Source organism: Eleginops maclovinus, chromosome 23 (genome assembly GCF_036324505.1).
Source record: "Eleginops maclovinus isolate JMC-PN-2008 ecotype Puerto Natales chromosome 23, JC_Emac_rtc_rv5, whole genome shotgun sequence".
In the NCBI taxonomy this organism is placed as follows: domain Eukaryota; kingdom Metazoa; phylum Chordata; class Actinopteri; order Perciformes; family Eleginopidae; genus Eleginops; species Eleginops maclovinus.
In genome coordinates this window covers 27,323,926-27,395,691 of record NC_086371.1, presented here as the reverse complement: position 1 = coordinate 27,395,691, position 71,766 = coordinate 27,323,926, and the positions used below count along the sequence as shown (strand labels likewise).

The 71,766-nt window shown below is 41.5% G+C and overlaps 1 protein-coding gene, 13 non-coding genes and 1 pseudogene across 20 annotated transcripts; 1 reads left to right on the top strand and 14 right to left on the bottom strand.

Annotated features, from left to right (window-relative positions):
- Positions 1 to 22,533: 22,533 nt before the first annotated feature.
- Positions 22,534 to 45,359, top strand: LOC134859567 (basic proline-rich protein-like; annotated as a pseudogene).
- Positions 24,344 to 24,415, bottom strand: trnam-cau (transfer RNA methionine (anticodon CAU)). The gene has a single exon. It is a non-coding gene; the product is annotated as a tRNA-Met (tRNA).
- Positions 24,780 to 24,851, bottom strand: trnaq-cug (transfer RNA glutamine (anticodon CUG)). Its single transcript has one exon. It is a non-coding gene; the product is annotated as a tRNA-Gln (tRNA).
- On the bottom strand, positions 25,219 to 25,290 carry trnae-cuc (transfer RNA glutamic acid (anticodon CUC)). The gene has a single exon. It is a non-coding gene; the product is annotated as a tRNA-Glu (tRNA).
- On the bottom strand, positions 25,838 to 25,909 carry trnam-cau (transfer RNA methionine (anticodon CAU)). The gene has a single exon. It is a non-coding gene; the product is annotated as a tRNA-Met (tRNA).
- Positions 26,274 to 26,345, bottom strand: trnaq-cug (transfer RNA glutamine (anticodon CUG)). The gene has a single exon. It is a non-coding gene; the product is annotated as a tRNA-Gln (tRNA).
- Positions 26,713 to 26,784, bottom strand: trnae-cuc (transfer RNA glutamic acid (anticodon CUC)). Its single transcript has one exon. It is a non-coding gene; the product is annotated as a tRNA-Glu (tRNA).
- On the bottom strand, positions 27,332 to 27,403 carry trnam-cau (transfer RNA methionine (anticodon CAU)). Its single transcript has one exon. It is a non-coding gene; the product is annotated as a tRNA-Met (tRNA).
- trnam-cau (transfer RNA methionine (anticodon CAU)) lies at positions 33,582 to 33,653 on the bottom strand. The gene has a single exon. It is a non-coding gene; the product is annotated as a tRNA-Met (tRNA).
- Positions 34,017 to 34,088, bottom strand: trnaq-cug (transfer RNA glutamine (anticodon CUG)). The gene has a single exon. It is a non-coding gene; the product is annotated as a tRNA-Gln (tRNA).
- trnae-cuc (transfer RNA glutamic acid (anticodon CUC)) lies at positions 34,456 to 34,527 on the bottom strand. The gene has a single exon. It is a non-coding gene; the product is annotated as a tRNA-Glu (tRNA).
- On the bottom strand, positions 35,076 to 35,147 carry trnam-cau (transfer RNA methionine (anticodon CAU)). The gene has a single exon. It is a non-coding gene; the product is annotated as a tRNA-Met (tRNA).
- trnaq-cug (transfer RNA glutamine (anticodon CUG)) lies at positions 35,512 to 35,583 on the bottom strand. The gene has a single exon. It is a non-coding gene; the product is annotated as a tRNA-Gln (tRNA).
- trnae-cuc (transfer RNA glutamic acid (anticodon CUC)) lies at positions 35,951 to 36,022 on the bottom strand. The gene has a single exon. It is a non-coding gene; the product is annotated as a tRNA-Glu (tRNA).
- A 2,921-nt stretch (positions 45,360 to 48,280) lies between the features above and the next one.
- On the bottom strand, positions 48,281 to 65,567 carry LOC134859741 (NACHT, LRR and PYD domains-containing protein 12-like). Of its 7 annotated transcripts, none has more exons than XM_063876423.1 (12): positions 65,416 to 65,566; positions 63,575 to 63,678; positions 62,701 to 62,790; positions 60,473 to 60,648; positions 58,419 to 60,270; positions 51,619 to 51,792; positions 51,064 to 51,222; positions 50,761 to 50,934; positions 49,856 to 50,029; positions 49,555 to 49,728; positions 49,307 to 49,480; positions 48,281 to 49,135 (listed from the first exon to the last, which is right to left on the bottom strand). In XM_063876423.1, exons 2-12 carry the CDS (start codon positions 63,667 to 63,669, stop codon positions 49,126 to 49,128), a joined length of 3,252 nt encoding a protein of 1,083 aa, XP_063732493.1. In that variant the 5' UTR covers positions 63,670 to 63,678; positions 65,416 to 65,566; the 3' UTR covers positions 48,281 to 49,125. The 7 variants fall into 7 exon arrangements, 4 of the variants coding, with proteins under 4 accessions (XP_063732493.1, XP_063732494.1, XP_063732495.1 ...); XM_063876424.1 differs by having other exon boundaries at positions 60,494 to 60,648; XM_063876425.1 differs by lacking the exon at positions 63,575 to 63,678 and having other exon boundaries at positions 60,494 to 60,648; positions 65,416 to 65,564.
- Positions 65,568 to 71,766: the final 6,199 nt, after the last annotated feature.

Sequence of the window (71,766 nt, the reverse complement as noted above, 5' to 3'; positions counted from 1 at the left end):
GAAAGATGTTCTTGCGGACAGATATTAAATCCGTCTCTTTTAATTGTATTGTGTTCATAGTAAGGAGATCATGACAAATGTTTCCAATAGAGGAATAATTGATTCCCTTGAGTTTAATGTCTTCACTCCGCTGTTAAACTGCTCTCATGTTAAGAAGCATTGGATCAGTGCATGCGCTGCAGCGTCCAACCAGTGACTGATAAGCAGTAAGGGCGCGGGGCAAGTGGCTGAGGATTTCACCGGAGGATGGTCTGGTGGTTCCTCGGTTATCGCTCCTCGCCCTTCAAACCTTGGTCCTCCTGCACACATAAGCGCCATGGGACGTTACTTAAGATGGAGGAATAGCAAAATGACAAATAAGAGAAGTGAGATCTACCCTATGTCCTCTCTCATAGTACTGCAAGTAACTTACAACAGTTGCTTGAGTAATTGAAACAAACATTTTCACTTGAAGTACAACTTTAACAAAAAGGCAAATCCCCCTGTTTTTTTAAACATTCATCTCATGACAAGCACTGTAAAAGGTTCATCCAACTCAAATATCAGAACCTCAGGGCATCAGTCTGACAACAATTCTCGGGGCAAGAGCTGATATTTCAGGGGGTTTTTCCGTTCATGGTCATTGTTTAAAGTCCGATTTGCAACTTCAGAAATGCTAACAGAGTTTCAGGCAAGACACTACAACTGTATTGTTTCTTTACATTTAAACTACTTAAGCTTAGTCATCAGGCGATGAGCTTATTTTGCTCACCAGACTGTTTAGCTGCATTTGAACTGTTACCAACGCCCGCTCAAACATGTACTACGACCAACATGTGCAGTCAAGAAAAGCTCATTTTAAGTTTTGAAAAACTGCTTATGTTTCTTCTTTCAGTAAATCTCTTCCATTTAAATGTCATCCTTGTACAGTTGACGGAACATAGACATGATAAACAACCTACCAGTCGATCACGGGAAAATGTTGCGTGTAGGCTATCCTCCTAATGTTGTGCAAAATAGTCCAACATTAAACCTTCCAACTTAAAGATCTTAAATAGGCACAATGAACTGCTGATCGCGTGAAGCAGTGTGTAGATTTTTACAGCTATAGTGGGGCAAAAAAGTATTTAGTCAGCCACCAATTGTGCAAGTTCTCCCATTTAAAAAGATGAGAGAGGCCTGTAATTGTTATCATAGGTATACCTCAACTATGAAAAAAATCCAGGAAATCACATTGTAGGATTTTTAATGAATTAATTGGTAAATTCCTCGGTAAAATAAGTATTTGGTCACCTACAAACAAGCAAGATTTCTGGCTCTCACAGACCTGTAACTTCTTCTTTAAGAGGCTCCTCTGCCCTCCACTCGTTACCTGTATTAATGGCACCTTTTTGAACTCGTTATCAGTATAAAAGACACCTGTCCACAACCTCAAACAGTCATACTCCAAACTCCACTATGGCCAAGACCAAAGAGCTGTCAAAGGAGACCAGAGACACAATTGTAGACCTGCACCAGGCTGGGAAAACTGAATCTGCAATAGGTAAGCAGCTTGGTGTGAAGAAATCAACTGTGGGAGCAATTATTAGAAAATGGAAGACATACAAGACCACTGCTAATCTCCCTCGATCTGGGGCTCCACGCAAGATCTCACCCCGTGGGGTCAAAATGATCACAAGAACGGTGAGCAAAAATCCCAGAACCACACGGGGGGACCTAGTGAATGACCTGCAGAGAGCTGGGACCAAAGTAACAGAGGCTACCATCAGTAACACACTACGCCGCCAGGGACTTAAATCCTGCAGTTCCAGACGTGTCCCCCTGCTTAAGCCAGTACATGTCCAGGCCCATCTGAAGTTTGCTAGAGGGCATTTGGATGATCCAGAAGAGGATTGGGAGAATGTCATATGGTCAGATGAAACCAAAATAGAACCTTTTGGTAAAAACTCAACTCGTCGTGTTTGGAGGAGAAAGAATGCAGAGTTGCATCCAAAGAACATCATACCTACTGTGAAGCATGGGGGTGGAAACATCATGCTTTGGGGCTGTTTTTCTGCAAAGGGACCAGGACGACTGATCCGTGTAAAGGAAAGAATGAATGGGGCCATGTATCGTGAGATTTTGAGTGAAAACCTCCTTCCATCAGCAAGGGCACTGAAGATGAAGCGTGGCTGGGTCTTTCAGCATGACAATGATCCCAAACACACCGCCAGGGCAACGAAGGAGTGGCTTCGTAAGAAGCATTTCAAGGTCCTGGAGTTGCCTAGCCAGTCTCCAGATCTCAACCCCATAGAAAATCTTTGGAGGGAGTTGAAAGTCCGTGTTGCCCAGCGACAGCCCCAAAACATCACTGCTTTAGAGGAGATCTGCATGGAGGAATGGGCCAAAATACCAGCAACAGTGTGTGAAAACCTTGTGAAGACTTACAGAAAACATTTGACCTCTGTCATTGCCAACAAAGGGTATATAACAAAGTATTGAGATGAACTTTTGTTGTTGACCAAATACTTATTTTCCACAATCATTTGAAAATAAATTCATTAGAAATCCTACAATGTGATTTCCTGGATTTTTTTTTCTCATTCTGTCTCTCATAGTTGAGGTATACCTATGATAAAAATTACAGGCCTCTCTCATCTTTTTAAATGGGAGAACTTGCACAATTGGTGGCTGACTAAATACTTTTTTGCCCCACTGTATAGTAAGGTAGATCAGGCATAATCAAAGAAAAAATCTCACGCGCTTCTTTCTATCTGCACTCGCAGTGTATGGTTGCTAGGTTGTAACTAAGGACTCGGAAGGGCGTGAGAAGCTTGACTAGAGCGAGTGGATACTACCATGGCGGCAGAAGCTAAAAAATCTAAAACTTCTCATTTTCATTCAGAGTGGGAGGAGGATTATTTTTTCGTGTATTCGAATGCCAAGTCCATCTGTCTTATCTGCAATGCAAATGTGGCTTTACCAAAGAAAGGGAATTTGGAGCGGCATTTCAAGACGGTCCACAAGAGCTACGATACAAACTTCCCAGCTAAATCACCACTGCGCGCCCGAAAAGTCAAGGAATTGAAAAGTCAGCTAGCAGCACAACAGTCCATTTTTACCAGGCCCAATACCACGAGTAAGGCCGCAACCACAGCTTCTTATCATGTCTGTCGTGTTCTTGCAAAAAGAAAGAAATCTTTCAAGGATGGTGAGATTGTGAAAGAAGCGTTCATGGAAGCCGCAGATGCGCTTTTTGCCGATTTTAAAAATCGAAAGGAGATTGTGTCTGCTATTCAGGATGTGCAGCTATCAAGACATTCTGTTACATGGCGATGCGAGGGAATGGCGGAGGATGTTGAACAGCAATTGAGGAATGATATTGACACACGTGAGTGTTTTTCTCTGCAATTCGATGAATCCACTGATGCTGTGGATGTGGCTCAGCTATGTGTTCATTAGAATGGTTTTCGACAATATGAGTGTAAAAGAAGAGCTGCTGACCATTTTGCCTTTGAAAGGGCACACAAGAGGCACAGATATTTTTCAGCTTTTTATGGAATTCGTTAGTAAGAGCAAGTTGCCCCTCTTCAAACTCGTCTCCATCACAACCGATGGGGCTCCAGCAAAGATTGGACGTACTGCTGGGTTCATTGGATTGTGCAAACAGTCTGAATCTCTCCCGGATTTCCTGAATTACCATTGTATAATTCCCCAGCAAGGGTTGTGCGGGAAGATTTTAAATATGAAAGACGTGATGGATGTGGCTAACAAGATTGCGTGTTCTGTTCAGGCCAGGAGTCTGCAGAGGCGATTATTCCGTGCGCAACTGGAGGAGACCAGTGGAGAACACACAGATCTGCTGCTCCACACAGACGTAAGGTGGCTCAGCAGAGGTACATTTCTGGAACGGTTTTCTGAATTGTTGCCCGAAATTAAAGAATTTCAACGCATCTTGTCAGAATTTGACAGGTGCTTTACTGACTTTGCATCCATTGAGCCTGTTGTCAGTTTTCTCAGTTTTTCATTTGGGGAAAATATAGATGTGGATTGTTTAACGTCCAAAGTAGCATCACTCTTCAACCTGGATAGCGGTGCTATTGAGAATGAGATCCTCACACTAAATAATGACATTGAGCTCAAATCAAGAGCTACACCTGACACAAATGTCCAATTCTGGAATCTAATGCAGAAAGAGAAGTACCCCAACCTCAGACAAACTGCAAAGAATTTGACTGCACTTTTAGGATCAACATATTTGTGTGAGTCTGCCTTTTCACATATGAAAATCATTAAGTCAAAATACAGATCCACCATGACTGATGACCACCTTGCGGCCTGCTTACGGCTGGCACTCAGCTCCTACTGTCCAGACTATGAGAGACTGGCTTCCTCCTCTCAGTGCCAGAAGTCCCACTAAGGTAGAGAACCACTTTTCCAACTTGAATTAGGCATTGTATTAATTGGGTTGTATGTTGTTGTGTTGTTACGGGCCAGTCCTAGGCCTACTTGTGCTTATTCTTTGCACGACGTACATTTACTTCAATAAATGTATTATTATGGTTAAAACTTGATCTTTGTGTCAGAACATTGTGTTATTATATAGGTGCACAATTAATTGTGGCTACGCTATGGCTTTCGATATGGCTTGGTGGATCTAGACACACTATCAACTTTAAAAGTAGATCTTGATTTAAAAAAGGTTGGCTACCCCTGCTTTAGAGAATGTAAGGTACAAACCTACTTAAAGCATGTTCACATGGATAGTAATCTTTGTACCTTAGCAGGAGGGAGTTAATCAAGTGATCAGTGAAGGAGCTTTTCATATTATAGAGCAGCTGTGTGCAGCATTTACCGTAAGAATCACACACGCATTTATTGAATAATGCAGACTTATTGAACGACCATTCTTTGCGGATTCTGGCTGGAGTGTCACAGTACTTACATTAACTTCAAAACGAGCCACAACTGTGCGCGTGCACGCATGCAGAATTTATCAAATTAGCAATACACCATAAACAACGTTTAAAAAAATTCCCTGACATGCAACATTATCTGTGATTCCAACCGTACAAAGAAACACTTTCAAAGCAGAGAGAATAGATTGCACAAGCTTAGAGAGAGACCCAGCAAAAGAAAAGCATAGCTTAAGCAAAGTCTATGATTCAACAAATCTACTGGTACGTTTTTTTTGTTTTTCCATCAGATGTCAGTCGACATAAAATAGTAAATAATCCCTGATTTGAACATTTTCTTAGAAATTGTTATATTACTCTTACTTAATTGAATGATACTTTCCAACATTCGCCCTCATTTCCATTTTTTAAATAATCAAAAATTCTTAATTAAGTTTTTGTACAGACTAGTGCATGTTTACTGCACTTCATGTAATGTGTTGAGCAAAATTGTTGTCACCGTTGTACATCTGTAAAGGCATAACAAATGTGCACACACAAAGTTATGTTAGAGAGTATTTGCACTTGCAGGCGTCCAGTATTAGTAAAACATTATTTCTTAACCAGAATTAACATAGTTCAGGCCATTGGCGATTCCTAGAATCAGAGCTTCAAGGGTGCCAGGTGCCACCCTTTCAACGTACATTCTTTCTAATTATATTTGACAAAAAAACTGCATTTTGGTGTTTTCTATTTAATTTTGGACCATCATGGTATGGAAAACCCAGAATTATGTGACTTTGGTTTCCAAAAGTAGAATATAGTTACAATAAAATAGCATACAAATTCCTAATAAATGAACAAACCAAGAAGGTCACAGCATCAATTTTAAAGATACATTAAACATAAATAAATATAAAAAAAAGCGTTTGCTGATTATATTAAACATTAGCTCAACTCTGCCCAAAGCCAGCCCATGTTAAAGTGCTTTAAGTAAAAAGAAAGAAAATCAAGACCTGGGAAGTTCTTGTATTTATAAACAGGCCCTTAAAAGTGCGAGTTAATGCAGAACTCTGAACCTAACTTACATAGGTTGTATCTTACTGACATGTGTCTCACCAAGGTTAAATATAGCCAGATATACCACAGTTAAATGGAACCATTTAAAAATAACTCAAAAACTGAACTAAAGCTTTTTTTTTCATGGTCTATTTTTTAACAGTTATTTTTTAGGGACACCCCTAAAAAGGGTTTTAAATCACATATGGTCAAGTGTGGGGTGCCTTCCTCAATGTGCACAGTTATTACATCAGTGCATTTTTCATGTATGCAAAATAAATGGAGTTGTATTAGCTGTAGGTGTGTGAAAGTGTTTACAGCTGTTACGTACACAATGTTTCTTGTTATTTTTTTGTGTCCAATGTGTTCCAGCTCCACAAATGGAAACTCCTTGAGCGGCATCCCATCCTTGTTCTTGCTAAGAGAACCAGTAATGATTTTGCGGCCAATTGCCTCTGTCTGTGGCAAATCGAGACAGAATATGGGAAAGATCCTCTGTTAACAATAAGGAGGAATTATGAAAGCCTTCTTAACGGTAAAGTATAAAAATGTGCAAGCTATATTTTAAGCCAAAAGTCATTGAGCCATTAATCTGTTCACAGTTTTTGCAAATTAATTGATAAGTTATTTGGTTTTAAAGTCTTGTTTTTACCCCAACACCAAAATATTCACTTAACTGTTATAGAGGATAGAAATAAACAGAAAAATGTAACATGTGAGAATGTAATTATGACATGTTTTTACTGAAAAGATTACTCAAAACGATAATCAATTATAGAAATATCTTGCCAACAGTGATGGGCAAGTTACTTCCAAAGTGTAGTACAGTACATATTACTTACTGTCTTTTTTAAAGAAATAAGTTACATTACATTATTACTGTCTCTGAACTGTAATGTGTTACACTACTTTTGCGTTACTTTGAGTTACTTTCACCAAAATAACCTCTAAAGTATGGCTTTAAATGCTAAAATGTAGTTTATTGCAGCTCATTAATTAACGCTATCTATGGCAGTGTCCTAAAGATTAAACGTATGCTCTGTTTAAGTGGGCTGAATAATATGTGATACCGGTAACACTACGTCTCTGTGTGTTATTAATAACATGTTAGTGGAGCCTCTGCACGGCCCTGTAACCTGCTGCATATGAACGAGTCTCTATGGCAGCGTTAGCTCACCTTGTCATTGGTGTGTTAACGGGGATTTGGCTGACAAGCTTTCTAAAAGCTGGCGATTCCACAGAGGACAGAGGCTGCAGATCTTCAACACTCTGCCACGAGTCTCTGAACTATTCGGGGTTCAAGCAGCAGACCGAGAGAAAGTTACCTTCTGTTGCTTTGGCCTGCGCGCACTCCTGTGTTTTTCTTTTCTTTTCTCCGAGCCTGCTGCTCTGCATTGCGACCCTGCAGCTCTGCATTGTGAGCCTGCAGCTCTCAATCGTGAATCTGTTTCTGCAGCCCTCTTAACCAATAGGAAACAGGCTTACTGAGTTACTATTCTACCAGCACAATTATTTCTCTAAGGTTGGAATGTCTCGCGATGTTTGTGAATTCTTAGAAACTAAACACCACATCATTTCGGGTTAAAATGTGTTGTAACTGCGTTACTGAGAATTGTAACGGGTATTATATTACCCACATTTCGGAAGTAATGCGTTATATTACTGCGTTACTGCTAAAAGTAATACATTACTGTAAAACTGTTACTTTTGTAATGCGTTACACCCAACACTGCTTGCCAATAATGTAAAAGTTGACAATTAATCAACTCATAATCACCCATACTAATATACTGATAACAGTAATAATAGCAAATAACGTAAAAGCTTAAAAGCATTAGCTACTACTGGTGGAATGCTGCACTGGTTTTCTCAGACCTAACATTGAAGTCTTAAAAACTTGATTCATAAAATAAACCATCATTATTTGTATTTTATTTTTTAAGTGTAAATACTGAGATTATGAAAGTATATGGAGGATTGAACTTGGTCATTTTTTGACTGAGGGAAAGAATCAGTGAGGTTTGATTTAGAATAGAATTTAAAAGAATAAATAAACAGTGACAAGGATGCTTCCGTGAAACCATGTAATTGTCTAATAGAAAGAAGTCTTGGATTTTCTTTATGCTTTGTTTAAAAGGAGTGTTTCAGTCTGTAAATATTGAAATTACAGTAACAATACTGTAATTTCAATATGTTCAAAATGTACTGAATCATTTTTATCCTATATAACTATTATTGTAAGGTTGAAGTATTTGTGTAATGCTTCATGTCACATTAATTTGGCATGTCCTGCCATTCATTTTTATATTACATTTTTCTTGTAAGAATTTGTAGATGAATTTTTTAATTTAAATCATAGTAGTATTCCAAAATATTAAACTGATGGGAAAATGATATTGACAACATTGTACAGTCCTTCATATGTCTGAGTTAATCATACTTACTATTATTTCAAATGTTCAGTTGATTTCACTGGACTTTTCCTAGTTACATTTCAGCATGTATGAGTTTTTGAAGTTTTGAGGTATTTGATCTCTTTTTGTAAGTACTTGTTACATCCGTTCTCAACAAATTCTTAACAGTTATACTGATAGTAGCTTTAAATTAGTTATGTGTGCAGTTGAGTCTTGCAGGCAGTTGTCTAAGTTTGGGCACCAATATGACAGCAAATTTAAAGAATTGGTCAAATTGAAACATTGACTTACAGTATTGGATAGATGGATAGATGGATAGATAGAAGTGTTATGAGATAACATTTGGTGGCTTTGGTTGGCCACTTTATTAGGTGCACCTGTTCAACTGCTTGTTCACGCACACATTGAATCAACCAATGACATAGCAGCAATTCAAAGCATTTAAGCATGTAGTCATGGTCAAGACTACCTGGTGAAGTTCAAGCAGAGCATCAGAACTGAGAATAAAGTTGATTTAAGTGACTGTGAACGTGGCATGCTTGTTGGAGTCAGACAGGCTGGTTTGAGTATTTAATAAACTGCTGATCTACTGGGATTTCCAGGCACAACCATCTCTAGGGTTTACAGGGAATGGTTTTAAAAAGGGGAAATATCCTGTGAGCGGCAGTTCTCTGGGCCAAAATGCCTTGGATGCAAATAACTGTTTTGATGTGTTCCAGTCAGGCTTTCGACCGCACCACAGCACTGAGACTGCTCTTGTTAAGGTCGTCAATGACATCCACTTAAACTCAGACAGTGGCAGAATCTCAGTGTTAGTATTATTAGATCTCAGAGCTGCATTTGACTGTTGATCACAACATATTATTAGACCGACTAGAAAACTGGTTGGGACTTTCGGCAATTGGTTTGAATCCTACTTAAAGGACAGGAACACTTTGTTTCTATAGGCAGCTACACATCAGAGCCTGACAAACATGACATGTGGGGTTCCTCAAGGCTCCATTTGGGGCCTCTTCTCTTTAACATCTACATGCTACCACTGGCTCAGATAATGAAAAGCAACAAAACAAGTTACCATAGCTATGCAGATGACACACACATTTACATAACCATTTCACCAGGAGACTATGCTCCAATTCAAACACTGAGTAAGTGCATTGAACAAATCAATGACTGGATGAGTCAGAACTTTCTCCAATTAAACAAAGACAAAACCGAGGTAATTCTTTTGGAACAAAGGAGGAACGACAAAAAGTCAGTACTGAGCTTCAGTCAGCAATGTTCAAAACAACAGCTAACGCCAGAAACCTGGTATAGTCATGGACTCTGACATCAACTTCAACAGTCACATTAAAACAATCACTAAGTCCGCCTACTATCACCTGAAGAACAGATCTAGGATTAAAGGACTAATGTCACAGCAGGATCTAGAAAAACTGTGTCCATGCTTTTATCTTCAGTAGACTGGACTACTGTAATGGTGTCTTTACAGGTCTCACTAAGAAATCCATTAGAAAGCTGCAGCTGATTCAGAACGCTGTGGCTCAAGTCCTCACTAACGCTAAGAGAGTGGATCACATCACTCCAGTTCTGAAGTCTTTACTCTGGCTTCCTGTCTGTCAAAGAATTGATTTCAAAGTTCTGCTGTTGGTTTATAAAGCATTGAATGGTTTAGGCCCAAAATACAATTGTGATCTCCTGCTACATTATGAACCATCCAGAACTCTCAGGCCTTCTGGACGGAAGAAAACATTTCTTTTTGCTGCTGCTTTCAATTGAACTGTTCTGATCTAACATTGCACTGTAACTTTTATACATGTATTTTATATATATCTGTTGTGTTTATTTCATTATACTTGCTTTTAAATTACTGTTTTTAAATGCCTTTTTATAATTTGTTCATGCTGCACTATTTCTTAATGCTGTTAATGTCTTAAAAGCACTTTGAATTGCCTTGTGTTAAAAGGTGCTATATAAATACACTTGCCTTGCCTTGTTGATGCCAGAGGAGAATGGTCAGACAGGTTCAAGATGATAGAAAGGCAACAGTAACTCAAATAACCACAACCAAGGTATGCAGAAGACCATCTCTGAACAACAGCATGTGGAACCTTGAAGCAGATGGGCAACAGCACCAGAAGCCAGGTGCTCCTGTCAGCTAGGAACAGGAAACTGAGTCTACAATTAGAATGGGCTCACCAAAATGGGAAAATACAACATTGGAAAAATGTTGCCTGGTTTGATGAGTCTTGATGCTGCTGCGTCATTTGGACGGTAGCATGTACTTGGCATACTTTAGGCCCCTAAGTACCAATGTAACAACATTTAAATGCAACAGCCTATCAGCCTAATATTGCTGCTGACCATGTCCCTCCTTTTATAACTACAGTGTACACATCTTCTGATGGCTACTTCCAGCAGGATAAAGCACCATGTGACAAAGTTCAAATCATCTCGAACTGGTTCCCTGAACATGACAATGAGTTCCCTCTACTCAAATAGCCTCTATAATCAACATATCGCAATCCAACACAGCACCTTTTGGATGCCGTGGAACAGGAGATTGGCCTCATGGATGTGCAGTGGACAAATCTGCAGCAGCTGCGTGATGCTATCATAGGCATAATCTCTGAGGAATATTCCAAGCACCTTGTTGAGTCTATGCCTCGAAGAATTAAGGCAGTTCTGAAGGCAAAAGGGGGTCCAACCCGTTCTAGCAAGGTGTACCTAATACGTGGCCGCTGAGTGTATTACTTGGGTCCATTTTTGTTGTTAGTGTGGGTCTGTAGGAGTGACGTCCAGACACATTCTTTGCATGTATGCATTGGCCAATTAAACAGATCATAATTAAATGACATGATATTAATAAGGGTGATCACCAAAACCTTATACCTTATACAGTTGATTGTGATATACAATAACCATTTAAAGATCCCGTGTTGTTTCAAGGCTACAATTGGGGTCTGAATGGTAGCTTTCAGCACACAGAAACCACAGGACTAATGCACGCAGATACACGGCTATGCTGTCTTGTTGGGAGTAGGAGAGTGCGATAAGGGCAGAGGGACTGCCTTGCTGCAGCTTAAACACTCCCGCCTCCTCAGGTGGACCAACCGGTGTGCCGCAAGTAGCCAATCAGTTGGTGTCACCAACTGCTCACTCACACTCACACACCCACACACACACACACACACACAGAAGAGGAGAGAAAACAAGCAGAACTCCCGCACAGCCAAGATAATGACCCAGGGTCATAACACTACAATACAGATGATACAGTACTATCACAAATGATGTCATCATCCTGATTGTTAAGACTCAAACCTAAATGTTAAATCATTCACTGATTACTATCAACTATCTTTTCGAAAAAAACTTTACAAAAATCCAACATACATACATGCATGTGGTTGCATTGCACCAATGGCCCTGCTTGAGCACAACTTTAGTCCTGTCAACAAATGTATTCTTCCTCTGAACTGCTGTTGACCTCCTCGTTGTCCTCATCAGAGTCCTTATCAGAGTCCTCATCACAGACCTCAATGTCAGACCTCAATGTCTCCCTCCATCATAAAAGATGGTGGTAGCGATGGTGTAGAAGACAGCAGTGCAGTCCCCTGTATCCCTCTTCTGTCATATCTCTTGAGAAACTAAAATAAAAAAACAAAATGACAGTCTATGTAAGGCTGCTTTTAATGAGCATTGATGTCGGTTCCACATAAGCAATGTGAATATTTAACTATTATTTTGTATATTAGTTTAAAATATTTGTGATTCAGAAAAATTGCAATCATTACTATGCTATTCAGTGACAGACGTTTGCCACTGAAGAGAACGGGCAGTGGCAAATATTAATAATCACTATTAGCGGAACGTAAAATGGTTCCTGATGTCTTCTTTTGTCTCATGAAGGAGGCGGTCCAGTTTGTCCAGTGCTTTACGCAAATGTTGATAATGCTGGGCCATCTCCTTCACAATGATGACCTTCTCCTCTTCCATACGACTGACCAGCATGACCTGGTCAAAAAGTCGCCTCTTCGTGCGTAGGCTCACCACTATTATAGAAATTACAAAACGCAAAAAAAAAAAAAATCTTATCTGTTTGTTTTCAATCTTTTTTAACTTAAATTGACAAAACCTTAAAATCTGGTTAAAATGTTCAACCTTGCTGCTTGCTTATTTTTTTCAATGCTGTCTCTGTGGCAGAATTACATTCAGTATCTCTTGAGATTCAACATTAGTTTGCAGATCAGGGTGATCAGAAGGGTTTAAGTATTTCCATAGATGCGCCTGTCGTATTGAGACTATAGCATGACTATTAAGACTAGATAGGGCAACATCATACAGACGTCTCAATACAAGGTAATATCATTATTTCAAACTGGTTCATTGTAGGCATATGAGATCTGTTGAAGAAGAGCTGTGTGTGAGTCTTTCTTCAGTTACTGTCAGGATATCAGCTTTGTGTTCATCACAGGGATTAATAATGGTACATCTTATCTTATCTAAACAGTCCCAGGTTTCAAACTGAGTGAGTATACATAAATTGAGAGACTAAAATGTGCCTTAGCTCAAAAAAGGTTGAAAAATACTGCCTTAATGCACATTTAACTGACCAGACAACAACATGAAATGCTAAACACCTTCTCTTCAAGGTTGGCAAGTATCACTTTAGTGTCCCTTGTTTAAGATTAAGCAAGATTAATATTGTTATTATTATTTATTTTTTACAGAAAATCTACCTATAGTGCTTTTTTTTTTTTTTAAACAAACATAACAAAAACTCTTGGCAGAAAAGTAAGCCATGGCAGCAGCAAAATAATGAAATGTTTGCAGAATACATTTCATTGAGCAATATGCAGCTAAGGATGGTGATAACATACAGCCGCGGAAAAAAAATAAGAGACCACTTGAGCATTATCACTTTCTCTTGTTTTATTATTTATAGACAAGTCTTTAAGTTAAATTGTTATTATTATTTGATTGTATTCTATAAACTCCTGACAATGTTTCTCTGTGCTGGAATTCGACAGACACTGGAATGATTGCCATACATGTAGAGATACAGAATAAAAAAAACATGTGAAGTGGTCCCTTCATTTTTTCTGGAGGTAGGCCTATTACAACAAGAAATAAAGACATTCTTAATGTGCATTTTTAAATGCAGTATGGACTTCTTACTTTGACAAATCTCTTTGCCAGTGTCTTGTGGAGATTCTCCCCATTCCTGTTGTGCCACACCATAGCCAGCACAGTTATCATATCTGCTCTAGCTGTAAACACAACAACATGAAAATTCACATCAGATTTATAATCTGGCACTGCTTGAAACTATATATTTTTTCCCCCTCTAACAACCTCATTTGGTCATGTATTTCATTGTCAGAGCTGCCCTTGAGAGGGAGCTGTTCACCTGTTCGACTTCCTCAACGACAGTATTTCCAGCACCTTCCTGGCTTCTGCCATCCAACGTCACCTGCTCAACATCATACACAATAACATCAAGATATTTAGTTTTATATCATCATTTCTTGTACTGTACATCTTCTGTTAACATCAGTGACAGGAGCAGTTTCAGAACGTCTAAACTTTAACCAAATTTTCACAACTGCAGTTAGTTGAAGCTCTGTTCAATCATTATTTCTACAGTGTGGATATACTCACAAAAAAAAACCACAACGTGATTTGGAAGCCTATGCTTGTGACAGCCCCGCTGTTTTGTAGACATTTTGTCAACATTTGTGACTATTAAATTCAGTTGCATAGAATATACTACATGATATTCTTATGTGCACTACAATTTCTAAAACATTCAATTCTAGTGACACAAATGTGGAACTTGCATACTGTATCTCACATTTGCCTGTGTAGGCCTTGGCATGCATTACAGAGAGCAAAGGTTTCATTTCTGTAAGTGGTTGGAGCTCTGGCAACTTCTCTGCCATCTTCTCCAAATAAGGCCAGTACCTGTAATGAGAAAATCAATTAGCTTTTCCGGTTGTATGATGGTAATTAGACGAACCAGGACCTTAAAATTAAGAAAGGAAAAATCCTTGTAAACAACAACATTAGACAAATGAACACTTTTTTTGCTTCCTATTGTCTACTGGATGTGCCAGAATTGAATAGATAACACGTTCACATATGAACACTTGCAATTTTGCAATAGTTACAACTACCTGCAGGCAACATCCATACAAAAGAATGTTGCATTCGCAACTTCCGCCAGTTCCTTTTGCAGGAACATAGGGTAGGCATAGATCTCACAACGGTAGTGATTTAGGCCTTGTAGCAAGATGCCATGTTTGCACACAGCTATTTGCAGGCCCTCCTCATCCACCTTGGCCCTGGACTTGTGTGAGGTTTCTCTGCAAGCTGTGAATGTTGCCGGTCCACAAACATCACCACCACTTTTCTGAAATAGACACAATCAGTTACATTTAACACTGTGGTAAGTAAAAGAAATAGATCGAAGAGAGTTGAATAGATTCTTACACTCGTCATCTGGCTCCTGAGTTTTTTTCACAAAAGGCAGACACTTTACTGTCCTTTGCAATGAACAGTCCATCAAAAAGAGCCGGTTCCTCTGTCCTGCAAAATTAGAGAAATAAATTGTAAGCATCATTATCATACATTCATAACTTTGATTGTGTCCTCTATAGAATGGCAATTTGCTTATGCTATGAGTTTTTCATAAAGGTTTCAATGTTCTTTGTGAGAAAAGTTTACTGACTTCTTGTAAAAGGTAAAAAATTGCATTCTTTAAATTGCTGGGCACGGAATAGGGCAGAGGAAGGCAGAAAAAAAAGTTCCTGAACAATTTAAGACATTTTCATGAAGTGATATATGTAGTGCACATTAGGAAACCATGGTAAGGGAATATGTAATAATTCATTTGGACCCACCTTGTTCACAGAGCCCATATTGGCCACTTTCATCAACAACCACTAAGGATGTGGGAGGAATAGGTCGGAAAAAGCCATCAATCATGGCTTCCCTGTCATGGAAGACATGTTTACCGTGGACAATTGGGTCACATGCCGGACAAAGAAACGGACCGGACCACAGCATCAGCAGTGTTGTGAAGGAGACAGGAACAATCTCTGCAGCCAATTTTAAATTAAGGAGCATTGCAGCCCTGAATGTTGGTTCATGTTTTAACTGTCTCTTTTCTTCAGATGAGGCAGGGACAGTGAGAGAACCCAACAGGTTTCTCGATGTCTGAAGATGAAAAATAAAATAACAAAATATAAAACAAATGATGGAATTTAGTTTCATTAAAAAAATATATTCCATACATGGCTTTTCACTGTAAATGGATCATGAACATAGCTATAACATACTATAAACCAGAGGTGGGACCAAGTCACTGTTTGGCAAGTCACAAGTCAGTCCCAAGTAAAGACAGAGAAGGGCAAGTCGAGTCCAAATCCGAGTCACATCAAAGCCAAGTCGAGTCCAAGTCCCAATCTTTTTCAAGTCCTGAACAAGTCATCATGTACTCTTCACTTAATATTGCAATTATTAGACTATTGATCATAATTTTAACATATCAATCTAATCTACAGTGGAATTGTATAAATACAGATTGAAATATGTTCAATGTTTCTGTATTGAAATCTTTTACGATATACACATGCGCCCTAAGACCTTCAAAGTATCTGAGAGAAGAAGTGAGAGTGAATATTGGGTTTGAATTGTATTAGCACGGAAGGCACCAATGTGACCATAAAGTTAGTAAAGGGCCTTGACCAGTGAGGCATATGAGCTGAGTGGATGTCTGAAAGCAGTGCTTGAGCATGTTACAGTACGTACACATTTTCCTTTAATTACAATGAGACTTAATATTGAATCTGCATTACAAAAACAGCAGAGAGAAAATAGGGCAGTTATTTTACGGTTCACGTCGGGAAAATGAAAAATGAACCATTTTTTTTTTTCCAGAGAGAGACAGAGAGAGAGCGAGAGACCAGGTGTCGGAGGGACCACCGACTTGACGGGGTGAGAAGTTGGCGGGACCCCCATCGGAACAGGTGACGGCAGGACCCCCAACGGAGCAGGTGCAGGTGTTGGCGGGACCCCCATCAGAAAAGGTGATGGCGGGACCCCCAACGGCGCAGGATCAGGTGTTGGCAGGACCCCCATCAGAACAGGTGTTGGCGGGACCCCCATCAGAACAGGTCACGGAAGGGCCCCCAATGGAGCAGGAAATGATGACGGCTGGAGCCTCGGCAGAACAGGTCTCAACGGGACCCCAAACAGGACTGGAGCAGGTGTTGGCGAGACCCACATCGGAACAGGTGATGGCAGGACCCCAAACGGAGCAGGAACAGGTGTTGGCAGGACCCCAATCGGAACAGGTGAAGGCTGGTCCCCCAACGGAGCAGGAACAGGCGAGACCGGAGGCGACTGGACAGGCGAGGCCGGAGTCGACAGGACAGGCTGGGCCGGGGTCGACAGGGGAGGGGAGGGGAGGCCGGAGACGACAGGACAGGCCGGGCCGGAGTGGACAGGACAGGGGAGGCCGGAGTCAACAGGACAGGGGAGGCCGGAGACGACAGGACAGGGGAGGCCGGAGACGACAGGACAGGGGAGGCCGGAGACGACAGGACAGGGGAGGCCGGAGACGACAGGATAGGTGGGGCCGGAGTCGACAGGACAGGGGAGGCCGGAGACGACAGGACAGGGGAGGCCGGAGACGACAGGACAGGGGAGGCCGGAGACGACAGGACAGGGGAGGCCGGAGTCGACAGGACAGGGGAGGCCGGAGACGACAGGACAGGGGAGGCCGGAGTCGACAGGACAGGGGAGGCCGGAGACGACAGGACAGGGGAGGCCGGAGACGACAGGACAGGGGAGGCCGGAGACGACAGGACAGGGGAGGCCGGAGACGACAGGATAGGTGGGGCCGGAGTCGACAGGAAAGGCGAGGCTGGAGTCGGCCGGGCCGCCCACAGGACAGCAGGAGCTGGAGTCGGCCGGGCCGCCGACAGGACAGCAGTGGCTGGAGGGACCCGGCCTGGGAACAATGTAAAGGCCGGGGCAAAACCTTGAAGTGACATTGAAGATGGGGCAAGGGCAGTGTAGCATTCGGCCATTCCCACACGAGACTCCATAGCGTATCCAGTCAGGTCAGGAGCTTGAACAGGTGCCTGCGCTAAGGGCGGCGGTAGAATAGCTTCTATGGGGATCAGCTGTTCTATAATGGTAGCCAGCCGCTGCATCAGGACATGGAGGTCAGGCAGCATAGGTACATGGGTTGAGGTTGCCTGGTGGGCCATCAAGACCTCTTGTCCTGGGAAGGCATCCTCAAATTTTTCTGCTGGGTCCATTCTTTGGTCGTGTCATACTGTCAGGATTTGGGGAAGGACCCAGGTGCAGAAGCAAATAGAGGAGGCAGGGGTTCCAACGTAACAGAGGGCGAGCTTTTATTTATAAAAAAGCTGTTGACAAAAACGCAGACAAAAAGTACAACCAAGGAAAAGTATTAAATTAAAACTCAGACAAACCAGTGGAAAAAGGAGGGCTGAAAAAGGGAGAGCCATGACATCACGGGGAACGAGCAAGAAAGGACGAACAACGACGACGACATGACAAAGAACACAAAGGAAAGCACAGACTAAATACAGAGGAGGGTAACCACAAGACAAGAAACAGCTGGGAAGGGGGAGGAGACACACAGGGGCAACAGGTGAGCATGATCAGACAATCAGACAGGAGGGAAACTAAAGACAGGAAGTGAACAACACAAGACAGGAAGTGACAACACAAGATATACTTCAAAATATAACCGTAAACTATAAATACAAACCTGAGATCCTAACAGCTACATTTTCTTTACATTTTAAGTTGAAGGATAAGGATCATTTAAGAGGACTCTCGTGTGTCTCTGACTCCTAGACTTCTAGGGATTCCTGAGAGGTGGAAGGTTTAACTGCATAAACAAAGAACGATAATGTAGGAAACATTATTGAAGACCAACAACATTAAAACTTCATGAAAAAACACTAGAACTGGATTATATTTTACAGACCATATCGATTCCTTCTTGTATGTTGGGGTAGGAGGTTCCCCTCCAGGTCCCTCTTCCTCCAGGAAACATTGGATCCTTCATTCCCCTTTTGTGTTATTTTCTTTGGTTTTCTTAATAAATAAATATAAAAACATATAAAATACATGATATATTTCCCTTAATTATTACACATATCCTTTAAATGTGTGTGTCTTTTACCTTTTTAGTAAATGTTATAATACATAATGGGGATAATGTTTTACTTCCCTTATTTGCCAACTCATCTGCGAGGGTTTTTTCCACCTCTAGCCATTCATCGAGTTGTGTAGATGCCTCAGATGCCATTTTTATATGTGTAATATATATATATATATATATATATACATTTTCAAATAACTGAATTTATATATATATATATATATATAAATTCAGTTATTTGAAAAATTATATATATATATTTATCAAAAGGGCAAAAACAAAGAAAAGATGAACTGACATACATACAGGGAGGGAGAAAAACTAAATTAAACACAATGAAATGAGAGGGGTGTAAGAGAGAACGAAGAAGAATATGGCTCTGAAAAGATCTGTTGTTTTTTTTTTATAATAATTTTTCAAATAACTGAATTGATGTAAGACCTAAAAAAAAAACAACAACAGATAAGCTTGGATTAGTTGTGATTCGATGTATTTTAATTGTTGCTACATACTGTAAATAAACATTTGACAATAAAACTGAAAAGGTACCAATGTCAAGTCCCAGGTGGCTATAATAGTAAACCAGTAATTACAGGGAAATAAATGTGTCTTTTTAAGTAGATGTCATGGCTTCACAAAATGTAAGTTGAATTAGCAAATGTCTAAATTAGTAATACTACCATGACCTGATGATATTCAAGTGCTGAACCTACCTTAACTATCACAAATTCAACATGTTAGGTGACATTTTCAAAAACGTATGCATTATGAAAAGCGCTATAATTATAGTCAATTATCATTATTATTATTATTATTATTATTATTATTATTATTATTATTATTATTATTATTATTATTATTGTGCCATTTCCTTTGGCATTATGATAATTCATTAGAGAGTCTGATTGCACCTTTGTTTAAGGACATATTATGTCCTAGTCTGGTTTGCTAAACATAAATATTTCATGACATTTTTAGGTTATTTCTATGTCACATTATTATCTTCTTCCAAGGGTGGTGTTTTTAGCCAAGATTTTAGCTCCTTTACCTCAGAAACCTGTAGTTTTTTGAGCACAGCCCCTCAGTCTGACAGACAGGAGAGAACTCTCCCTCCAACTTTGTAGTTGTAGAAGAAACTTCTCATTTGCCATACAATTCTGTTAGCGCAGTTAGCTACCACTAGGTGCTAACCTTTATATATACAGTCTATGATGCTAATGCTAACAACAAACATTCACCTATACTGCACATAGCACATTTGATGTGTAAAATAACATGCCTGTGGCAATGTCAATTGATTTGTAACTAAAACGTCAAACTGAAATATGGTGGTTAAACATGATTTGTAGAAAAACTGCACGATTAATTAAAAGCAAAACCAAATATAAAAATACAGAAATCAGATGTACCACTCGAACAGCTGTGATTGAAAAGAATTGTTAAAGGAGCTGTGATGCTGAGACTATGTTTCCGGTGGCAACCACTGTAGAATGTCCGATTAGAACAATAAAAGGAAACGGTGTCCAAAGAAATTAGTCTTTATTGAGTCTTCACACCCACAACACAGAGTAAGAATGATCAATGTGTGATCAGAGTTTGTATGTATTTATGTGTGTGGTTCACTAGATGCACGCACACCATCAAACACAAAAGAATCAAATTACTTCAACAGTCAGCCTGCAACAGCTGGACTTCGATCCCAGAAAAGGAAGAGGTCCTAATGAAACCTCAGCTTTATAGTGCTCAGCCATAGGTGGCCAATTAACTGCCTGACCAAAATAACAATAGCACAACTTACACATTACCAAAATAATATGAATCGATGGGCTTTTGTACAGTGATGCTCCATCACATGACTCAGACACTCCTCATCTCTTGGCTCATCACATTTTTAATGGTGAGCAAGGTTAAAGGTCAGATGATGACGTTCCGCCTGAGACAGCAAATGTTGTTTCTTACACGACCACTACAGGTCGAAAAGATTAAAAACTGACTATAGGTCGTAATAAGCTGCTTAACAACCGACCTATTTGATCCTGTTTTAGAGGAGGACAGGCTGAGAAGCTAATGTGTTGCACTGTTCTAAAACAGCAATATGAGATATTTTTAGAAAATCATTACAAGCAATAATTAGCCTCATAAGACAGTCATGATTGACAAACATTACGTTTTAAACACTTTTATATTAACTTATATTACAACTGTCTTACATAATTAGGAACTACTCGTGAAATAATAACACAGTTCTTTCTGAATATTAGATTTTTGCTGTATATCTTATTAAAGGGGGGCAAATGAGTCATTGTAGTTGCTGTGTAGGTGTAGTTTACATTTGGAAGGGCTGCAATTGTCATGGATCCAAAGCAGAGCAGACCCAAATGCAGACTGACAACGGTTCAACAGAAAATACCTTTGTTCGGGTAGCGCAGGACAAGGCCAGGCGAAACAAACCTTCCACATAAGACATACAAGGATCTAAAAACCACCAACAGGAAACTAGAACTTAAACACATAGACTAATCACAAGGACAAGACACAGCTGAAGGGGGTGAGGAAATACACCAAGGCACCAGGTGAAAAGAATCAGGTAATCAAAGATGAAGACACAGAGACAGGAAGTAAAAACAGACATGACACAGGGGGTGAATAATTTCCAAAATAAAACAGTAAACAGGTGTGACAGATTGTGACAGCAATAATGAGAGCAGCAATTATCAGCATCAATTAATGCATGACTAAGTTTTGTGTACAACCCCTTACTAAGACTTTTTTTCGAAATACAAACAAATCCCAAAATTCAACACCGTTTCCATGTCAAATGTCATATATTTATAATAAAAGGGAGCAGAAAGTATTAAGTAGTAGACTTCAGCCAGTAATCTGTCCTCCAATGTTTTACCCCTTTGTTTCCCTTCCTCTGTTCTCCACGGTCAAACCACAGGGGACGAGCTAAGGTTGAAACAATTCTGGGTAAGGATTTCTGCTTGCCAGTGTTTCCAATCCCTCTGTCTCTCTCTCCTCAGTAGTCCTCCAGAAGAAGGAGTGAGCTCTGACTAATTGGATTCTGGGAGCAAGGGGAGCGAGCCTCAGAGGGGTGAGAGACAGGGAGACAAACTGGATGTACGAATAAGCAGGAGAGACGGAGCGGTTGCACGGATGGATGGATGGATAATGGAAGGATGACTCATGAATCCCTGCTTTTCCTTTCCCAGGCACCATAAGCCATGTGAAAAAAGAAGAGATAGTATAGAAAAGTTGCCTCAGGAGGAAAAACTTCTCCACTTTCTCTACTTTCTTTTCATTCTTTTTGTCTCTCCACACACTATTAGCTAGGGGAATTCTTAACCTTATACATCCTAAACAGGAGTTGAACTAGACACATGTTAGAAAGAGAGTCAATGAATACATTTTCTATATTTGTGTTGAAGGTTTTAATGACTGAAACCCTTCTGGTCCATCAAATCCAATGGGAGAACTACACTTTAACACAGATTATGTTTGATTCTTTCGCACTGTATAAGTCTGGAACTATTTTTCACAAGCCACAAATGAAACAATTAATTTAAAAGGACCTATGTTTAAAGCAAATATATCTGATTTATCTGTTGGGTTTTGTTCATAATCAGATAAGCACATTTTTACATGCTAATGGAGTTTGAGTTAAGATACTTATTTTTTCTTCCAAACTTCCCTTTCCCTGGTGACATCAACCAGCTCTGACTGGGGGATTCCAAGATGATCCCAGTCCAGTATGGAGATCCAATTCCTCAACCTGGTCCTGGCTGTGCCCCTCTGGTTCCTTTCAGCTGGATATGCCTGGAACACAGGAACTAGGTAGCATCCTTACCAGGTACATGAACCACCTCAGCTAGCACCTTTCTACGTGAAGGAGCAGCGACTCTAATAAGAGTCCCTCATGGATGAATGAACATCTTACACTGTCCCTTTAAAGATGCCAGCCATCCTTAGGATGGAAAAACCCATTTTGCAATGACGAATGGATGGATACTACCAGCATCAACAACAAAGAGAGCAGAAGAGGTCAGTTTTTAGTACAACTAGGTTGACCATTTGTACTGTACCTTGAAGAGACAAATCCTCAAACTATTTTCCAATGTAAAGAAGATCATAGTGTAGATGACTCTTTAAGAAATATAGCTGCTTTAAAAAAAGAAAGATAACAAATTGGCAAGTTGTTGAGTAGAAACACTTGATTTCAATTAAGCTGTCATTACTCTGTACTGCATTTAGAAAACTAATGGGAAGTGCAAGACGTTGTATTGAAGTTAACCCATTTCTGGAATCAGAACATTAATTAGAGCTGCCACTAATGTGTACTCTGTTGTATTAGTGTGCACACGTGCCTGTGTCGGCATTTGTCTATGGTGATTATTATAATTGGACATTCAGTTAAAAATAACAAAGAGCAACAACGCAGATGTTTTCCAGAGTATAACAACACCCCCTGCTACCCATTTACAACAATCACAGGAGGATTCATGCACACATGCACACTCACAGTCGCATCATTTTGCTAATTAAATGTCCCCATTATCTGTCTCCTGGTTTTTAATTCTGTCTGATTGCAGAATGTCAAAGAAGGAAACACATGGATACAAAAACACATCTGTATGCCTGCAGAAACGCATGGTGAGATACTCACACACACATTGTGTTCGCTCACAAGTTGCACACACACACAATTCAGACACATTTATTTTTTGCTTGAGTGCTTTGTGTAATGAACTCATTGCATAAAGTGCTTGTTGATGTTGAGGGAAATCAGCTGGGACTCTCCCTGTTGTGCAACAGTAAATATGATTGGTCATACGTAGCTGTTCTAATGTGCATCTGCATTATTTTGTGCATGTAGTTTTACAGTTTCAACGCAGTTTTATAAGTTAACACAATGTGTTTCTTAGTGGTGCTTTTCTAAAAGGGATTGGTTTCATGTCTAAGGGCAACATTTAATATCGAGCAGTCCAACTTATTACTGCTATATAGTCTTGCTAAACTCTAACGAGTGAGACATTCTCCATAATTAGGGTGGGAGACTGAGACATGTTCTTTACACAAAATGGAACTGCATGTGATGTTGTTCCCACTATAATGCTCTGATGGTACGAAACTTGGTCGACATATTGCCAATGCTGTAGAATATAGCGGTTTAATTTCTTAGTCAGCAGCCCAGGTGGCATGTTGAATATAATGTATGCTCATTTATGTCTGCAACTATGTTCTTTTCAGATCAGTGAAATTCCATACGCGCATACCTATTTTATGTAAAGATAGGGAGATATTAGATTAAAATAAACTGAACTGTATTGTCATTGCACAGAGCACAAGTACTAAGACAACGCGATGCAGTTAACATCTAACCAGAAGTGCAAAAGAAGATGCAGTAAAGTGCAGAATGATGTCTAGTTTAAACATAAATATATACATTTGACAGATCTAAACAAACTCACCGTTGGTGATGTTTTGGGAAAAAATATGGCCTTCACCTGTGGGAGCTTAGCTCGTTTCAGCTTCCTCAAAGTGCTTACTAAGCTAATTATGGTGTTTAAGGTATGGATGGGGCTGCAATCATGGGAAAAGAGTGTGAAGAACATGGGGCTTACACACAGCCCTGTGGGGTTCCTGTGATTAGGATCAGGGTGGACGATGTCTGCTTACCAACCCTGACTTGTTTTGGTCAATTGGTTAGGAAGTCCCTGACCATTCTTCCCAAGTCGTTGTCAAAGTATGACCTTCTGAACAGGGTTATAATGGACAGAGAGAATATGCATATCCGAAGAACTTCCAACTAGCAGAGGATGGTTTCGATCCATCGACCTCTGGGTTATGGGCCCAGCACGCTTCCGCTGCGCCACTCTGCTGGATGCACTCAACTCGAAGGCTGGCAACATTGTACTGTACTCATTTTTGTCCGTTTCAAGTTTTAAATTCTATTATTCCTTTCAACCTTTACAGAGGCAGCGCATACCAGATCCAACCGTTCTTGTTTTGCAACAGAGTACCTAAAATAATTAAAATACAGTTCCTTTTCCATTTTACTTTTATGACGTCTGAATTGTTGATGATCACCTGTCGACTAAACATGTATCCATCAATTTATTGATTATTACCTTGACTTGACTCAAGGGACTTTATTGTCAAGTCTGCCTCCCTCTCCCATATTTTAACAACTATCCTATCGCAAATGAGATGTCCAAGCTGGCTTTCTGCAGGGTACCCAAAGAAAGGTTCCACCGAGATTTGAACTCGGATCGCTGGATTCAGAGTCCAAAGTGCTAACCATTACACCATGGAACCACCCAAAACCTACCAGCTTTATACAACATATGGGATCTTTACACAATTCCACAATATGGGGGCCTACACATTTTCTGTTGCTGTAGGAAAAACTAAGGATGTCAAGAGAACCGATACTTGACTAACAAGTCCATGTCAACATTCTGAATAAGTACATTTCCTAATTTTGCACAATACTGTTGGTAACGTAACTACCGTATGTCACGGAGCACTTGAGACCAATGGCATCTGTATGGTTGTGATAGATGTTTTGATGGGGCTTGCTGCATTTGATTTGACATGAGTGTTTTGTTTGAATAAAGAAAGCCTCTCTTTCCATACAATGTACAGCCTTTTAATCAAACAGCCCTGATATTAGCAAAGAGTGTTCCCTGACCGGGAATCGAACCCGGGCCGCGGCGGTGAGAGCGCCGAATCCTAGCCACTAGACCACCAGGGAGTGCTGTTCCTGTATGTGAAGCTTGTGACATTGAATGCATGGAATGTATGGCAGATGGCAGACGGCAGCTGGAGAGTAGTGAAAAATTAGCTGCTTAGTTAACTACCTCTTAACAGTAATGTTAGGTAGTGTGTAGGTTAAGGGCAGAGTGAGCCAGTCGCCATTTCTCCCCACGTTTGTGTCAACCGACCACATTAATCACAACCACCCGTTGGTGATGTTTTGGGAAAAAATATGGCCTTCACCTGTGGGAGCCTAGCTCATTTCAGCTTCCTCAAAGTGCTTACTAAGCTAATTATGGTGTTGAAGGTATGGATGGGGCTGCAATCATGGAAAAGAGTGTGAAGAACATGGGGCTTACACACAGCCCTGTGGGGTTCCTGTGTTTAGGATCAGGGTGGACGATGTCTGCTTACCAACCCTGACTTGTTTTGGTCAATTGGTTAGGAAGTCCCTGACCATTCTTCCCAAGTCGTTGTCAAAGTATGACCTTCTGAACAGGGTTATAATGGACAGAGAGAATATGCATATCCGAAGAACTTCCAACTAGCAGAGGATGGTTTCGATCCATCGACCTCTGGGTTATGGGCCCAGCACGCTTCCGCTGCGCCACTCTGCTGGATGCACTCAACTCCAAGGCTGGCAACATTGTACTGTACTCATTTTTGTCCGTTTCAAGTTTTAAATTCTATTATTCCTTTCAACCTTTACAGAGGCAGCGCATACCAGATCCAACCGTTCTTGTTTTGCAACAGAGTACCTAAAATAATTAAAATACAGTTCCTTTTCCATTTTACTTTTATGACGTCTGAATTGTTGATGATCACCTGTCGACTAAACATGTATCCATCAATTTATTGATTATTACCTTGACTTGACTCAAGGGACTTTATTGTCAAGTCTGCCTCCCTCTCCCATATTTTAACAACTATCCTATCGCAAATGAGATGTCCAAGCTGGCTTTCTGCAGGGTACCCAAAGAAAGGTTCCACCGAGATTTGAACTCGGATCGCTGGATTCAGAGTCCAAAGTGCTAACCATTACACCATGGAACCACCCAAAACCTACCAGCTTTATACAACATATGGGATCTTTACACAATTCCACAATATGGGGGCCTACACATTTTCTGTTGCTGTAGGAAAAACTAAGGATGTCAAGAGAACCGATACTTGACTAACAAGTCCATGTCAACATTCTGAATAAGTACATTTCCTAATTTTGCACAATACTGTTGGTAACGTAACTACCGTATGTCACGGAGCACTTGAGACCAATGGCATCTGTATGGTTGTGATAGATGTTTTGATGGGGCTTGCTGCATTTGATTTGACATGAGTGTTTTGTTTGAATAAAGAAAGCCTCTCTTTCCATACAATGTACAGCCTTTTAATCAAACAGCCCTGATATTAGCAAAGAGTGTTCCCTGACCGGGAATCGAACCCGGGCCGCGGCGGTGAGAGCGCCGAATCCTAGCCACTAGACCACCAGGGAGTGCTGTTCCTGTATGTGAAGCTTGTGACATTGAATGCATGGAATGTATGGCAGATGGCAGACGGCAGCTGGAGAGTAGTGAAAAATTAGCTGCTTAGTTAACTACCTCTTAACAGTAATGTTAGGTAGTGTGTAGGTTAAGGGCCGAGTGAGCCAGTCGCCATTTCTCCCCACGTTTGTGTCAACCGACCACATTAATCACAACCACCCGTTGGTGATGTTTTGGGAAAAAATATGGCCTTCACCTGTGGGAGCCTAGCTCATTTCAGCTTCCTCAAAGTGCTTACTAAGCTAATTATGGTGTTGAAGGTATGGATGGGGCTGCAATCATGGAAAAGAGTGTGAAGAACATGGGGCTTACACACAGCCCTGTGGGGTTCCTGTGTTTAGGATCAGGGTGGACGATGTCTGCTTACCAACCCTGACTTGTTTTGGTCAATGGGTTAGGAAGTCCCTGACCATTCTTCCCAAGTCGTTGTCAAAGTATGACCTTCTGAACAGGGTTATAATGGACAGAGAGAATATGCATATCCGAAGAACTTCCAACTAGCAGAGGATGGTTTCGATCCATCGACCTCTGGGTTATGGGCCCAGCACGCTTCCGCTGCGCCACTCTGCTGGATGCACTCAACTCCAAGGCTGGCAACATTGTACTGTACTCATTTTTGTCCGTTTCAAGTTTTAAATTCTATTATTCCTTTCAACCTTTAGAAAAGCAGCCTTTAAAAGTCAATTCTTTTTTGAAAAACGGTCCCCAAAAATAAAAAATACGCCTTTTCCTTTTCTTTTTTGGTTAAAATTGTTTGTTTTGCCCTTCTGCCATAATTTATTGATATTTTTGTTTTAAAAGGGGCTTTTTCAAGTCCCCCCTTTCCCCTTTTTTAAAAATTCCTACGAAAGACCGGGGTTTTTTGGGGGTCCCGAATTCCCCCAGATTTTGAATCGGTCCGATTAGGTCCCAAAGGGCAAAATTACCCGGGAACCCCCCAAAAAAATACTTTATAAACTTTTCTTACAAATTTTAAATATGGGGGCCTAAATTTCTTTCTAAAAAATGGTTCAAAAAACCATATTACAAACAGCCGAAAATTTGAAAAAATTTTCCTTTTTTTTTGGGGACTAGTTGGTAACTAAAAAATTTGTACAAAAAATTTTTAAAATGGATCTGAATTTGGAAATTTTTATGGGCTTCCAAGCGGGGGGTTTTTTTGTTTAAAAAAGAAAGCCTCTTCCAACTTTGTTTTAAAAAACCCCTGTTTTCGGGGGTTTTCCCGAGGGTCAAACCCCGGGGGGGCGGGGAAGCCCAAAACTCCACTAGCCAAGGGATGTTTTCCCTTTTTTAAACCTTGGAAGGGGAAAGCAGGTTCGTGGCAACCCGCTGGGGGGAAAATTTGAAAAAATTTTATTTTTTATTTTTCCCCTTAAAGTTTTATATTTTTTTAAAAAAGGAGCAACGCTTTTCTCCCCCTTTGTTAAACCGACCCATTAATAAAACCCCCTTTTTTGTTTTAAAAAAAATTGGGCCCTTTAAGGGGACTGTTTTTTCAGTTCCTCAAATGTTTACAACTAATTAGGTTTTTGAATTGGGTCTCAATATAAAAATTAAAAAAGGGGGGTTAAAACCCCCCCTTGGGTCCGGGGGTAAACCCGATTTGACCCCCCCGTTTTTTTTTGGTCAAGGGTTAAATTCCTGCCACCCCAGCTTGCAAATATGCCCCTTTAAATTTAAATGGCAAAAATTCTTGGGGAAAAAACCCCAAAATAGAAGGGATTTTCACCAGCCGGGGAAAACCCCAGCCCCTTCCCCTTTTGGCCACTGGGGGGGGTGGTACTAACTCCAAGTCTGGAAAACGAGATCTTTTTTGGGTTTTTAATTTTTTTAAATTTTTTTTTTTAAATTTTTGAAAAGAAAGCCTCCTTTCCAAACTTCTTTTTTAAACAAGCCAAAAAATTTAAAAAAAATTTTTCCTTTAAAATTTTAACGCGCTGAAGGGAAATTCCCTGCACTAAACAAAATCTTTTTTTGATTTTCCCTTAAATTGAAAAGGGCATTGAAGGGCCTTATAAAATTTTTTATAAAACTACCTTTACAAAAAATAGATGTAAGCGGCCCTTTTCCCATCCCAAAAAGGCCCACCAATTTAAACCATCGGGGTTTTGGAAAATTCCTTCCCCTTTGGAAACACCCCCACCGCTTTTAAAAATTTTGGGCTTTCCAAAAATTTCCCCTGGGGGTAAATGTTCTTTTTTGGGGGAAGAAAAAACTAGGGTCAAGCCCGATTTTTGATAAACCCGTACATTCGAAAAAATTTTCCTTTTTGCCAATTGTTGGAACTAACTCCGTTGTAAAAGGAGCCACCCAAACCCACAAAAACCCCCCCCCCCCAAACAAAAAAACCCCCCCCCCCCCCCCCCCCCAAAAAAACCCCCCCCCAAACTTTCCCCCCCCCTCCCCCCCCCCCCAACCCCCCCCCCCCGGGGCCCAAAACCCCCCCCCCCCAAAAAACCCCAAAAAAAACCCCCCAAACCCCCCCCCCCCCCCCCCAAAAACCCAAAAAAACCCACCCCCCCAAAACCCCCCCCCCCCCCCCCCCCCCCCCCAAAAAAACCCCCCCCCCCCCCCGCCCCACCCCCCCCCCCCCCCAAAAAAACCAAACAAAAAAAACGGGCCCCCCCCCCCCCCCCAACCCCACCCCCACCCCCCCCCCCCCCCCCCCCCACCCCCCCCCCCCCCCCCCCCCCCCCCCCCCCAAAAAAAAAACCCCCCCCAAAAACCCCAAAAAAACCCCCCCCCCACCCCCCCCCCCCCCCCCCCCCCCCCCCCCCCCAACCCCCCCCCAAACTCCCCCCCCAAAAAATTTTTCCCCCCAAAAACCCACCCCCCCCCCCTTTTTTCCCCCCCCCCCCCCAAAAAAAACACCCCCCCCCCCCCCCCCCCAAAACCCCCCCAAAACCCCCGCCCCCCCCCAAACCCCCCCCCCCCGCCCCCCCCCCCCCAAAAACCCCCTAAGCCCCCCAAACCCCCACCCCCCCCCCCCCCCAACCCCCCCTCCCCAAAAAACCCCCAACCCCCCCCCCACCCCCCCAAAAACCCCCCCCAAAAAAAAACCCCCCCCCCAATTCCCCCCCAAACCCCCCCCCCCCCCCCCCCCAAAAACCCCACCACCCCCCCCCCCCCCCCCCCCCAAAAACCCCCCCCCCCCCCCAAAAAAAAAACCCCCCCCACCCCCCCAAAAAACCCCAAAAAGGGGGGCCCCAACCCCCCCCCCACCCCCCCGGGGACCCCCCCCCCCCCCCAAAAAAAACCCCCTTTAAAAAAACCAAACCCCCTAAAAAACCCCCCCCAAACCCCCCCCCCCCCCCCCCCAACCCCCCCCCCCAAAAAAACCCCCCACCCCCCCAAAAAATTTTTAAAAAAATTTTTTAAAAAACCCCCCCCCCCCCCCCCCCCAATCCCACCCCCCCCCCCACCCTTTTTCAAAAATCCCCCCCCCCCCCCCCCCCCCAAAATCCCAACAAAACCCCAAAAACCCCTCAAACACCACCCCCCCCCCCCCCCCCCCCCCCCCCCCCCACCCCCCCCCCAACCCAAAAAACATTTTTTTTTTCCCCCCCCCAAAAACCCCCCCACCCCCCCCCCCCCCCCCCCCCAAAAAAAAAAAAAAAACCCCCCCCCCCCCAACCCTTTTTTAAAACCCTTCCAAACAACCACAAAAACCCCCCCCCCCCAAAAATTTTTTTTCCCCCCCCCCCCCCCCCAAAACCCCCCAAAAATTTCCCCCCCCCAAAAACCCCCCCCCCCCCAAAACCCCCCAAAAAACCCCCCCTTCCCCCCCCCCCCAAAACCCCCCCCCCAACCCCCCTTCCACACACCCCCCCCCCCAAAACCAAAAAAACCCCCCCCCCCCCAAACCCCCAAAGCCCCCCCCTAAACCACCCCCCCACAACCCACAAAAACCCCCCCCCCCCCCCCCCCGGGGGAAAAAACCCCCCAACCCCTTTTTTCCCCTTTTAAAAAACCCCCCCCCCCCCCCCAACCCCCCCCCCCCCCCCCCCCCCCCCCCCCCAAAACCCAAACCCCCCCAAAACAAAACCCCCCACCCCCCAAAAACCCCTTTTTTTAAAAACCCCCCCCCCCGCCCCTCCCCCCCCCCAAAAACCCCCCCCCCCCCCCAAAAAAACCCCCCCCCCACCCCCCCCCCCCCCTCCCCCCCCCAAACAAAGGGGGAAAAACCCCCCCCAAAAAAAAAAAATTTCCCCCCCCCCCCCCCCCCCCAAAACCCCCAAACCCCCCCCCCCCCAAAAAAACCCCCTTTCTGAACGGGGTTAAAATGACAGAGAGAATAGCTATCCGAAGAACTTCCAACTAGAAAGGATGTTTCGATCCATCGCCCTTTTGGGGTTTGGGGCCCAGCACGCTTCCGCTGCGCCACCCGCTGGATGCACTACCCCAAAGGGCTGGAAATTGTACTGTACTCATTTTGTCCGTTCAATTTTTTAAAATCTATTATCCTTTCAACCTTAGAAAAACCCGGGCTCCCAAACCAACCGTTCTTTTTTGCAACAGAACCTAAAAAAAAAAAATACTTCCTTTTCCATTTTATTTTTGACTCGAATTTTGATGACCCCTGTCGACTAAATGTATCCATAAATTTTTTTGATTATTACCTTGCTTGTCAAGGGATTTATTTCAATCTGCCTCCCCTCCCATTTTTTTAAAAACTATCCTATCGCAAAAAATGTCCAAAGGGGGCTTTCTGCGGGGGCCCAAAAGAAAGGTTTAAACCGGGAATGCTGGATGGGGGGTTTCAAGTAAAATTCAACCAAAAACCAAACCCCCCAAAAACCTAACTTTTTAAATTTTTGGGGGTTTTTTACAAAATTCCCTGGGGGGCCTAAATTTGGGGCGTAGGAAAAACAAAATTAAAAAACCGATATTATCCAATTTTGAAAACATTCTGAAAAATACTTTCCTTTTTTTACAATACTTTTGGGTGTAATAGTATGTCGGGGCATTTGAGCCCAATGGTTTGTTGTTTAAAAAAGTTTTATCGGGCCATTTTTTACAATTTTTTTTGTAAAAAAACCCCCCATCAAGCCCCTTTAACCCACCTTAATTAGCAAAGGGGGTTTTTCCCGGGGATAAAACCCGGGGCCGGGGTGGAGACCCCAAATCCAGCCACGGAAAGGGGAGGGGTTCCTTATTAAGTTTTACTTAAATATGAATTATGGAGTAAGGGCAGCGGAAGGTATAAAATATTTGTTAACCCCCTTTTTAAACAAATTTGGTTTTGGGATTGGCCATACGGGGCTTTTCCCCCTTTTGGGCCCCCCAATTTCCCCCCCCCAATTGGTGTGTTTTGGGAAAAAATTGGAAAATGTGGGACTTGCTTTCACCCCCAAAGGGTTTTTCTTTTGGGTTTAAGGAAAATGGGGGGTCAACTAAAAAGATGGTAAAAAAAAGGGGTTTTTCCAATGTTTTCCCTTGGGGTATGGACAGTTGCTTACCACCCACTTTTTTGGCAAGGGGTTGGAATCCCTTTTTCCCCAAAGCGTTCTTTCCCCTTCGAACATTAAAAGGCGGAAAAATTTCCGAAAAATTTCCCTACAAATTTTAATCAATTTTAGGGGGACAGCTTCCGTCCCACTTTCCCGGGTGCCCCAACCCCAAAAATAAATTTCTTACCATTTTTTTTTTCAATTTTTAAAATTTTATTACCTTTCCCTTTAGAAAAACCGGGTACCAAAACTTTTTTTTCCCCCCTCCAAATTTTAAAAACTTCCTTTTTCCTTTTAATTTTAAGCGCTTTTTGAGTACCCAAAAAAGTTCCACAAATTGATTATTTTTGATTGATCAAGGACTTTATTTCAATTGCCCCCCCCCTTTTTTAAAAATACCCTACCAAAAAATGGGGGCCAACGGTTTTTGCAGGGCCCCAAAAAGGGTTTCCAGAGAGAACTGGACCTAACAAGCCCAAAAGTCAACCCCCCGGGAACCCACCCAAAACAAATTTTTTTAACAAATTTGGTTTTTTTACAAAATTCCAAAATTGGGGGGCCAACCATTTTTGTTGGTGGAAAAAAAAGGTGTAAAAGAAAACCGATTTGTAAAAATAGCCCCTTCAAAGTACTTTTCCCAAAATTTTGAAACAAATGTTTTTAACCGTAATCCGACACGGGCCGGGGGAACTGGTCTGTAGGTTTTGATGTGTTTTGAGGGGCTTGTGCATTTTTTTGCATGATGTTTTTTTTGATAAAAAAACCCTTTTTTATAAATACCCCTTTTTTAATCCCCCTATATAGGGGGTTTTCCGAGGGAAATAAAAACCCCCCCCGTGAACGCCAATTACCACAACCCCCCGGGTTTGGGAGTCCCTTTGCTTGTTTTTTAATTTTAAAGGGGGGGAACCATGGGGGTTTAGGAAAAATTGCTGCTTTAGAAAAATTTAAAACAGAAAAAGTGTTTTTAACGGGGCAATCGCTTTCCCCCACTTTTTGTAAAGAAATTACCCCAAACCCTTTTTTTTTGGGGAAAAAAATCCTTTCCCCGGGGACAGGGTTTATTTAAAAAGGTTTATGCAATTTAGGGTTTTAAGGAGGATGGGGTCAATCATAAAAAGGTTGGCAGGGCTTCCCCCCCTTTTGGGGGTTTCCTTTTTAGTAAAAGGGGGACATTTTTCCCTTTCCAATTTACTTTTTTTAAATTTTAGGAATCCCGACCACTTCCCGGAAAAATGAACCTTCTGAACAGGGTTATAATGGACAGAGAGAATATGCATATCCGAAGAACTTCCAACTAGCAGAGGATGGTTTCGATCCATCGACCTCTGGGTTATGGGCCCAGCACGCTTCCGCTGCGCCACTCTGCTGGATGCACTCAACTCCAAGGCTGGCAACATTGTACTGTACTCATTTTTGTCCGTTTCAAGTTTTAAATCTATTATTCCTTTCAACCTTTAGAAAAGCAGCGCATACCAGATCCAACCGTTCTTGTTTTGCAACAGAGTACCTAAAATAATTAAAATACAGTTCCTTTTCCATTTTACTTTTATGACGTCTGAATTGTTGATGATCACCTGTCGACTAAACATGTATCCATCAATTTATTGATTATTACCTTGACTTGACTCAAGGGACTTTATTGTCAAGTCTGCCTCCCTCTCCCATATTTTAACAACTATCCTATCGCAAATGAGATGTCCAAGCTGGCTTTCTGCAGGGTACCCAAAGAAAGGTTCCACCGAGATTTGAACTCGGATCGCTGGATTCAGAGTCCAAAGTGCTAACCATTACACCATGGAACCACCCAAAACCTACCAGCTTTATACAACATTTGGGATCTTTACACAATTCCACAATATGGGGGCCTACACATGTTCTGTTGCTGTAGGAAAAACTAAGGATGTCAAGAGAACCGATACTTGACTAACAAGTCCATGTCAACATTCTGAACAAGTACATTTCCTAATTTTGCACAATACTGTTGGTAACGTAACTACCGTATGTCACGGAGCACTTGAGACCAATGGCATCTGTATGGTTGTGATAGATGTTTTGATGGGGCTTGCTGCATTTGATTTGACATGAGTGTTTTGTTTGAATAAAGAAAGCCTCTCTTTCCATACAATGTACAGCCTTTTAATCAAACAGCCCTGATATTAGCAAAGAGTGTTCCCTGACCGGGAATCGAACCCGGGCCGCGGCGGTGAGAGCGCCGAATCCTAGCCACTAGACCACCAGGGAGTGCTGTTCCTGTATGTGAAGCTTGTGACATTGAATGCATGGAATGTATGGCAGATGGCAGACGGCAGCTGGAGAGTAGTGAAAAATTAGCTGCTTAGTTAACTACCTCTTAACAGTAATGTTAGGTAGTGTGTAGGTTAAGGGCCGAGTGAGCAAGTCGCCATTTCTCCCCACATTTGTGTCAACCGACCACATTAATCACAACCACCCGTTGGTGATGTTTTGGGAAAAAATATGGCCTTCACCTGTGGGAGCTTAGCTCGTTTCAGCTTCCTCAAAGTGCTTACTAAGCTAATTATGGTGTTGAAGGTATGGATGGGGCTGCAATCATGGGAAAAGAGTGTGAAGAACATGGGGCTTACACACAGCCCTGTGGGGTTCCTGTGTTTAGGATCAGGGTGGACGATGTCTGCTTACCAACCCTGACTTGTTTTGGTCAATTGGTTAGGAAGTCCCTGACCATTCTTCCCAAGTCGTTGTCAAAGTATGACCTTCTGAACAGGGTTATAATGGACAGAGAGAATATGCATATCCGAAGAACTTCCAACTAGCAGAGGATGGTTTCGATCCATCGACCTCTGGGTTATGGGCCCAGCACGCTTCCGCTGCGCCACTCTGCTGGATGCACTCAACTCCAAGTCTGGCAACATTGTACTGTACTCATTTTTGTCCGTTTCAAGTTTTTAAATCTATTATTCCTTTCAACCTTTAGAAAAGCAGCGCATACCAGATCCAACCGTTCTTGTTTTGCAACAGAGTACCTAAAATAATTAAAATACAGTTCCTTTTCCATTTTACTTTTATGACGTCTGAATTGTTGATGATCACCTGTCGACTAAACATGTATCCATCAATTTATTGATTATTACCTTGACTTGACTCAAGGGACTTTATTGTCAAGTCTGCCTCCCTCTCCCATATTTTAACAACTATCCTATCGCAAATGAGATGTCCAAGCTGGCTTTCTGCAGGGTACCCAAAGAAAGGTTCCACCGAGATTTGAACTCGGATCGCTGGATTCAGAGTCCAAAGTGCTAACCATTACACCATGGAACCACCCAAAACCTACCAGCTTTATACAACATTTGGGATCTTTACACAATTCCACAATATGGGGGCCTACACATTTTCTGTTGCTGTAGGAAAAACTAAGGATGTCAAGAGAACCGATACTTGACTAACAAGTCCATGTCAACATTCTGAACAAGTACATTTCCTAATTTTGCACAATACTGTTGGTAACGTAACTACCGTATGTCACGGAGCACTTGAGACCAATGGCATCTGTATGGTTGTGATAGATGTTTTGATGGGGCTTGCTGCATTTGATTTGACATGAGTGTTTTGTTTGAATAAAGAAAGCCTCTCTTTCCATACAATGTACAGCCTTTTAATCAAACAGCCCTGATATTAGCAAAGAGTGTTCCCTGACCGGGAATCGAACCCGGGCCGCGGCGGTGAGAGCGCCGAATCCTAGCCACTAGACCACCAGGGAGTGCTGTTCCTGTATGTGAAGCTTGTGACATTGAATGCATGGAATGTATGGCAGATGGCAGACGGCAGCTGGAGAGTAGTGAAAAATTAGCTGCTTAGTTAACTACCTCTTAACAGTAATGTTAGGTAGTGTGTAGGTTAAGGGCCGAGTGAGCAAGTCGCCATTTCTCCCCACATTTGTGTCAACCGACCACATTAATCACAACCACCCGTTGGTGATGTTTTGGGAAAAAATATGGCCTTCACCTGTGGGAGCTTAGCTCGTTTCAGCTTCCTCAAAGTGCTTACTAAGCTAATTATGGTGTTGAAGGTATGGATGGGGCTGCAATCATGGGAAAAGAGTGTGAAGAACACGGGGCTTACACACAGCCCTGTGGGGTTCCTGTGTTTAGGATCAGGGTGGACGATGTCTGCTTACCAACCCTGACTTGCATTAAAAGTGTTTAAATGCCACGGACCAGACGGAAGGACCAAGCGTACAGGGGACAGCTAAAGGACCTTTAAAGTTAGACGATAGGCAAATTATGATAGTAAGGCTTCATCCATTTTATATTTACAGTGGGGCAAAAAAGTATTTAGTCAGCCACCAATTGTGCAAGTTCTCCCATTTAAAAAGATGAGAGAGGCCTGTAATTTTCATCATAGGTACACTTCAACTATGAGAGACAGAATGGGGGAAACAATCCAGAAAATCACATTGACTGATTTTTAATGAATTAATTGATAAATTCCTCGGTAAAATAAGTATTTGGTCACCTACAAACAAGCAAGATTTCTGGCTCTCACAGACCTGTAACTTCTTCTTTAAGAGGCTCCTCTGTCCTCCACTCGTTACCTGTATTAATGGCACCTTTTTGAACTCGTTATCAGTATAAAAGACACCTGTCCACAACCTCAAACAGTCATACTCCAAACTCCACTATGGCCAAGACCAAAGAGCTGTCAAAGGAGACCAGAGACAAAATTGTACACCTGCACCAGACTGGGAAAACTGAATCTGCAATAGGTTAGCAGCTTGGTGTGAAGAAATCAACTGTGGGAGCAATTATTAGAAAATGGAAGACATACAAGACCACTGCTAATCTCCCTCGATCTGGGGCTCCACGCAAGATCTCACCCCGTGGGGTCAAAATGATCACAAGAACGGTGAGTAAAAATCCCAGAACCACACGGGGGGACCTAGTGAATGACCTGCAGAGAGCTGGGACCAAAGTAACAGAGGCTACCATCAGTAACACACTACGCCACCAGGGTCTTAAATCCTGCAGTTCCACACGTGTCCCCATGCTTAAGCCAGTACATGTCCAGGCCCGTCTGAAGTTTGCTAGAGGGCATTTGGATGACCCAGAAGAGGATTGGGAGAATGTCATATGGTCAGATGAAACCAAAATAGAACTTTTTGGTAAAAACTCAACTCGTCGTGTTTGGAGGAGAAAGAATGCAGAGTTGCATCCAAAGAACACCATACCTACTGTGAAGCATGGGGGTGGAAACATCATGCTTTGGGTCTGCTTTTCTGCAAAGGGACCAGGACGACTGATCCGTGTAAAGGAAAGAATGAATGGGGCCATGTATCGTGAGATTTTGAGTGAAAACCTCCTTCCATCAGCAAGGGCACTGAAGATGAAGCATGGCTGGGTCTTTCAGCATGACAATGATCCCAAACACACCGCCAGGGCAACGAAGGAGTGGCTTCGTAAGAAGCATTTCAAGGTCCTGGAGTGGCCTAGCCAGTCTCCAGATCTCAACCCCATAGAAAATCTTTGGAGGGAGTTGAAAGTCCGTGTTGCCCAGCGACAGCCCCAAAACATCACTGCTTTAGAGGAGATCTGCATGGAGGAATGGGCCAAAATACCAGCAACAGTGTGTGGAAACCTTGTGAAGACTTACAGAAAACGTTTGACCTCTGTCATTGCCAACAAAGGGTATATAACAAAGTATTGAGATGAACTTTTGTTATTGACCAAATACTTATTTTCCACAATCATTTGAAAATAAATTCTTTACAAATCCTACAATGTGATTTCCTGGATTTTTTTTCTCATTCTGTCTCTCATAGTTGAGGTATACCTATGATAAAAATTACAGGCCTCTCTCATCTTTTTAAATGGGAGAACTTGCACAATTGGTGGCTGACTAAATACTTTTTTGCCCCACTGTACATATAAATCTGATTTTCTTCTTTGTTCCTCAACGCTGAAATTCAACAGCAAGAGTATAGTTCAGACTAAGTAAATAAACTTACATATTTAGTACAAATAAGTATGCATACTGTACATATATATATATATATATATATATATATTTTTTTTTTTTTAAAGTAAAGTTAAAAACAAACAATAGATAAATACACCATGGTAAAATAAAAAAACTAAAAAAAAAAACTAGTAGGAGTGTATTTCAAAAGTTACCATATAAAAATAAGCAAATAGCTGGGAATGTTTACAGATTGTAAATGCATTTAAATAAAAACATACATCTATAACAAAAAATCAACAGAGTTTATCAAAATATCATATAAGATTTATTAATATAGTTTGTGGGTCTATCACATTATTTCCAGAGGGCGTCAAAACAACCTATTTAACAAGTTTTGAGTCAAAAGAAAACTAAATAACTTTTAAGGGGATTAATGTTAAGGTTATTAAAATAAAATAAATTATACATTACGCTCTACCCAATTTCTGAGACATATACATATTAGTTCAAAAAATATGGTGTCATCCAGGATGAATATTTATTCTGGGCCAATAATGTACTACAGTTAGGATCTTATGTGTATTCAATCTAATACTATACTTTTGAATATAAGTACATTGATAATAATTACTTATCATTACGAATTGGACGCTTAAGAGCTACACACAAGACAATCTGGCAGGGCCCCACTGAGAGCGAACTAGTGTATGCTGTGTTAAAGGGGAAGTGAGTTGAAGGTGTGGGGAAATTGGATGTTCCGGGAGGATAGCGGGACCTGAAATGACAGGAAAAGAACATGCATGACAACGTGAATTTAAATTGTGACGAATTAATACATAAACATATAACAGTATATTTGGTAAACATCCATTTGATTTTGTGTATCGTATTTGGTATCCTATTATTTACTTTGGTGTTCCTGGTCAGATATGATCGGTCCTATTTGAAATGCTTTTACACCCTTCTCTTGCGTTTCGGGTCAAATGTGCCCGAGTGACTTTGTTTTTTATCATAAATATTGTGTTTTTCATCCAATTGCTTAAAGACCTTATGTATTCCTCCACACTAGGCCTCTGAACATACAATTGATGATCCCTTCTTGCAGTGAATTTATTCAACAGTGACACACCTATGATGTTTTCGGTCAGAATTGACCGCCATAGGAAATGAATGGGTACGAATATATTAAGTTCATCCTGCAGATGGAAAAAATCTCAACACACACACACACACACACTCTGTGCCCCTCGACTAAGCAAAACCTCTCACTTTCTCTAAATACCCTTCTCTTACTGTCTGTCATGCAGTTATGTTTGTTCCTTGTACACAATGAGTAGGCGGCCAATTAGGCGATTTTCTGTCAGAGAGGCTCTGGACAAATGCTTTGAACCAGATGAAGAGGAGATTGAACCAGAGATAGAGGAAGAACACACACACACACACACACACACACACAAAACACACACACACACACACACACACACACACACACACACACACACACACACACACACACACACACACACACACACACACACACACACACACACACACACATATGAATGTTGAAGTTAATGGGCCCACCGGTGGGTCTGGACCATATACTGTAGTTGAAACAACATAATGAAACACTGGCTTGCTTATATCAAATCAATACATCCCAGACATAACTATCTCCAGTAAACACAGACTACATGGCAAGCATTTCTATAATATATAGTAATGTACAGTAAACACTATCTTTGAACTTACCGCAAAATTATAACATGAAATTCACCCATGGTGTCATTCTGTCTGCCACCACTTGATTCTACTTGCTTTGACTGTTCAAATGAGATGTCAACCATCAACATTGGATAAGGGGTTCCAGAGATATCACTATGCATAACACACCGTCAATTTTGACCGAAGATAGTATGGGAAGGGGGGTATGAAGCAACGCAAGAGAAGGGTTAACACAAACACCATTAATCATCACCAAATTGTATTTAACACCCTTTCAAAAAGTTACCAATGTATCAGACTACTGGTATACATGAATAACTGTGTTAAATATCCATATAATAGACACTGAACATGTATTTTTTGTGTTTTTGTGATGTAATTAACATCTATTGTAAACAAATAAGAGAATCAAAACAGAGACCAAATTCAAAGAACATTACATCATCAACAAGAATATGTGTGTACGTGTGTGTGTCTGCCATATGTGGCTCACATGGGGGGATGGGCAAATGAGATGGGAAAAATCACATCCCGCACTGTGCATCCCACAGAAATTGTGTAGCCTCTTTGTTTGACCGATATACTCCTGCTAGAATCAACAGAACTATGTAGGCTTAGAGGTCTACATGCTCCAAAGATTGACGTGACCCCAAAAACAAGCCTCCCCTCCAGGTTTGTGATCTCCAGTATCATTTTCTGAATGGACTGCTGTAAAAAGAAGTGGAAGCTGGACTTGATGTCATCTACATGTGATGTTGCATAACGTGTTTGCCCTGGCGTCAACCTAACAATATTTTCCACCCTTGTTCTTCCTACTCTGTCCTGGGAAGACGAATTCCAGAGCAAGTGGCCATTCTTGGACTGTAATGTCACCTCAAGTGCCTCTTCCTCGCCATCTGTTGACTGGTCAGTCTCAAAAGAGTCTGGATCAAATGAGTATTGATATAGTCTTGCATCTCTGAGACATCTTCCTCTATTTCAGGTTCCAATTCAATCCCTTCTTCATCTGGCTAAAGATTGGTCAAGAACTTCTCTGACAGATAACAGCCTAATCGTTCCCCTAGCAATTTTATATGATCAAATGTCTGCTGTGGAGGATATCATAAATGGATATCCATTTGAATGAGCAGAGACCGGAGGTGACGGAGAGGATTGGAGGTGGGGCTTATGGAAAACACAAGTGCACATACTCTATTGGCACAGAACTTCGAAGATCCAGGTATTTTTATACTGGAGTTAGGTCAGCTGACTTCATGCGCCACTCAGCAACTTTTATAGGAATGAACAGGGCCATGCATCCAGCACTTTATGCATTACTCTTTATACATTCATGCCATGATGTTGACACAGGTTTTATAGAGCTAAGAATTATCAAGCATTTGCTCTAACATTACCCTTAAATAAGATAAAGAAATGCACATTTGGTTGATTGATTTTATGTCAACTGTGTTTCTGTTTTTTATAAGAACAATGGTTATAAGTTATACTTAAAATACATAAATAATAGAAGCACATTGTGTTTCAAGAGAAACTGACGTCCAAGTGCAATGGAGGTAAGTAGCCCTTACATAACAAGATCTGAGTACTTGTTCCACCTCTGGAGATACTGCATAGTTACAATGTTTACTTTTTACATTTTAATCCGAACGTTAGCAAAGCATCCTTTAGCACATGTTAGCGTGTAGCACTGAGGTTAGCGTATTGCTTGCAATGAGGGAATACAGTTAGCTTAGATTGAGTAGGTAAAGCAGTCAAGCGGATAACTGCACTGCATGATTTGTGTTGCTTCAAAATATAATATTGCTGTATAAGCAAAGTCCAGAAAAGTTTTGGAAAGTCTTTATATCATTTGTGCACTGCTTGAGAAATACTGAAAACTATACTATGCATAACCTATATTTCAATTAGATTTTATTTACAAAGTAAATGCATACAGCTTATATTATTCCTGCCTAGCCGGTCCCCTTTGTTTGCATTTCTTCTCTATGACCAGAGACACATCACACACATACGCCATGGCGTTGTACAGCGAGCATCCCTCAATCTGATTACATAAAACAAAACAAGACCTGCAAATGACCTAACTCATTTGTATTACTTAATCATACCTGTAGATTAATCTCAAAGCTACCTGGCTATACCATAAATGTTTTATTATTAACACATTTGTTGGCACCTTTACCTGGCTTTAAGGGCTTTTGGATGTTCAATTCTGATCTCGAAGCAATCGATGTGAGATGAGGAAAGTTGGCCTTCAACCCTACTGGTGATATGGTTTGGGTGTTGCTCTCCCTGAAGAAAGTGATCTTTGCATACAAAAGATTCAGTCAACATTGGAACATGTGGCGGATGGGGGGTTGTCATTGGTGTAGTATTTGGCTCAGCAAAGCAATCAATGGATTTTAGCGTAGATGTAGCAAAGTAAGAGCTGGTCCAGGGTAGAAATCCTAAAAAAGCTGATTCGATGAACTGAACTAAGTATTGATGAAGACAGTCAAAAACTGGCCAGCTGAGCCCAGTCATGGCCCTGCATATGCTGTCTTTGCTTTTAACAACATGAACAGAGAAACACTCCTTAGTCCAGTTCTCTTCTTGCCTCTTCTCTTTCTCTCCTGCATAGACAGCCTCTATGGCAATGGCAACCTGCTGCAAATGTAATACTAGCATGTCACTCAGTTCCTCATCTTCAGAGGGCGGAGGAAGTGAATTATCAGTGAAAGGGGCTTCAGGAGAAGCTGTATCAAAATCTTCGGAGAGACTCAGGAGAGGCAATGAAACCAATCACTCAAGTTTTCCGATTTCCAGCAAGCACTTGTATGCCTTTCTCATCTTTCAGTTTGAAGAAAGACTTTTGTGCCTTCAGCAGGATTTGTTCTACACGCTCTTTGTTCGATCTCCTCATGGGTGCTTTGTACCCTTTCCTTAGTGGCTTCAGGTTGTTGAGGCCATTGAAGGCAGCATGGATGGTTCTCAGGAGCTCAACAGTCTCATTACATCCACTGAACTGTGGCAGATGGAGCTGTGTGTTGCAATACTCTAAAGCAGGGGTGTCCAAACTAGGTAAAGATTTGTCTGATTAAAAAATCCTGACTCATGCCAAAACAATACTATTCTACCTCCATTGTGAGGAATACAGGAAGAAGATGTACTCTTTGGTGCCATATGGCTGCCTCTGTGGTCGAGTCATGAGGCTCACCCTCATCACTTGAGTTTTCCTGATCTTGAGATGATTACATTTTTTCTGAAGAGAAAATGTGAGGGAAAGGAAAGACAAATAGAGAATGCATTTTCTGATGAAAATGCGTGTGAATGCTCTAAGCTGTGCAAAAAGTTGAATATTTTGGACTGGACCGTTGGTGAAAGTAGGGAAGATTGTGCAATATTATTTAATAAATCGTTAAGCTAGCTAATTAGAATACGTTTCATGGGTGTATAATAAGAACTGTATAGAGCGTTGGAGACGGGGCTTCGTTCATTCTTATGAGAGCTGCTCATTTGCCCATGAAGATGAAATGGCCACAAATTATGGTCGTGCCTGGCTGTCAGAGCAGAAGAACCCATATGTGGGCTCATATAGCTGAGTCGAGTTTCCTCTTAAGCCCCTCCACCGATCTCCCACTCTCGGCTCAGAACAAATAAATCTGGATTCCGCTTTTAGTGCATTTTTCTAACTTTAAGGACCTAATGTTTTTAATAAGGGCTATAAAAGGGTTCATACTGGGTAGTTTATTTAGTTTTTTAAAAGTGATCCACCAATTTACAGACGTCTCTTTCCCAATGCAAGTCAATGGGAAAAAATATTTCTGCCTTCAGTACCTACCCTTTCTTGCACTTTTGTTATTCATCCATCACAGATAAACATCAATCTAAAACCAAACACTGGTTAACCCATATCCATAAACCCAGTAAATACCACACTGAGATCAAATACTAAAATCAACTTCTAAGAGAGTAGTATTTCATAAATAACTACCTGAGGTCGACTTACATTAGGTGCACATTCTGCTTGAAAAGTACATTTTCCACAATATATCAACCTTGACACAGCCTACTGTAAATTTTAAGATATATTGAAACTAAAAAAATATGCATTAAGACTCAGTTCCTGCAGAAAATGACAATAATTATTATATAAACAAGGTAATCTTTTTGTTTCATCATATCAAGGGAAAACTACAACATTTGTGAAATCACTGATCCATGATCAGTTATCCATAATACGTTACAGTACTTTTTTCTGCCAAGGCCAATAATCGTAAGTCATTTCTTCAGCTGGGGCAATATTTCTCAGGGCCAATAAGCAATGTTAGGCTTGTTGTTGTTTCCTACTTAATTAAGGCAATACACTACAGGTGATTAAGGTAACTCTTCTCCAGTTAATTACTTACATTAAGACAATTGTTTTTTGTATTACAAGTTTTCTGAAATAGCATGTTTAAATAATCAAATTAGCCATTGTATAAATAATTATGTGCATATTTTTGACCAAGGCCAAAAGGGTGGGTGGAGGGGGTCCGGAGGTGGGATTCGGGCAGGCGGCCCGGGGGCAAGACAGAGGACAAGGAGGGTGCCTCGGGCGGGTGGCCCACGGGCAAGGCAGAGCATGGAAAGGGCTTGTGGCAAGGGAAACCCGGAATCAAGGGCGTAGACCATGGCGACGGAACTCTGGAGGACGACCTGGAGGACAGTGGAATAGCTCCGGAGGGCGGCGAGACAGTTCCGGAGGACGGCCTGGAAGGTGGCAAGACTGCTCCGGTGGACGGTGAGACAGCTGTGGAGGACGGCCTGGAAGGCGATGAGACAGCTCCGGAGGAAGGCGAGACAGCGCCGGAGGACGGCCTGGAGGACGGCCTGGAGGACGGCCTGGAGGACGGCCTGGAGGACGGCCTGGAGGACGGCCTGGAGGACGGCGAAACAGCTCTGGAGGACGGGGGGAAGACAAGAGAGCTGGAGGCTGGCGAGGCCGCTCCGGAGGAAAGTAAGGAGCACCTGGAGCAGGAGGCGGCAGGGCCACCGAGGAGACAGGAGCACTAGTCGGCGGGGCCCCCGACTGGACAGGGACATGGATTGGTGGGACCACCAACGGAACAGGTGTCGGAGGGACCACCGACTTGACGGGTTGAGGAGTTGGCGGGACCCCCGGCGGAACATGTGAAGGCGGGACCCCCAACGGAGCAGGAACAGGCGAGACTGGAGGCGACTGGACCGGAGAGGCCGGAGACAACAGCACAGGCGGGGACAGGCAAGGCTGGAGTCGAAAGAAAAAGGCGAGGCTGGTGTCGGCCGGGCCGCTGACAGGACCGCAGGGGCTGGAGTCGGCCGGGCCGCCGACAGGACAGCAGGGGCTGGAGTCGGCCGGGCCGCCGACAGGACAGCAGGGGCTGGAGTCGGCTCCTAGGGCCAAAACTTGCTAGGTTGCTAGGGCCAAAACTTGAGTCGGAAGCGTGGCTGCAGAAGGCTTGGCTGCAGGATGCTTAGCTGTAGAAGGCTTGGCTGCAGGAGGCTTGGAAGCAGGAGCACGGGCTGGTAGCCGGACCCTGCACCCCTTAGCAGACTGCTGTAAGCCCCGTGGACCTCCAAAGGCCAGGCGGGATCCCAAGAAGGGATTGGTGGCTGCAGGATGTCCCTTTGGGCTACATGAAAAAAGTCTCAGCCTTTTTGGCCGCAAGCTTTTTAGCCAAGGCTTGTTGGCCACCTCCAAACAGGCCTCTATTAGGGCAGCCTCCTTGCCCTGTAAGAGGAGGCTCTCCTCCAATCCCCAAAAACGCACTCAAGAGTGTATATCAGATCATACAACTCTTGGTGCGTGGAAAACACTGCTGAGGTCCATTCTGGTTAGGTCGTTCTGTCAGGTTTGGGGAAACAGGACCCAAGTGCAGTAAATCAAGGGGAAGCAGGTAAGGGTCCAAACAAAAAGCGAGCTTTATTCAAAAGCTGTTGATGAAAACACGAAGCAAGGGGAACACAGGACATGAAAAACACTTAGCTTCAGACATGAAGGGCAACAGGAACAGGCAGTTATCTTGGACAAGATCAGGGAAGAAATGACGACGACCGAACAACAGACAAAAGGGAAACAGCGACACAAGGGTAATGACAAGACGGAAACGCAGACAGGAAGTGAAGCTTAACATGAAACAGGAGGGAAAAAATTTCTAAATAAAACACAACACAAAGACATGACAGACACAAAACAAGGATCATGACATGTAGTTGTTAGGGGTGGGAGAAAATGTTGGTATCGATCCGATACCAAGTAGGTTTAAGTTTAGGGGTGACCAATGCATCATAACTTATGAAGTGAATGCATTATCAATATGCAAATTTGGTGGATAATTAGAATTTTCTTAATAATTGGATGATTTTTTGATCCTCCTTCAATTAGTAATCATGATTATGATCATTATAAAACACGCGACACAGATGTAGGCAAATAAAGTTTGGATTTCTCTTTAGGATATGTTTTCAAATGTTTGTTTTCATTTGTGGTGTTGCCACAGTATCTTGTTTTTTTGCTGAAAACATTGCTGCTTGCTGTGTTTTTGTCTTCTGCTGTAAGATAAGACCAAACGGCGCTCCTTTTTCTCTGCCATCATGCAGCCAGCACAGTGCGCTGCTGAGTCACATGACTGCCCACCAGCAACATTCACAGTATAGCGGGGGGGGGGGGGGGGGGGGGGGTGGGATATTTTGGATAACACATCAACCACCAAAATGGGAAAGGGCCTTGTCCACAACAGAAGTTGTTGTCGGTAATTGCTTGAAAAATCCGGATGATATGTCATCTCTATTTTAAAGGACATTTCTGGTGTGTATGCTTACATCATATTCAGCACAGAAGAAAGGGCGTGGTCGACAGTCACTCCAACGGATAGCAGATGGATTGCTCCCACACTGTTGGCGAATGTGGTTTGCCACCTTTTCTTGTGCTGCCGTGCTGTTAACGAGATGGGGCCGATGTCTTCCACCTCTCTGAAAAGGGATTTTTTCAAGAGCCCCATTTTCCATGTTGTGCATACAACCCTGAGCTCACTGAATTTTGCAAAAATGGACACAAACTATTGTTCTATTATTCTGTACTGTATGAATGTAATACCCATTTTATGATCCCTTTATGGTCCCAAATTATTAAAAAGAAATAAACTGGATACCTGTGAAAACCTATGAATGTTGTTGCTTTTTATTTGTATTGGTGTTGGAGTAACAGCTGACTTAGAAGAAATTAAAAGAGCAAAATTAGCAGTTGATAGCAAATCACTGACAAGTTAAAAGAGGTGAAAGCTACAGTGATTTTAGCAAAACCTAGTAAAATTACGTAACATTTACACTGTATATTCTACAGCACAGGAAATAACATTTAAACAACTAAGAACAACAATTAATAGCCTCTATGCAGCGGTGAACCCACCGTATATACAATGAATTATATCATCATTCAATTTATATTTTCATTATCTCGGATACATTATTGATTTCTTTATACGGTATAGTTACAGAGAGACAAACAAACATTTCCATTTAAAGACAAAGGTGCATAAATTGGAGCATTAGACTTAAACACTACATAGTGTGTAGGTCACCTTTTTTTAAATGTATCTCAAACATTTTAAAAATTGGAATCTGATCAAGCACTTTTTCCTAGATTAAAGCAGCATAATGTTGGATTTTAAGGGCCTTCAATAAAAAAATTGTAGCGACAGACCCAGTGATTAATATTTAGTATGTCCATTTGCACAGTCTCCTCAATAGTGCTACCGAACACCCAGCTGTACGGTAGTGTCAATAGCAAGTTCAGTAGTGCTTGACAGACTGTGTAGAAACTAAGAAGAGAAGTGTACCGAGGTAGAGCCCTTGCGGTACACCACGCTTTAGAATAAGTGGACTGCATCAGACGTTACACTACATTACATTGAATTTAGCTGAAGTTTTTATCCAAAGTCACTTACAGTAAGTTGCAATTAAGTTTAAAAGATTCAAACTCAACAAAAGTGCTGACATATTGACTTTCATATTGACATATTGAAAGCCAGACCATTGTAAGAGCGGGTTGCATAAGTTATAACCTTAAGTGCTACTTTTAAAATTATTATTATTCTACTTATTGGCCAAGGTTCCGAGCAAAACAGGTGGGTTTTCAGTTTGCGATAGAAGATGTGTAAACTTTCTTGTACCTCCTAGGTATGATTGTATGGTGTTTACCGTGCCGCTTATCAGTTGGTAAGGTTTTTACTTGGTCTTTAAGTTTTTTTCAGGAGTTTGTAGTAGCATAGTATTTCGTAGCATATGTTGTTGTTCTGTGAATTTCTCTACGAAGCAAGGAGTCCAAACGAAGTAGTAAGGTTATAATAAAGCTGATTTATTTCCAGTTGTGATGAAGATGTACTGTCTCAATATTGAGGTTTCTGGGTTTTGTGAGCCACAGACTGCAAGCAACTTCTGTCTTTCCTTCCACCCAGAGCCTCGACAGGTGACATCACACACTATGTATACTTTGTGAAAGAAAAAGGGGCAGTCCCTTATGACATGTTAAATGTATATTTTTGAGTGTGGTGCGTGTTGGTTTCTGGTTGGAGGACAGGCAGAAGTCCTCTCCTGGATCCATGGTTTCCGGGTCTGCAGCCTGTTATCTAATCCACCTCTATACTTTGCCATAACTCTCCTGTCATTTAGGAAGCACCCAAGGGCCTCTCTTCACTAACTTCTACTGTCCCTCTCTCTGGCCTCTCTTCCTCCTCTCACAAAGGAATTTGCAGTTAATATTCACTGTGAATAAAGTAGCAGAAGGCAGTTCCTTTCTTATGTTTTTAGCTCACCTTTAACTCTGTCATGGAGCTCACTTCTCTTCATAGTTTGAAACCCTCTCTGGTAGCATTTATACATAAACATGTCTTTATGAGCAAGCAATAATCATTCAATAATATCCTTCATATAGTGTATTTGTAAGGATATTCTGGGTATGTTTGAAGACGGGTTGTAATAGGTGTTTGGATGAAAATCGTTTGAGTATTATCTCATATAGGGTAAGAAAGGATGGATTATAATTAAGTGCAGAACAACTTGTGTCTAAATGGAAGAACTTTAGTAACATGAAGGAATCAAAGTGATAAGAAGTTGAGAATGTTTCCAGCCTGCCGATATGTTGGAGTGATACATGACATCCTCTTTCTAGCCAGTTCCAGTTTATTTAAACCTGTAGGGATGAACAAAAACATTTCAACGTCACCTTCAGGTCAATTCATAGACATGAACACAACACACGTTTGGCTCATCTGATTGGCTGACTGTGAAATGTGTCTCTCTTTTCATGACAAATGATTTAGTAATCATAGATCGGCAAATGCTGATTCCAACCTTTACTGACCTAAGAGTCGCCAGTCTACAGTGTGGACTCTCTACAAGATCACAAAGCAGCTTCACTCTTGAATCCTGCAGCTGGTTGAGGTTCAAGTCTAGCTCTCTCAGATGGAAGGGGTTAGACATCAAAGATGAGGCCAGAAAAGCACAGCCTTCACCTGTGATCCGACAGTCCTTCAAGCTGCAAAGAGGGCAATTTAATCAAACTATCACTGATGTTGAGACTCTGTTCTGAAGATAAAAAAGAAACTTCACCTGAGAGATTCAAGTCTACAGTTTAGACTCTCCAATCCAACCGAGAGCAGCTTCACTCCTGAATCCTGCAGGTTGTTTCCTCTCAGATCCAGCTCTTTCAGAAAGGAGTGGTTGGACTTCAGAGCTGAGGCCAGAGGAGGACAACTCCCATCTGTGAGCAGACAGCATATCAACCTGCAGAGAGGAGTTTATTTTAACAAAACCCTCTTATTTGGTATTGAAATCAGTTCAACCAATATACTTTAGTAACAATAACTACATATTTTGGTATTCATTTATGCATGTATGCTACAAAGCTGACCTCAGAGTCTCCAGTCTACAGTTTGGACTCTCCAGTCCAGCAGAAAGTAGCTTCACTCCTGAATCCTGCAGACTGTTGTAGCTCAGGTCCAGCTCTCTCAGATGGGAGGGCTTGGCGTTCAGAACTGTGGCAAGAGATGAACAGCAGCTCTCTCCTAGTTTACAGTCATTAAGTCTGTAATTACAGGAAAACACTCAGGATTCAATAAGGTTTCCATGTGTCACATCTTCGAGCAGAGATGAAGGTTATAACTGCAAAGACCAGTGTCCTCTGGTTTTTAGATTTAACATGCAATTTTCACGCACAAACTTATATTGGTCAAACTTGTTCGAAATATAGTCAGGACCATACATGAATTTAGATAAAAACAATATTGAATATGATACATGTCCGTCATACCTTAAGGTATTGGACAGCAGCATATTTTTGTAAAAGGCGAATGTATCTTAGTTGTTTACATGTTTAATCGGCAAAGCTGAAGTAGAGTAGAGAGTAAAGCTCTCTGATGCGTATTTATTCATTAGGATATTGTCTTTAACAATATCGATCTTCTTTAATTCACAATGTGTGTCACCCATTCATTATGTATTTACTTTGTTTGTCTGGTTGTATGTAAGAAGAAGAAGAAGAAGAAGAACAGGGAAATTTATTTTCCCCACTCTGTAGTGTTTACACATAGTGTTTAAATGTATAAAAAACAAAGTAGTAACCTTCAGAAATGAAACCACAGTATTGAATTAGCATCATGTACCCCCGGGTTGATTAAAAGCCAAGTAAGATCATGCCATTTAGTATTCAACTCATTCCCACTGATGGTTGAGTGCAATCAATCTCCTTTGTTCACATGTATTCATTATCATTACATATTTTGCTATTAATTAGTGCATTCGCGCTATAGAACTAACCTCAGAGCCTCCAGTCTACAGTCCGAACCTTCCAGTCCATCAGCCAACAGCTTCATTCCTGAATCCTGCAAGTTGTTTCTGCTTAGGTCCATCTCTTTCAGATGGGAGGGGTTGGACTTCAGAGCAGAGTTTAGAGATGCACAGCTGATCTCAGTCAAGCTGCAGTCACTCAGTCTGAAAGAAAATTAGACAATCTAATTACAATTAAGTGTGCAATACGCCGTTGGTTTGTCCTAACTATTGGGTTTTTCTCTTATTTTAGTGAGTCTGACATAACCAAAAACGGATGAAGTTTTGTCTCACCTGAGAGCCTCCAGACTGTTGACACCAGCAGAGAGCAGCTTCACGCCTGAATCCTTCAAGTCGTTTCTGCTTAGGTCTAACTCTCTCAGATAGAAGTTAGACTTCAAAACTGAGACCAGAGAAGCACAGCTGATCTCTGTCAGTGCAGAATTAGCAAGTCTGTCAATAAATCAAAAAGGTGTGGTAAATTAATTTTGTTTGAAATGTACTGAAGTCCTTCCCACACCATGTCCACAACCCCAAGATAATAAACATAACGTAAATTGATGAAAATGCTATACACAACACGATAGTGTTTGTTGTTCAGTGTTTCCTGATATATTGTACAAGGAGACCGAACAGAAACTAAAATAAAATTAAAAATGTTGTTGCGCACATTAACCAACACATTTTGAAAGATCATACAGCTGGCATTCATCTTTCAGGAATTCTTAACATCAACAAGCTTGGTAACACTTTGTGCAGGAGATGTGTTGCCCTGTATTAAATGTTTAGTATCTGTGTTATGCATTAATGTGTGGATCTTCAAACGCAAAAGACAATAATTGAACTGACGAAAGTGACTGCAGTCTACAATGTGGACTCTCCAGTCCAGCAGACAGCAGCTCCACTCCTGAATCCTGCAGCCTGCTTCCTCTCAGGTCCAGCTTTCTCAGATAGGACGGGTTGGACTTCAGAGCTGAGACCACAAGTTCATAGTGGGTCCTTGTCAGCCAACATTCAGCAAGTCTGTGAATGCAGAATTTATGTAAAGTCAGGGATTTTAAATCATAACAAATAATAATTGTACAAAAACAATGGCAGGGATCATTCTTTAAAATAGAAAACATTAAGTCATGACCTGAATATTTTACTTTCATAATGGGAACTGTTTAAAAAAAACCAAGGAACAATTTAATTCATGGGTACAAAATACGTCATTAACAGGATGCCCGCCGCCATCTTTGAGACCGACTCTGACAGTATTTTGATCATCTTGGAGGCACATTTAAACGAGATAGATGGGTGAACAACACCAAGCTATGGCGTATGCAGTCAACACACCTATACTATATGTCATCACAGCGAAAGTAAGTGATTCAACTACAATTTTAAACCGTGTTATTTTAGTTGTATTCACGTCTACAGTGATGGTGAAACAGAAACACATTCTATATTCAGAAACCATGGACAAATACAATATGCATACAAATGATTATTTTAAACTATGATAATACAAAATAAATAATAAATAAAATACATTACTGCCATCTAGTGAGTGTACTGTATCAGTATATGGCTCCTGCTAGTACAAGAGGTGACAAAAGCAGCAACAAAGCAACACTCAGTGACTAATAAATTCTGATATTATGGCTGCATAAGCTTCTATTAAAGTGTGTTTCCCGGCTTCTTATTACGAAAGACATGTAGGTCCATGTGTCTTTCACACTTCTCTGTCACTTGCATTATTGTATTTCTATTCTCTTTGCTCTATCTTTGCTTGTGTTTTATGTCTTAAGGATATTGTATGTTGTATTTTTGGAGGAGCCTGGGACTTCAGATTTCCAATGCCAATCTGCGCTTTAGCTCTGGTATTTGACAATAAAGCCATTGAATCTTGAATATTAATGTTAGATGGAAAGGGTATCCTTCTCAGGTAAGAAATACCATCTGCCTTTTCTAATCTTTTAAACAACATTTTTAAAAGTTGTTTAATAAATAAATTCTCATATCTTTATATATTTTGACAAGTTCAGGAGAGTTTAGATTTCATATACACTGCAATTATTCCAAATTAACTTACTGCATTTTTCACTTAACAGGTCAATCATTCCCAGGCTTTGAACACCAAATAAACATCGCCATGGATAGTGATGCAAGGAGAGGAAGGGACAGTGGTGATGGTACATTGTACATTGTGTATGGCAGGGTTGGGAGAGGTGTGGCCCCACGCTAGAGCACGTTTTACAGGTTTGGCTGCTTTTGAGAAGAGAGAAGGACAAAGCCAATCACTAAAATGGTGAAGTATGATGAGGTGTCCTCATCTTTGCCAACAAAGAGAAAGTTCAAACTGAAGATCTGTTTCAGCACATGAGACCATCTGCTTAAGTTCTTTGGTGAACAGCTCCACAGAACTGTGGTAATCCTGTATGTTGAGAGTGAACGATTGTGATAATGAATAAGCTCTACTTCTCATACATTGATCTTTTGCCTGTATGGTCAGGTTTTTGTGTATTCATTAAGCTGACATATTCATATACTGTAGATTGGGCAAAAAACAAGTATATCTAATACTTGCATTTCCATTGTATTAGTAGGATAATTTAAAAAATAAATAAAACCAAGGAACCAGAACTTGGAAAAAGTTATTTTTATTACTTAAAAACTGAACATTTTAATGTATTCATTTTAAAGATAATAGAATAAAATATTGAAATATACTATCCGTTTATTCTGTGGGTACCACAGATGGGTGAATGGTAAAAGCGCAGCTTGAGTGGCTGCTTAGCAAAGAGGCAGTGGGATGGTGCTCTGAAGCATGATGTATTTGATCCTGACCAGGTCAAGGTCTCTTTCCATACAGATCCTGACTACAGCGAGTCTGCTTGCCTTTGGTGAATGTTGGTATTTTCAACTGTGCCCTTTACAGCCCTACAGTATCTTTCACAGGCAAGAACAACATCTCCTTGTGATCATTTCTCAAGCTATGAGCAGTTTTTTTGTAATGTGCTTGTGTCCAGCCCAACCGTTTGACACAAAGGATGTTACACCCTGTGTTGTTATTGAAAGTAGTTTTACAGTGTTGTGGTTCTTGTAATAAGAGTATGTTTGTTCACGTGCCCTTGCTTCTCTACTGAATTTCAAAACAGTCAATGATAGAATGCATGATAGTGCAGTTGCTAAAATTATCCCTGAAACACATGGACAGACTAACTTAAATGTGGTGGTGAAAGTCTCACTAAATGGCATCCAAAGTATTATCAATCATTCTGACAACACTGCAATTAGACATATGAAAAAGATGAACAAAAAAATATGAAGGTAAGTTGAGCCTCGTTCTTATTAATGCTAACAAAAAGATGTCAGTCTTGGACCGGCTTAAAAGGCCTGTTAGTTCCTGTACCATCTTGTCATTTCTTTTAAAGGCGTCTTCATTGAAATACAACTCATTAACTTTGTCCTTAAGAAAATTAACCTCAGCTCTGAGTCGTGCATACTCGTTTGTCATTGCCTTGACTGTAGCTTGGCAGACTGCATTTGAGCATGGTTCCACAATACCTGGGCAAGGCATAGTCATCCTTCACACATTCTGAGGCATAGTTCATTAACAGGCGGACCGCGGTCCGGGTCCGGACCCTGACGCCGACCTACACGGACCTGGACCTATAATCAATACAATAATAAGGGATTTTCATTTTGACGGGGCAATTCCAATTTAACCGGCGCCGACAGGGGCCGAAGGAGAGGAGTGAGCAATACAAGGAGATAAACACAAGAAGCGACAAGTTAGCAGGAGACAGAGAGAGAAGATGGAGAGAAGAGTGAGTGAAGAGACGAGTTAGTGGTGGAGAGAAGACAGTGAGTGGAGCACCAATGAGCAGTTTCACATGTGTATGCGAATGGCCCTGACACCGTTTCAGCCCCGATTGAAAATCCTGACCGAACAGGCTAGAGCTCAGTTCTTTTACTGAACAAAAGACAGTCAGTGAGGAAGGGGAATATTGGCACACGGAGGGAGCAGGTAGCATCATCTCTGAGACCAAGTTTGGAGAGCTGGTAAGTCGGTTAGCGGCCCAGCTACCTTAGCCTTGGTTTTGAGAGGTATTTTTGAGTTGAGTAAAAATAAAGCCTTTTTTGATTCAATCACTGCCTCTGTTTTGATTGCTGCGCTACCACTTTCCTATTTTGGCGAGCCAGTCCTGTTACAATCTGTATAGTTCAAGAGACAATAAATATTGTTGTTTTTGAATTGTACTTTGTTTGATGAGACAGTCAGTTGTTGATTACATGCAGACATTGATACAGCTACTAGGTCATGGCTAATGTATATCACACTCATTCATAATGCCACTTAGACATTTTGATAGTCCGGACCTTTGCTTGAGGAAATTTCCCCTAACTGGACCTCGTTGAAATTTAGTTGAATACCCCTGATCTAAGTTGTTGTCCTGCCCAGTGCCACAGTCTCATGGTCAGTATCAGGGACCAAAGTCTCAGTCCGTATCCTTTTCATCTGCTGTGTATGCTCAAATCTGCTATTGGCAGAGATGTTTCTCTGACTCTGACCAGCTGATGTGTGTGCAAAGTGCTGGGAATGTAATCAGGGCACATGGTTTTGTCTTTTTTTCTTCCTAAGCAGACAGAGGCAAACAGGTTAGAACATGAATGTGTGTGTAGGCCTCCTATTATATAGATATTGACAGTCGTGGAAAAAGAATTAAGATTGTGAACTTAAGTAAAAGTAGCAATAATAAGTTGATTATTAATACCAATGTAAAAGACATGCATTCAAAATCTTTCTTAACTAAACGTACAATCATATTAGCGTAAAAATCATATTGAACATTGCAATTTCTTTCAATTTTTTTTCCGCCAGAAATGTGTCTTATTCATAAACAGTCTGTTTCGAGTGTCCTTTCAGTGCTGAGAAGCTGGGTTGATTTCTATAGTGCTAAGTTACCATTACACTGCCATAGTTAATTATTCGGCAACTGGAGAATCTATGTTAAAGTATTTTGATAGCATTCTTATGACAAAAGAAGCTGAAAGATACAAAATAAGTTAGGGGCTTACCGTAAACAAAGTGTTTCACTGCACAATCTGGAGTTAAACACTGGCTACCTGTGGTACCTTCTGATTGTAGCCAACCAATTATTACGACAATATAACTCTTTGGGGATTGATAAGAACTGTAGTCCGGGGTTCCTCTGGTGACTGTTGTCACAGCCCACAACAGAACATATCCCAGGCAAATCTACAAACTTTATCAAACGATGCAAACTTTCTCTGCTGTTTCCACCGTCCTCGCTGTGACTGGAACCAAAAATGGCGGCGCTAGAATACAGTGACGTCATGTGGTACCCATGAATGAACACTGTTTTGCAAAAGTCCTATTTTAAGATCCAATCAACATCTTAAAAGTCAGTCATTTAGTTTTGGGCAAATGAGGTAGTTATCTGACCTCAAAAAAGCTGTTTAAATGCATTCAAAGAGCATTTAAAGGGACTCTATGATGCTACTTTTCAGGTTCATATATGTATTTTGTTGCTCCATTAAAGCATGTTTTCATGCTTTGATGTTGAAAAAGCCCTTTATTTCTCTCATACTGCCTGTGCATAAATTAGAGCTCAATGCCCCCACCTTTGCAAAAGCGCATTCTGCTTTGATTGGTTAAACCACGAAAGTTTTGGTTCGCAGCGAAAGTGGCAGCTTCTCCTCACCATGGCTCCTCTGCTCGGGTCGGCTTTATGGAGTGACTCACACTGCTATTGGCTAGAATTCAGTTCCGTATCACGGTGAGGTCAGTGTGGTACGGAACTGAACCAGGAATCCAATCGAGGCGTTTCAGGCAGGTGGAAGGGATATGGAAGAGAATCTCCCTCTGGCCTGAACTTTGGGATTTTAACTTTTGCAGACCTTTACATGCACACAAACATTTACAGTGGGGCAAAAAAGTATTTAGTCAGCCACCAATTGTGCAAGTTCTCCCATTTAAAAAGATGAGAGAGGCCTGTAATTTTCATCATAGGTATACCTCAACTATGAGAGACAGAATGAGAAAATAAAATCCAGGAAATCACATTGTAGGATTTTTAATGAATTTATTTCAAATGATTGTGGAAAATAAGTATTTGGTCAATAACAAAAGTTCATCTCAATACTTTGTTATATACCCTTTGTTGGCAATGACAGAGGTCAAACGTTTTCTGTAAGTCTTCACAAGGTTTTCACACACTGTTGCTGGTATTTTGGCCCATTCCTCCATGCAGATCTCCTCTAAAGCAGTGATGTTTTGGGGCTGTCGCTGGGCAACACGGACTTTCAACTCCCTCCAAAGATTTTCTATGGGGTTGAGATCTGGAGACTGGCTAGGCCACTCCAGGACCTTGAAATGCTTCTTACGAAGCCACTCCTTCGTTGCCCTGGCGGTGTGTTTGGGATCATTGTCATGCTGAAAGACCCAGCCATGCTTCATCTTCAGTGCTCTTGCTGATGGAAGGAGGTTTTCACTCAAAATCTCACGATACATGGCCCCATTCATTCTTTCCTTTACATGGATCAGTCGTCCTGGTCCCTTTGCAGAAAAACAGCCCCAAAGCATGATGTTTCCACCCCCATGCTTCACAGTAGGTATGGTGTTCTTTGGATGCAACTCTGCATTCTTTCTCCTCCAAACACGACGAGTTGAGTTTTTACCCAAAAGTTCTATTTTGGTTTCATCTGACCATATGACATCCTCCCAATCCTCTTCTGGATCATCCAAATGCCCTCTAGCAAACTTCAGACGGGCCTGGACATTTACTGGCTTAAGCAGGGGGGGACACGTCTGGAACTGCAGGATTTAAGACCCTGGCGGCGTAGTGTGTTACTGATGGTAGCCTCTGTTACTTTGGTCCCAGCTCTCTGCAGGTCATTCACTAGGTCCCCCCGTGTGGTTCTGGGATTTTTGCTCACCGTTCTTGTGATCATTTTGACCCCACGGGGTGAGATCTTGCGTGGAGCCCCAGATCGAGGGAGATTAGCAGTGGTCTTGTATGTCTTCCATTTTCTAATAATTGCTCCCACAGTTGATTTCTTCACACCAAGCTGCTAACCTATTGCAGATTCAGTTTTCCCAGCCTGGTGCAGGTCTACAATTTTGTCTCTGGTCTCCTTTGACAGCTCTTTGGTCTTGGCCATAGTGGAGTTTGGAGTATGACTGTTTGAGGTTGTGGACAGGTGTCTTTTATACTGATAACGAGTTCAAAAAGGTGCCATTAATACAGGTAACGAGTGGAGGACAGAGGAGCCTCTTAAAGAAGAAGTTACAGGTCTGTGAGAGCCAGAAATCTTGCTTGTTTGTAGGTGACCAAATACTTATTTTACCGAGGAATTTACCAATTAATTCATTAAAAATCCTACAATGTTATTTCCTGGATTGTTTCCCCCATTCTGTCTCTCATAGTTGAAGTATACCTATGATAAAATTACAGGCCTCTCTCATCTTTTTAAATGGGAGAACTTGCACAATTGGTGGCTGACTAAATACTTTTTTGCCCCACCGTATAACATTCGGGAAACCCCAAAAAGCATAATATGGTTCCTTTAAGACAAATAAATATATGGTTACAGTAGTTGACACAATGTTGTATGATGGTGTTAAAATCTGGACTTACACAGCTTTTCTGCAGTTCCTCACAGCTGGAATCAGTCTTAGTCGACCCATCCATGATGTGTTGTACTTGTCAAGATTCAATTCTTCCAGAACCTCCTCTGATATCTGCATCATGTAAGCCAGGGCTGAGCAGTGTATTTCAGATAGTTTTCCTTCTGATTTCTTATCTGACTTCAGGAACTCTTGGATCTCCTTATGGACTGAGTGGTCCTTCATCTCCGTCAGACAGTGGAATATGTTGATGCTTCTCTCAGGACATATCAACTTCACATCCATGTCCTTCAGGTTTTCCATGGCTCTTTGGATGATTTCTGGACTGTTGTCTGTTTGGCCTAGCAGCCCTCCTAAGAGTCTCTGGTTGGACTCCAGAGACAGCCCATGAAGGAAACGTACAAAAAGGTCTAGGTGGCCATTTTTACTGGCAAGAGATTTCTCCATGTTCCAAAGCAGGAAATCATTTAAGGATGGATAATGGTCATCATCATCATCATCATCCTGCTCCTCCTCCTCCTCATCATCATCAACATCATTGTCTTCCTCATCATCCTTCAGGAAGTTATCCAGTACCTCAGAGTTCCTGTTAGTGTAACAGTGGAACAGGTAAACTGCAGCCAGAAACTCTTGAATGGTCAGATGAACAAAGCAGTAGACTGTTTTCTGGAAGATCACGCTCTCTCTTTTGAAGATCTCTGTACAAACTCCCGAGAACAAGGCCTCTGTGGCATCAAGACCACAGTGATCCAAGTCTTCTTGGTAGAACAAGATGTCTCCTTTTGCCAGATGCTCAAATGCCAGACTCCCCAGCTTCAAAAGAACTTCCCTGTCAATCTCTATCAACTCTTGTGAGCTTGTCTCATGTCCCTCATCATACTTCTGCTTCTTCCTCTTTGTCTGAACCAGCACGAAGTGTGAGTACATGTCAGTTAGGGTCTTGGGCAGCTCTCCTCTCTGGTCTGTAGTCAACATGTGGTCCAGAACTGCAGCAGTGATCCAGCAGAAGACTGGGATCAGACACATGATGTGGAGGCTCTTAGATGTCTTAATGTGAGAGATGATTCTGTTGGATAGGTGGTCATCATCAAATCTCCTCCTGAAGTACTCGTCCTTCTGGGCGTCAGTGAAGCCTTGTACTTCTGCTACCCTGTCAACACACTCAGAAGGGATCTGATTGGCCGCTGCAGGACGGGAAGTTATCCAGACGAGAGCTGAGGGAAGCAGATTCCCTTGAATGAGATTTGTCAGCAGCATGTTAACTGAGGACTTCTGTGTTACATTAGACACAACCTTATTGTTGTGGAAATCCAGTGAAAGTCTGCTTTCATCCAGACCGTCGAAGATGAACAAAACTTTACACATAGCAAGGTTCTCTGCTGTGATCTTCTGTGAGGTTGGATGGAAAACATGAAGCAGCCTAATGAGACTGTACTGCTCGTCTTTGATCAAGTTCAGCTCTCTAAATGAAAGAAGAACCACCATACTGACATCTTGATTTTCCAAACCCTCTGCCCAGTCCAGAGTGAACTTCTGCACTAAGAAGGTTTTTCCAACGCCAGCAACGCCGATAGCCAAGGCGACTCTGATGTGTCTCGGTTGGCAAGGTAAGGCTTTAAAGATGTTGTGGACCTTGATTGAAGTGTCATGGAGGGTCCTCATTTTAGAAGATGTCTCAAGCTGCCTCACCTCGTGTTGGGTGTTTACCTCTTCACTCTGCCCCTCTGTGATGTAGAGCTCAGTGTAGATCCTGTTAAGGAGGGTTCCACTTCCTGTTCCATCAATTCCTTCAGTCACACATTCACATCTCTTTCTTAAGTTGATCTTATGTTGGTATAAAACCTCCTGCAGACCACTATCTTCTGAAAAAGAAGAACAGTTTTGGTATGAATTCTGTCTACTCTTACGGAGAATCAAAATTTGAAAACTAATATAGAAGAAAGTGTTGCTGTTCTGATCTGTTGATGTTTATGAAAAATCTTAAATACTTCCAGACACAAAAAATATAACTTAAAACAAGAAGCTATGTATTCAGAAAGGGTGACATCAGCAGACAGGTCTTACTTTGCACAGTGCTGGCCTTACTTGCAGTCTGCAGTCCATGTTGTGTTTGAGATCTTTCTGCACACTGGGACCATTCCGGTTTATCTCCCTGTCCCCAGTTTTCACAGCGAGGAGAGACTGGATCCCTCAGGAGGTCCTGACTCAATGAACAGTATGACAGCTGGTCTTCCTGAGTCCTGAAAATGTTATACCGACTTTCAAGTAAGGATGAAATACTGCATTTGATGTATATGTAATTGTGAGGAAGTAAACACTCCCTCACTAACATTTGACTATACTAAATTCTTTGTTAAGAAAGATAGGCAAATGTTCTAAAGAATTGTCTTAATTTATTTTGAAGCTTATAATATACATCTACATAGGCAAATAAAGATACAGTGTGTTTAAATGTATTTCACTTAAAAACCACACAATCACAATATCAATCACCATTTCCTTTGTTCAGACCTGGAGGCCATCTTGTGCCAGTGCATCCAAGCTGCTGCTTATACTGTATGTGTTCTGAGTAGGTGGAGTCTTGGCTGTGGTTAGTCTGAAAGTCTGTGATGTAAGATGTGCCAATTAAGTTAAAAACTATCTGTTTTGTGGAGATCTCGTTTTGTTTTGAATGTACAATGTGTTGTAATGAATTTACTTAGACCTTAAGGATTTTCGAATATGTTGAAAACAATGTTTATTTTTTGTTTAACTCTTCACTACCCTTTCAGAGTCATGATCCAATTGGCCAGACTAGTTTAGGAATGCGGGCAATCCGCACCTGTGGAAAGAGCAGTTTATGTTTCTGTAAAATCATTTTCTTGTGAAAGGCTATGAAACAAAAAGGCCTGTTTTTTTGTTGAAAGGAAACCTTTTCTCGTTGTGATGTTTTATCACCTGCACCTGACATTGCAACAGTAATAGTGAATATAATATTTTATTGTAAATTGTAACAATGTGAGATTATTATTGTGAATGCTGTTTCACATCAGTCTACTATTGTTCTTCTGTTCTATAATCTTCTTCTCAATAACTTCCGAGCTACAGAAAGTATTATGGCTTACAGAGCAGCCTACAAAATGAGAGGGTCTAGTCCATGGAGCCCTTCCTGTTTGCGTCACGTGATATGCACTGTTCTGTTGGTGTCAGAAAGTTAATTGAATTAAGTCTTCTGTCTTGCCACCTTAAGTAATATTTACGCATTTCTTGATTGATAAGTAAAGGTGAAACTAATTTTGTACATTTTGTTGATCACTTTGTTGCAATTTATGGTCAACGTGGCATTTGTGATTCCCCTCAGATTTGTGTTGTATTGGTACCTCAATAGACCTTTAAACATTAGCCCATAGTGAAGCATTAATGTTAGCTAACAGAAAGATGGAATGTGCGCCAGCTTGTTTATCACCATTGCAGCATGGTCAAACAGAGAAAAGAAGTATAACAATCTGCTTTACATGTCATTTACTTGACTCTTTAATCCAAAGTAATTAACATACTCTTTAACACTGTAGATATACCCAAGTTAACAGTTTGTGGTTAAGTAAAGCTCCCAAGGACACTATGACTGCAGGGGGCTATGGATTGAACTAGTAACCCTCTAATTGCTAGACACCTATTTACCCCCTGAACACCACCATTGTTGCAACACAAGTAAAAAGCACAACAGTGCAATCACCCATTTTTTTCTTTGTTTCCCACAATCCTTGCAGACTTTTTATTGCAGAAGACTGCAGCTGCTGTCAAACATCGAGGACGCTGTAATGTTATTATCTCAATCTGTTTACACAAAGTCAAACAACTTGTCAAAGGAGTTTGAGAGTCTCCCATTATCCCCTACACAGATCTATCCTCTCCGAGTCAATAACTGATCTTTCTGAGTTGACAACTTAAGGAAATTCCACTCACATTTTCATGCAGCCTATTTCTTGCTGAATTTACAAACTTCAAAAATCACATTTAGCAACTTTTGCAGATGAGCTGCAGCTGAAATCATGAATAGCTGTATTCTTAGTAAATACCATGCCAGATTGAAACATGTCTGTGATCCAAAATGTTTTTTGATGTGTCCTAGATATGTGAAATGACCTCCCAGTGAGTTTCAGTTTCAGCCAGTTTTCACCAAATAAAGTTCCAAACTTTAAGAATTTCTACCAATTTGCAACTCCACTGTGGCCTTCAGAATTCATTACATCTACATAGTGACTGGTGCTCCTGGGTCAGAGCTTATCACAGTCATCACAGTAGGAACTTACTCTTTTTGCGGCTCATCACTGAAATACGGAGGGGAATCTTTGGACCAGTCACTCTTCACATACAGACCACTGCAGACCGAAGACTCTGATCTGTGTCAAAGGAGAGAATAAAACATTACTATAATTAATATGATCAAGTTACAATGTTTTGTTTGCATTCTTGTTCAGCTGAAAGGTATTTATTTTATTATTTGCCCCCTCATTGATAGGAATGGGTAAGACAAAATAAGAGAAACACCTTTCAGTATAACAAAATGAAATACTGTCATACTTTCAGATGGATCAACTTTACTACAACACAATGTTTGCTCTTCCTTCTTTAAAAGAATATATAAAGTGTATACGGATACATTCGTTCAAAATGATTGGTTTACATACAAAGAAATTAACTTTTTTTTTAAGTATTTATAACCGCAAGTTACAGTTGTACATTTTGTTTTTGTGACTTCCCTCCTATTTGTTTGCTGATTATTTTCGAACACAAATATCTACAAATGTGAGATGCAATTACTAGCTACACCAGAAGGTTGTAAGGAGAGACTAAACTGACTTACTTAACATTAATGCTCCTATACTTTGACCTACGTAAGATGCTAATTAGTGCTTTAAACTCAACAGGCCAGTGAGGAAATAACTTTGTTTGTTCCCGTAGCCCGTAGAGAGACACTTTGTTCACAACAAACCCATGGTAATGCATTTAACATGTAAATAAATAGTCCATAGAATTTGTACTAATAATTTAGACAATTTGTACTAATACTGCAAAATGGCAAGGCTAACAATAACTATCCTGGCTGTCAGATGAACTCGTCATGAACAAAGTGGAAATTAAACTATTATATACTGAATTTGATCTTTACAAACAGGTTCTTACTTTGTTTGTAAGGGTGTAGGACTGAAGAATGGAGGTGTATCTTTGGACCGGACTGAGGAACTTTCCTCATCTTCCTTATCACAATCACTCATCATGTGGTCAGTCTGAAAAATTGACAAATTACATTTTGCATTTAGTGTTGTGCACTTGATGAAGTCCATTAAACACATCTCCATCTCTGCTGTGTTTGGACAACTGGCTGCCATTAAAATCTGCATTGAATTATAACTTTGTTTATTGAAAACAAAGGAGGACCTGACTAACAATGCCAGTTCAACTACAATGGTACCTGTATAGTACCTCTCCCAACATAGTAGCTGCCCACTACTACTTATACTAATATGAGTTATATGCAGAAATAAAATATCAGTGTGTGCCTCATGTGTAGCGAAAAAAACTATTTGATTTGAATCCACCATTTCCATTTGCATGAACCCTGGGCTGTTGACAGTTTATTTTTGCAGTGCACCCTTGATCATAAGCCCATTGTGAGGAATAAATGTTAGATACAGTACTTGCATCATCAAAAGGTAGGCTGGTATATATATCCATCATTCTCACTTGATGCAGACTTCGGCGCATTGGGAGTGCAACATAAGGTCACAGATGTTTATTTCCCATTTTTTGCCCCTGGGCCTTAATGTCCTTGGGCCCTGGGGCCTGAGCAAATCATGCAAGTGTAACAGCCCTCTGAGCAGGAGCCGGGGGGTGGAGTCTGGTATACAGGTAGTGTATCCATTACATGAAGTAGCGGCAGTCAGCTCAAGCCTTCAGGAAGTGAATCAGAGATTAAGCATATTGTCCGTCCGTGACATCATTGCACCCAATAATATTTTTTCCAATTAAAAAAGGCACGTCTGGAAATCCCAATTTTTGTATTTGCTAAGTCAATTTATCAGTATGGTCACTTGAAGATTTTATTTGCACTTATAGCCGAATCCAGAGTCCTCTTCATTTGTTCAAATAAGCCGGGATCAAAGCAATGAACGATGCCCCGTCCTCGACACTGTATCCAGATCTCTTCCATCCATGACTCAGCCAGGGTCTCCCCTATGGCTTTCACCTGGCCTGCTTTGATGTTTTTTGTTTGTCTTTAACTTAATTAAAAGTTATAATAATACAATTATTTGTGTTACTGCTCTTGTGTGCCAACCTGGGTTGGGTGTTTCCCTGTATACAAAAGCTTGGGGAGTGACGGATTATGTAATGATATTCCATTACATAAAAAAAAACGTAATAATTTTACTGTTACATTTCAAGAAATTGGGGAATACTAGCAGGATTACAATAAAAAAGCAAAACAAATATATACATATTGTTCATCAATATCAAAGATCAAATTGTATTTGAAAGCGGTTCTGTTCTGTAGGCTAATCTTTTAAGGGTGAATTTACACGCCTACTGCCTGAATCTGCTTCATGGTTTTCACTTTCTTAGGTCTGTTGTTCTGTTTATAATTCAGTCGGTGAACCTATACGTTCATAAAACTGTGTTTGGGATCTTAACTGTGTTTATTAAACTATACCTGAGCATGTGTTACCTCTGATTAGATTTGCATTTTTAAACTGTAGTATGTGCTCATGTGTTTCAGTTTTGTTTCATTGTGTTACTCAGATTAGGTTACTGATTTATTTTTCTTTACGGGCAACTAGTTATTGTTATGGAATACATTTTTAAAGAAACCCCCCCAACCCTGTCTATACTCAACCATCGCACAAAGTAAACTATGAAGACTCAAACAACATGATGCAACGTGGTGTTGACAGCACTATAATTACAAATATATAATCTTTAGCTTTTTGTAGATAACCCCTGCAGAATAATGTTGAAGAAACACTGACCTTCCTGCTGCTGCCTCTCTTTCTTTCCTGGGAATTACTTCACAACTATCCGCGTGTGAGCTGCGATTGTATCTCTGAGACAATCATCAAGGAAATAAAACGTAGAAAGGAGTATTGAAAGTGAAGGAAAAGAGGTAGAGAGAGAGAGAGAGAGAGAGAGAGAGAGAGAGAGAGAGAAGGGGGAGGAGGAGGGAACATAATCCAACAGGGCGGGTCTACAGCAATGAAGCAACAAAGAGGACGGGGTAAATACAAAAAGGAAAAGATCACATGCTTTTTTTCTGTTGCAGTAATTCTTGTTGATCTGATTCTGCCTTAAAGTCAACGTGTCCTTCTTTTTCACTTCCTGGATTGGTATGTAAGGTGGATATTTGGATATATTAGCATTTTAGTGTCGAAATTACACTCAGCTCAGTCTGTCTTTCTCTGAATCTTCAAATGAATATATCAATCCTTTTATTCTTTTAAAGTTTTGCACATTACATAAATGTATTTTCCTGCTTCAAAAATGCTCCACCACTTTAAGACACATGATGGCACTGTTGCCCTATAAATAAAAATACTTGTATAAAATACTAAAACACAAGACTGGATATTACCATCTCTCACCTTGTCTATCATGTCTTGAAACCCAAGCCCTCCCCCTTCATCCACCGTGTTTGGATATATTTGGTAACATTATTTACATCTTTGTGACACATGCATAACACACTGTGTTTTCTCATGTGAAAAGGGGACAGGTGGATTATATGGAAAGGAGATGGTTGGACTTTCCTCCACCTTTTCTCCCAAAACCACACCGTTCTTGGAGATTATTTCTCACAGGATGTGAAGGAATGTGTTGTTTGCAACCTCTCTTTTATCCTAATGTCTATACCATCTACTGCTTTCTGTTGCTTGGTTTTCTCGGGCACACTCTCTTCTTAAAATAATATTTTACCTGCCCATTCCTCCTATCACCACCTACGTCTATCACCTGTTGCATTGATTGCTGTAGTTTCTTCGAGGGTTTTCGCTACAGATAAGCTTCTGGCTCAGGCTGCTAGAGTTTGCTTCCCTGGGTGGACCAATTTGCAAGAGATCCCAAATCAAAGGTCGCTTATTTCAATCAAAAATCGTTTAAGAATGTTAAACATATAGCATGATGTATCTGAAGTACATTTAAGAGTCTAGTGTTATTTTCTTGACTACAATACATGAGACTGGTGACAGTTTATTGCATGTGACCTGAAGCATTTTCTTTTTAAAAAATGTTTCTAGAATGTAGTATTTTCCTAAGGATGATGTGTGAGTATTCCCAGTAGGCCTATATTTGTAACAATAATATCAATACCGACAAATACTTACCCATATTAATGCGACGGGTGGGCTTGCATCTTGGCACAAAGCTCTCCGAAGTTTGGCATAATGGAAGACAATTTAAGCCTCAAAGCATCCAGTCTTTGCCGATGTGTAGTTTTAACTGCTGCCATAGCAGAGAAACCAGCCTCGCAGAGATAAGTTGTGGCAAAGGGCATCAAAACTCTGACTTAGATTGAGTTCATTCAGAGCTGAGAAGATGTCCGCTAGGCGAGCCTCTTCAGAAAATCTTCGTCATGCAGACTGGAGGCCAAATGAAACGGATTCTCCTCAAAAATCTGCTGCAGTTCGTGCCGGAGTTCAAAGAGCCTTGTCAGCACTTTGCCGCGGGACAGCCAACGCACCTCTGTGTGCAGCAGCAGGGATTTGTGTTCGCTGCCCATCTCAATACATAACAATGTGAATATTCTTGAATTTAGCGAGGCGAGCTTTGATGAAGTTCAACAGTTTGACTGCGTCGTTCAGCACTGCAAGTAGATCAGCTGGCATGTTTTTGGCTGCGAGGGCGTCTCTGTGAACACTGCAGTGTAACCAGCTGATGGATGGACAGACTCTCCTAATATGAGCTATACGCCCCATGTGTTTCCCCGTCATCGATTTTGCCCGGTCTGTGCAAACTCCCAGTCGACTCCATTGGTCCTCATAAAAACGTCAATTAAATTGAAGATTTCCTTTCCTGTTGTTCTGGTAGCTTGCTGCTGCAAAGCCAAATGTCAGTACAGCCAAACCCAGAAAAAAAAATCCAGGTAAATACAGATCAAACAGCAGCTGTTTAAATTGGGTTTTGGGGTCATTAATACAAGTTACTAAGACTGAATGCTTTACGGACCCATGTCACCGACCCCACTGAACAAAGCACCAGTTCTCCAGCCAGCATTAATGTCTCAGTGAGTAATGACACACTCACACATTTTCACACAAGCCATTCTGTAACAACACATGATGTAATAACACTGCACACTGCAACTCCACAAAATGTAATATATTTTCACTTCATTATGGATGCTCTGCCCTTCAGGCATTTAAGTTGAATTTTTATGCATTTCATTTGGTATACTTTCAGTTTCATGCAGACTGTTATTTTGACGTTTGTTTACTGAGCTAAAAAAGGGAGTAGGAAATCGCGTTAGAATTCACAACATTAGAAACACGTGGGAAACGCCAGGCTGGTTAAAAATGCAGACGGTCATTACGCCAATGAAAATGCATCCTACCTGTTGTCTCCCCAGCAGAAGCATCGCTTGTATGTATTTAATATTTTTTCTGACTAAGTTAACTTTTAAGCATATTGATTTCATGCTGTGAAAGTAATGTTTATGAAAGCAAGGCGGCTTAGCTAATTACAGCATGTTGCTGTTTGTTTCCTAGTTTCACTCTCTCGTCTCTCATCACTCATATCATATGTATGGATTCAGTACAATGTGAAAAAATAAATCTACGTAAAAACTCAGGATGTTTTCATGTTCATGAATAGAGAGAGTTTAGCTCACTGTTCAGTTGGAGTTGCCACACCTCAATGAGAACAGTACAATGGAATAACACCCGTCATGTACTAAAATGCCGCATTTTGTAATAAACAGTTTGAACACAATATGTAATACATCGCAGAACAATCTAAAGATTACTCACTCACTCATTACATCACTTTTATCCTTAGGGCATGTAGTTTTGGCCAATGAAAGATAATCTACTGAACTAACTGTATCTTTTAAAATGGATTCATGCTTGAATGCGAGAAATAAAGTTGCTATAATGTTATAATGATTGTTATGGATAAAGACATCCATTTTGTCTAGCTATTAAATCAGAAATGACCACTAATGGATTTTTGAAGACAATTTTGAAGGTGGGGCCCAAGGAAAAGCTAGAGCTTCATGACAACCTGAAGCTCTGGTACTTTCCACCACAGCCAAGCAACCTGTACCACCAGGCTCCTGCTCCAGACCGCTTTTTCGCCCCCCAACTTCTTGTCTGGATGCCCTATAGATTGTGGAAGGTGAAGGTGGTCTGTCCCAACCCTGCCTGTGGCCGGCACCAACTGACAGCAACGGGACTGCGCAAGAGGGCACGGCGGGTCCTGGATATGGACAGGATATACAATATGGTGACAGAGACCCTTACCTGCACCAAATGTAGATCGAATCATGTGTCTTGGAGCCAGACTGTCCTTGCACAACTGGGCTTGGCTCACAGATCTGAATTTCGGGGGATCCTCACACAAAAGTGAGTTATGTTTCTTTTCTCTCTTGCCTTGTCAAATAGAATTATGTCAATACTTATTACTGATGTATCTGTCTATCACCAAAGTTTGCGTGTGACCTGGGTGATCAGGCTTGTGCGGGAGAGAGGTCTCGGTAACAGCCCTACACGGGTTTTAAAGCAGCTGAGGGAGAACCACACAGAGGAGTGGCTGCATCGTGTAGCAAGGTACACCACAGAGTGTGTGGGCTTCCTTCAGCGCCCCGGACTGTTGCCTATGGCAATCCCTCAGCCTCCAGAGCCTGCTGTGGTGCAGAGCTGTAAGTGGCTCCTCTCCGTTTACAGCCAGGACATTTTGACAAGGCTGGAGGAGATCAAGGCCAGAATTACATCGATATATGGCACCATGCTAAAAATGGATTCAACAAAAAAGGTCAAACAATCTTTCTTTTTTTTAATAGGCTACTGATGGTATTATCCTCTGTCTGTGTTTTAATATTTTTCTGAATCCTGTTGACAGAAGCCCTATACATTGTGTGTGCTTCAGATCACCAAGAAGCTCGCCGGAACCGCCAAGGGTAAAGCACTCTGGCTCACTTCTGTGGGAAATGAGAATGGTCAGATTTTCATCAGTGTGCTGACCGCTCAGGAGGGAGCTGGCCTAGACATGATCGCAGCGGACTTGGTGAAGAGATACCAGCAGGCCGGTGTGGATCCCCTTGTTGCCTTATATGTGGACTGTGGCTGCTGTACTGAGGCAGGGGAGACCAAGCTGAAGGGCAGATTCAGCGGGTGACCTTATTGTAAGGCTGGATATCTGGCACTTCATGCGCCGACTTGCCCTGGGATGCACAACAGATGCTCATCAGCTGTACCCCGTCTTTATGCAACACCTATCAGCATGTATATTTGAGTGTGATGCAGCTGATTTAGCCCTGTTGCGCGAAGCAAAAAGACAACAGCTTCAGTCCCAGGGCATGTCTTCCGTTACTGATGGGGACATCAATAAAAATCTGCGCAAAAAAGAGCTGGCTCTGCATTGCCAGAGGAGGACCCGTGGTGAGGAGACCACCACTCAGCTGCTAGAGGAGCTGCTGCAGGGGCTCGAGGGGACCAGGGGCAACGACTCCCTCGGAGTTCCCCTGTTTGATAGGGAGAGGATGGAGCATATCTTGTGTGTCCAGAGAAAGCATGTCAAGTGCATCCAGGACCCACCAGCTGTTGCTCTATACTGCAAAACAAGGGAGCTCACAAAGGGAGGCGTGCGACTACCCACATACAGATGTGCCAGAGGCTCTACATCTTTAGAGTCTTTTCATTTACACCTCAACCGCTTCATACCAGGTTTGTGTCTGTCAGACGTGTTGGTTCATGTGTTGCATAGTCTACTAATGTATCATAATTTAATACTTAATAATCTACTTCTAGGGCAGTGTTTCTCAAACTTTTTCAGACCAAGGACCACTTAACCAATAAAAAAATACTCACGGACGACCTAACTCCCCCAATATCCCAAAACAAGATTCAAGATTCAAGAAGCTTTATTAATCCCGAGGGAAATTGAGGTGCAACAGTTCAATACAAAGAAGGAAGGATAAATATACACTAAATATAACTAAATATAAACTAGAATAAATACAATAGGCCTGCTTACTACTCCAACAGTATATTACAAATTACAGCCTAATAATAACAGCTTTATGTGACCTTCTCTATATCGCTCGTTCACACATTAAATCAACGATACAAATACAACTACGGATTCTACAAGCATTTCGTTCACATGCAATTTAAACGGTAAATGCTGATAGATTTTACACATCATATGAAACATAGATTACATTTATTACTGAGTTTATGTCCAAGCGAACAGAGAGATTCGCAAAATGCACCGCATTTATTACGACACAAACTTCTGCTGTGTATTTTCAAAAATAAAATACAGTAAAACTATGGTTGCAGGTCCAAGTTTAACAAGAATTTAACAATAAACACAAGGTAATTATTTACACTGTTACATTTACAAATAGCATTGTTTACTCACTCATACACTGCGTGTCTCTGTTGCTACCTAATGGGAGGAATGGTGCTGCTTGTGCTGAGACATCAGTGAAACAATGTCTGGATCCAAACTGGAGAGTTTTAGTCTCATATCACAGTCCACATTGATCCTGTTACGCTGCTTTGTTTTCAGACCAACAAGTGTAGAAAAACCAACTTCACAGTTGTAGGTGGTTGGAAACGGCATCAACAGTTTCAGAGCAGCGTCAGCCAGCTCTGGGTGCTCAGGCTGGACGTGGACCCAAAAGGCCGTCAACCTTTCTCTCTGAAAGTCGTCCTCACTGTCCCATCAGATGCGATATCCACAAGGCTGTCAACCTGTCTAGATGGGAGCTTGGAACTGACGTGTTCGATGTGCGTTTTGTCCCCAAATGGATTCCTGATCCACTCATAGCCTGCATCTAGTTCTGGGAAATATCTTCCCAGCTGAAAGTGAAGGCCTTGCAGATGTTCCTTGAAGGCTGCAACTGTGCCGCCGTCCAGCTCTTCATCTGCAACGAGGAGAAAATCCACAAGCGTCGGAAAACAGTCAAACTCCTGGCGATCCAGGCAGACACACCACAATTCCATCTTGAGGCGTGCGGCTTTAATTTTGTCCTGCACATTGAAGGCGGTGACGGCTTTTCCCTGCAGCGCTAAATTCAAAGCATTGAGTGCGCTAAAGACATCGGCCAGGTATGCCAATTTTGAGAGCCACTGGAAATCACAGTATCATTGGAGAGGGGGACCCTG

Excerpts from the sequence above, each read along its gene's own strand:
- LOC134859741 (XM_063876423.1), bottom strand. The coding sequence starts at position 63,669 with ATGATGAGTGATTGTGATAAGGAAGATGAGGAAAGTTCCTCAGTCCGG. Across the intron at positions 49,729-49,855 it reads TGTAGACTGGAGACTCTGAG|GTTGATATGCTGTCTGCTCA; the intron begins GTCAGCTTTGTA and ends TCCTCTCTGCAG. Across the intron at positions 49,481-49,554 it reads TGTAGACTTGAATCTCTCAG|CTTGAAGGACTGTCGGATCA; the intron begins GTGAAGTTTCTT and ends CCCTCTTTGCAG.